At 37.1% G+C, this 72,089-nt stretch overlaps 2 protein-coding genes and 1 long non-coding RNA gene across 4 annotated transcripts; all 3 read right to left on the bottom strand.

Moving 5' to 3' along the window:
- Window positions 1–5,468: 5,468 nt before the first annotated feature.
- LOC142235484 (uncharacterized) lies at window positions 5,469–10,683 on the bottom strand. The gene is made up of 2 exons (XM_075306736.1): window positions 8,545–10,683; window positions 5,469–8,321 (listed from the first exon to the last, which is right to left on the bottom strand). The coding sequence occupies exons 1-2, from the start codon at window positions 10,681–10,683 to the stop codon at window positions 5,469–5,471; spliced, it is 4,992 nt and encodes a 1,663-aa protein (XP_075162851.1).
- A 27,161-nt stretch (window positions 10,684–37,844) lies between these two features.
- Window positions 37,845–38,846, bottom strand: LOC142236096 (uncharacterized). 2 transcript variants are annotated; one of them, XR_012721901.1, is made up of 3 exons: window positions 38,665–38,846; window positions 38,060–38,301; window positions 37,845–37,904 (listed from the first exon to the last, which is right to left on the bottom strand). It is a non-coding gene; the product is annotated as an uncharacterized LOC142236096 (long non-coding RNA). The 2 variants fall into 2 exon arrangements; XR_012721900.1 differs by having other exon boundaries at window positions 37,845–38,301.
- Window positions 38,847–58,877: 20,031 nt separating this feature from the next.
- LOC142235077 (putative small nuclear ribonucleoprotein Sm D1) lies at window positions 58,878–60,823 on the bottom strand. The gene is made up of 2 exons (XM_075306302.1): window positions 60,679–60,823; window positions 58,878–59,513 (listed from the first exon to the last, which is right to left on the bottom strand). The coding sequence occupies exons 1-2, from the start codon at window positions 60,690–60,692 to the stop codon at window positions 59,153–59,155; spliced, it is 375 nt and encodes a 124-aa protein (XP_075162417.1). The 5' UTR covers window positions 60,693–60,823; the 3' UTR covers window positions 58,878–59,152.
- Between the last annotated feature and the right edge of the window lie 11,266 nt (window positions 60,824–72,089).

Raw genomic sequence — 72,089 nt, 5'->3', positions numbered from 1 at the left:
ATTGAACGCCTCTTCGATGTCTAGAAACGCCACGATTGTGTATTCTTTGACAGATAGTGAGCTCAGAAGACCTGCCCTTCGAGTATGCATGCTGTCGTTTCGAGAACAAACTTGAATCGATGCTAGTTCCAAGATAAATATCTATCATCCTCTCCAGAGTCTTAAGTAGGAATGAGGATAAGCTGATTGGTCGGAAATCCTTCGCCCTCGAGTGAGAGGCTTTTCCCGCTTTAGGTATGAAAACGACTTTTGTTTCCCTCCACTTTCCTGGGATATATGATAAGTTGATACATCCTTTATATATCACCGACAACCAGGGGATAATTTTGTCAGTTACAGCTTGTAACTCCGCCGGAGTAATTCCATCAGGTCCGGGGGATTTGAATGGTCCAAAGCTATTTAGCGCCCATCTTATTCTAGTTTCCGATACAATTTCCTCGACAGGAAACGACCGCTGAGCAACTGTGGCACCGCCAGTACATGGTTCAACCGTCTGATTTCCAGGAAAATGTGTGTCCAATAGTGCCTCCAGCGTCTCCTCGCTGGACGTTGTCCAATTGCCCTCCGATGTTTTAATGAAACCTGGAGCGGAGTTGGTGGATGCTAGAACCTTCCGTAGTCTGGAAGCCTCGGACGTATTCTCAATACTGCTGCAGTAATCATTCCAAGGGTTATGCTGAGCCTTTCTCAGTTCTCGTTTGTATCCACTCAGATACTTCTTGTAAGCGTCCCAGTCCTCAGGGGCTCTGGTGGACTTTGCCTTGTTATCATATTGAACGATTCCCTATACCTATTCCAGTCAGCTTTCCTAACATTTGACGGAAATATGGTCTTGGTGATATGAACATCAAATTTGAAACTGATGTAGCGATGATCTGAGAAGCTGTGTTCACTTAAAACCTGCCACTCAGATATCATTTCATTCAGTTCTTGCGAGGCCAAGGTGATGGCCAAAACCTCTTGCCTGGTTTTAGTGACAAAGGTTGGGGCATCTCCCTTGTTGCAAACTACCAGATTAGTACGCAAAATAAACTCTATTAGCGACTCTCCCCTTGCATTAGTATCACTACTTCCCCATATACTATGATGTGCATTCGCATCGCATCCCATAATGAGTTTCGTCTTTGTTTTCAGTGACTCCTCAACTAAGGTCTTAACGGCACATGGAGGCATCTCCCTGTCATGTCCCATATAGACCGAAGATACCCAAAATTTGCATTTGGCTATTTCTAAATTGGCAACGACAGTGTCTGCATTGCACATTGAAGGAAGCAGAAACAAGTTAAGCTCGTTTTTAGCAATTATGCAGGCTCGAATTACATCATTACCAGTATACTGCAATAGTTTGAACCCCGGAGTACTTAATTCACATATTTTGGTTCTATAAACATATGGTTCTTGAATAAGAACTATATCTATGGCCCCTTTCATCAGGAGAACTTTTAAGGCAGCACATGCAGCCTTACAATGATGAAGATTTATCTGGAGGATCCGTAGGACCATCGAGATTTTCAACAACCGTCACACAGCCGCTTCAATCGAGTCATCAAGAATGTTCTCTTCAGAGATCTCGGTGACTCTCGCAATAACCATAGGTTCAACTTTGGTGAGTTCTGAGGCAATAGAAACCTCCTCTCGCATACGGTGTCTATCCATGTCTTCAACTTTGGTATCTCCCTCGACTTCGCAAGAGGATCCGCTTATTTCTGATTCAGACAGAGGCTTGTCGATTTCCGAATCCTTTAGCTGATCGTTTTTATATACCTTCATTTGTATATAATGAAAGCCATAGCATACACGGCCCTGAGACTTTGCTAGATGCTAGATAGAGTGTTCAATATAACCACTGCATGCCGTCTTGGTCCATCCACTTCATCCAAACGGCCAACCTTCCAATCAGCTGTTGGAAGATGTGGATTGCATCGTTTCAGTCTATTTAAAATAGATTCAGGGTCAGAAGGGTTTGCAGGTATCCACGCATGTGCTCTAGGTCTAGCCGGTGTCTTTCTTCTCGACTAACTCTAGAGCAGCTCCTTCCCAAACTTCACAAATTAGTATCAGAGCAGCTTTAAAACATTCTATAGACCTCTGGTCCTCAAATGCGACTAGCTTAAATCGTCCTTGATACCAACCAGCCTCTTGGTGTCGAGGATCTGGGCCGGGAAACTTTCCCAGCACCTGTGAGTAGACGACAGACAGAGCATTCTCAATTTCCCCCCATTTTTGCTTTGGAACCATACCGTCCAATGCTCCTTTATTAATGATAGCCATCACAAGGCTGTCTTTAGCAACTGAGGCAAACGATCTTTGATCCCTTTTGGAGGATGGCAGCTCATCCGGCGATCGTTCCCTTTTTCCAGTCTCAAGAATTCCTTGAGCCCATTTTAAGAAATCGCTTTGTGCTTGGGTCGACTGATCCTAACTTCGTTAGGATAAACAAAGCATTTCTGCGTTCCTTGAATCTCTTTCGTGAGGGATTACCTCCTTTTGATGTCGTTACCTTAGAAAAAGTTCGACTTGTCATGGTGTCGCCACCTGTCGACCCGTCTACAGGTCGACTAATTGGGCCTAACTCTTGGTCATTGCCCAGATTTATAACTCCAGTCGATACCCGTCCACTGGGCCCTGAAGTTAGCAACCCAGTGGATGACTTGGAATTTCGCTGCATGGTGGCTTAATATCCCACCACACTTGAAATTCTTAGTAGGTACCTATTACGATGAGTTTATCCGCTATTGAAAAACACGTCCGTTCCGTTCGACGGTTGAATAGAGAATCGGTGGTTGATTTTGTCTTCTTATGAAGATATTTTGACTGGAGCCAGAAATTGACGACACGGTATAAACAAAAATATAATATTTCTTGTCATTATACCACCACAGCGTACAAAAGTTCCACTCCATTCGTTATTTGCCGTGCTTTAATTACTACAGGGTGATTCATACGCTGGTTTTAATGATGAATTATATTACTTTTGGTAACTGCTGGGACTGTTTTCTGTATTCAAACAATTTTGGTAGCAAACGCATGGAGACTATAAAGACATTCTAACAGTTTTGAAATATTTAGTTGGAGAAAATCTATTAACTTAATTGTATTTGTAATGTATTATAGTTTGGCAAAATGTTTCTGGGATAACTTTTCTATCATGGAGGGTTCACTTTTAACTTCGTACGTATTTACATAATTTGGTCATTGTGAATTATTTATTGATTTTTTGCATTTTGTAGATATTTTGCATGTGGAATTTTGCAAAGGCATATTGCGTCGGCATATCGGATTAGTAAGCAGCACTTTGGTAAGATTGTAGATGAAGTGTGCAGTGCAATATGTGAAGTCTTGATCGACGAAATTCCACCAATGACGAATTTTAACATACAACGAAATGCCGATACGTTTATAAAGTGGAATTTTCCAAATTGCGTTGGTGCAATCGACGGCAAGCATATTTCCATAAAATGTCCGAAAAAATCGGGAAGCATGTTTTATAATTACAAGGTATTTCTCTACAAGCTTATATATGTGAATATTTTTAACATACATTTTTACATTTCAGGGATTCTTCAGCATAGTGCTTCTTGCAGTGTCAGATGGAGATTACCGTTTTGTATATTTCGACGTTGGAGCATATGGATCGGAAGGAGATGCAAATATTTTTTCAAAATGTGCACTTGACAAAGCTATAATGGAGAATCGATTGAATTTCCCCGTACACGAAGAAAACAGTACTCCTTATACTTTCGTTGCTGACGATGCGTTTCCCCTTCAACAACGAATAATGAAGCCATATAAGCCAAGTAAAAACAACGCTTTGGACGAAAATAAACGAATTTTTAATTATAGACTTAGCAGAGCTAAACGATGCATTGAAAATGCTTTTGGAATAATGTGCTCTAAAAGCTACTGTCTTTCTAAAACAATGTCGTGTGGTCCGGACAGAGCAAAGTCTATAATTAAAACTTGTGCTTACCTTCATAATTTCTTGTTGAGAACCAGAAGAGATAAATATTGCCCAACTAATTTAGCCGATAGGAAAAACAGAAGAGGACAAGTAATAAATGGGAATTTCAGAAATCTTATTAGTAGAGATTCCCTATTCTTTTCTGACATATTGCCAGCTTCCCGGGGAAGAGTTGATGGGAGTGGATCTGCTGTGAGAGAAAGAATAATGGAATTTGTAAACTCTCAAGAGGGATCCGTACCATGGCAAAGGAAAAAAGCATTTTTGGAATGATAAAATAATATTTTTTAACAAACGTTTTTTATTTATATATTATAAGTAATTACTAACAACATTTTTAACTTATAAATAAAATAAAAAAATAAAATAAAATGTTAAATAAAAAACAATTCTACTGCTTTCAGTCTTATTTGAAATATATATTATATATAAAAAGGAAACTACTAGTGTAGAAAAGGGGGGGCCTTACTCTGGACGAGGGCGAGTGAAATATGTGGTGACCAATGATGACCAAATATGAGTAGTTGTCCAAATGATGGTGACGAACCAAAAAGGGGGAGCAACAATTGTTATTGCAAATACCGCATGTAATTTCTCATAAGAGAATGATGATGGTACAATGTGGGGAAATATATAAAGCGGAAATTATACAAGAAATAAAACCAGTCAAAATTCGGTTTGGGAAGAGTAATTAATTTTATTTGATGCTCACCGCTGGAGGTTATTTCACAAAGTGACTATATAATTTCATATTTCATTTCAATTTCAGATTTGTTTCTTTCTAAAGATACAAATGTAGCTGGAAAAATTCCAGGTTTTAATATCGATAAAGTATAAAAATTAATCAAGCATATTCGTTATCGTTACTATTAAATTCACAATAGTTAATAAAATTACGTTAATATTTAAATTCTCTAAACATTATTAATATTTCAACAAAAAAAAGTATATTTGTCTAAATGCAATTTAGACATGGCGCCGGCCTTGCACTTGTGCAATGTTTTTGGTCGTAACACATAAGACTGCAGCGATGGAATGCAATGCCTCCGCAAGAATGTTTTGATTTGGAACAATCGACTCGCTAGATTTCCTTGGCTTATTTCGTTGCCGGTTGTCATTCGTCTTCTTATTTCGTCGAATTCTAGCACTTAGGGGTGGCTGAACTCTCGGATGTTGTGGATGTAGGAGTGTATGATGAAATCTTTTGCATTTCATACATGTCGTTGTTGATGTACACTCCGTTGAGCTATGGCTTCTTGCAAGACAATTTCTGCAATAGCGATGTCTTTCTACGACCCTTTCCCTTTCTTGGATAGACATCCGTAGAAACTGGTTACAAAATCGAATTGAGTGATATCTCTGGCAAATTTTGCATTTGTATATATTAGAATTTCTCCTATTTCGATTGGAAGCACTGCAAGTAGTAAATATTATCAAAATTTTAGTGGAGTGTTTGATTTTTAACTAGTGAAACTTTGTTGGTTGTATTTTCTTGTAACATAAACGATTAAAGGTGGTTAGTACTACCATCGTTATGGTAGGGTAATACACACAACTTAACTATGGGACGAGTTATCGTTCCCGTCGAAAGCCGAATTTCTGCCACTCTTACGTTGTTATCAGAACCCATGAATGTTTTTTGTACTCTGCCTAGACGCCACTCGTTCGGGGGCAACAAATCATCCATGACTACGACCAGATCATCATTTTTTATGTTGGGTGTGGTAGTTTTCCACTTGTATCTTTTTTGGAGAGATTTTAGATAATCTTCCTTCCATCGCAAAGAGAACTGGTGATGCATAGCCTTGAGTTTCTCCCATCTGTTAATGAGTGATAAATTTTGGGAAATAGGCTCAGGGAGAGATACTAATGGAGCTCCTTTCAAGAAATGGCCAGGTGTCAACGCGTTAATGTCAGAGGGATCTTCCGACAATGCAGAGATAGGCCGAGAGTTTAATAAGCCTTCAATACGAGCAAGTAAAGTTGCCATTTGTTCAAATGTAAACTTATGGGCGCCTGCGATTCGTCTAAAATGAAATTTGAAGCTTTTTACTGCAGCTTCCCACAGACCGCCCATGTGTGGGGCGTGAGGAGGTATAAAACACCATTCAAAGCCATGAGACACATATTTTTGTGAAATATCATTTGATATACACTTATGAAATCGTGCAAATTCTCTAGATAATGTTCTGCTTGTACCCAGAAAATTTCGCCCATTATCCGACATGACTTTATGGGGGAGGCCCCGCCTCCCAACAAATCGGGCAAATGCAGCCTCAAACGCGGCAGATGATAAGTCAGAACATAATTCGAGATGGGTTGCTTTTGTCGAAAAGCATACAAATACGCAAACGTAGGCTTTCAGTGTTGGTGCCTTTCGTAAAAATGAGCTCTTTATCTCAAAGGGACCCGCGAAATCAATGCCAGTGACATGAAATGGGGGTGTGATAGCGCATCTTTCGGGAGGCAGGGGAGCCATAATTTGGAAACTTGCCTTATGCTTGTGTATGGTACATATTTTGCACTTAAAAATTACATTCTTGATTCGAGATTTCAACCGGGAAATGTGGTATTCCGTTTGAACCATTCTAGTCATGATACTTATTTCACCGTGTCCCAGAAATTTATGTAATTCGGAGAGATATAAATGAGAATATAATGAATTTCCGGGCAAAATTATAGGATATCTTTCTCGATAGGGCAGAAAAGAGTTTGCCAAACGCCCATTTACTCTTAATATACCGTTTGAGTCCATAAAAGGATTTAGTGGACATAGGCTGCTCTTGTTAGGGATAGGCTGGTTTTTTCTAATTAGCTTAATTTCATCTTTGTAATGCCTTTCTTGCGAAAGTGCTATGAGACGGATTTTGACAAAGTTCACCTCCGCTTGAGATAAATTAAGTGATTTACTTTTAACGGGAGATTGAAAATTCTTGTGGGAATTATGTAAAAAACGGAAAACATATGAAAGGACCCGAAGGGCCCTGTTAAAAGATGAGAATCTTTCCAAAATATCGGGGTCGGGAGAAAGTGTGTGCAAAGATTGTACCCTCTTGCCCAATACAGGAGTTTCCAATGGATTTTTTTTGGGCCAAGATGATATGGGATTAGTAAGCCAGGATGGACCATGCCACCACAGTTGACTATTTTTCAAATCTTGTGGTCTACACCCACGTGTACCAAGGTCGGCGGGGTTGTCATGAGTGGCTATATGTCGCCATGTGAAGTTTGGAAGAAGGTCGTGGATCATTGCAGTACGGTTCGCTATGTATGTCTCCCATGTCCACGGTGGTTTTGATAACCAACCTAACACTATTGATGAGTCCGTCCAGAGTATTATATCTTTGTGTGGAATACTAAGAGAAGAGATAACATAACGTACGAGTTTCGCTAATAAAACGGCGCCATTCAATTCCAAACGCGGCAAACTAACCGGTTTTATAGGTGCCACTTTACTTTTCGCCACTAATAAATTCGATAGCACAACATATTCTGATGTTTGGCATCTTATATACACACATGCACAATAAGCCAGTTTCGAGGAGTCGGAGAATCCATGTATCTGTATAGTATCAGACGGCATGTATTGTATCCAACGCGGTATTGAGATGTCTTCTATTAGTGGAAGGTGAGCAATAATGGAGTTCCACTTCTCCAAAGTATCCGAACCTACTTCCTCGTCCCATTGCAAACCTTCCAACCATAACTGTTGCATTAAAATCTTTGCCTGTATTATGACCGGAGTAATCCACCCAGCTGGGTCGAAAAGTTGAGCCACAGCAGAGAGAATTGAACGTTTGGTCACCTTCGATGGTGAAATTTCAAAGGAAAATGCATAGGAAAACGTATCTGAGATGGCATTCCATTTAATGCCTAAAGTTTTCGTAGTGCTTGTTTCGCTGAACTTGAGAAAATCTGAATCATACAAATATTCAGATGGAAGATGGGTTAGCAGCTGGGGATCATTAGCCGTAATTTTCCTTAATATAAATCCAGCAGATTGTAAACACGAAATGAGTTGGCTCTGGGCTTCTCGAGTGCCATCTATTGTGTAACCACCCGAAAGAATGTCGTCCACGTATGTTTCGTTTCGCAAAATTGAAGCCGACTTAGGGTATTGTACTTCTGAATCTGATGCTAGTTGCACTAGTGTGCGTATGGCTAAAAAAGGGGCGCAATTTATGCCGAAAGTAACTGTCTTTAGTTGAAAATCATTTATCGAACCGTTTTGCCTAAACAAAATCCTTTGGTAGGGTCTGTCTTCAGGGTGTACCATAATCTGTCGGTACATTTTCTGAATATCACCCCCGAAGACAAATTTATATTTCCTCCAGTTGAGGATCGTTGAAATGAGTTCCCGCTGTAAAGTGGGACCAGTACAGAGCATGTCATTGAGAGAAACGCCAGACTTACTTTTTCTGGAAGCATTAAATACAATCCTTACTTTGGTTGTTTTATGCTCGGGTCTAACTACGGCATGGTGAGGAAGATAAAATGAGCGATACTTCCCGTCAACCACCACCTCTTGTGAAATTGTGGGTTCTTCTCTTCTCCGAAAACTTTTCTTTGAAAGGGAGTCTTACCATATAGCGGCCATTATCCAGACGTACAGTTGTAGATCTGTAGTAATTCTCACAGTATTGATCTTCATCGGATAATGGAGAACTATTTGGTATTTCCTCCAGCTCCCAAAATTTACGCAATATGTCTGCCAGTACGGAATCCTCCGATGTTCTGACTGAAGTAGAAAACGAATGAACTTGAGTGGTCATTGGACCACTCAATACCCATCCAAAGATTGTGTTGTATGCGGATGACTCTCCACATACATTTTTCCGAATGCCGTCAATATTGATAAATCTTTCCGAGTCATTACCCAAGATTATATCGATTTGAGAAGATTTGTTAAATTTAGGGTCTGCCAGATCGAGATCCTGGAGATTGTTTGGACTTGGTATCTCAAACGAAACGGCAGGAATGCGTCTCGTGAGTTTAGGCAAAATAATAGCCATTATATCACAGCTTATATTGTATTTACTGGAGAACAATTTAAGTTGGCATTGTTTTGTAGCTGACTGCGTTTGTTCACCAATGCCTACAATTTCGTAATTCGATCTTTGATACGGGATGCGAAGGCGGGATCTAACCTTTTCAGAGAGGAAAGTTCTCTGAGAACCAGGGTCTATCAAAGCTCTAATGGTGAAGAAATTTCCTTCGTGTTCTATCTGAACTAGAGCCGTTCTAAGGAGAATCTCTTCACTGCCAGTAGAAAAATTAGCCTGAACCTGAATATTTGTATTCCCGCCTGAAGTAGAGGGTTGATTTGAGCATACTTGCTCTACAGAATTTGAGTTTTCCTCATGTGGGGATACTACGGCCTCCGCTGGAGATTGTGCCTTAAAGTTACCCTGATACTTCCTGGCCAACGGTTTCTGTTGAAGATGGAGTAGGGTATGATGTTTTTTACGGCACGTTAGACAAGTACTCTTGCTCTTGCACTCAGATCGTGTATGGTTCGAAGATAAACAGTTATTGCAATAGTCGTTGTCTAAAACAAACTTTATGCGCTCAGGCACCGTTAGTCTCCGAAATGCCTGACATGTCCTTATGCAGTGATTAGAAGAACACAGTCTGCACTCTATTGAAAGGTTTTCCTGTGAATAGTACGTCTGAACCTTGGAATTCTGTCCAGAGGGAAAACCGTACCTTTCCTTCGTATCTCGTATATTTCGTATCCTTTCTACAACCTCGAACCGGTCTACTAGAAAGGAATCCATTTGATCCCACATCGGCAACTCCCGATGTGATTTCAAGGATTGCTCCCATTGAGAAAGAGTCTCCTCCGGAAGCTTGGTAGAAATCAAATAAATCAGGATTGGGTCCCACCCCTCGGTATTAACACTCAAAGCCTTTAACGTAGCAAGACAGTCCCTTACTGTGGATTGAACCTTTTGAATAGATTCACTCGTCTCGACATTAGCAGAAGGGATATTAAATAAAATCTTCAACTGATTATCTACCAACACGCGCCTGTTCTCGAACCTGTCCCTTAATGCCTTCCACGCCAGATCAAAATTGTCGTCACACAAGGCATATCTTTTCACAATTGCCCCTGCACTACCCCTAGTTTTATTTCGGAGGTGGTACAATTTCTGAGCCTGGGTGAGACGTGGGTGATTCACATAGACCGCCGTGAACATGTCACGGAAAGACGGCCATTCCTCGTATCCCCCTTTGAAAATCTCAGTATCGCATGGTGGGACTTTGATACAATTATCCACACCATCGTTCACGGGATGTGAGAGGAATCTTGAGTCGAGAGAACCAGTCGTGGGCCTGCTTCTCCTTAATGTAACATTTGGGTGATGTGAGGCCTGTGTCAGTCGCAAAATGTCCATAATTGACGCCCGTGCGGAATAGTATGCCTCAGAGGACGAAGTGTAGTCTGATTGGGCTTTTGTCACGACTTCGACACATCCATCCGTCTCCGACACTATCATTAACTCCTCAAAAGCACCTTGAAGCCTATTCCACCGATTATCCAAATCCTCGAGTTTTACCTCGAGCAGGGAATCAGTATGATCGACAATGTCATGTCGTTGAAGATTGGTGCAGAACATACGAATATGATCGCACTCGAAAAAAAACTTGCTTTCAATTTGTGAAGAGCTTCGTGTCCCACTTGATGAATTGCTACCTGTAGCAGTGGATTCCTGGCCCATTCTCAATATGAAATTCACACCACGAAATTCAAGAATTATTACAAAAATAATGAGATTATGGAGACTTATGGAAATTATTGAGTTTTGTGCGGTGAATGATATCTATGAGAATTTTGCTGAATTTGATTGCAATGAGCAAATGCACCATAAGTGCAATAATGTGAAATTACCAAAATGAAAATGCGTAATCCAGAGGATCGATAAGCAGTATTGAACCAGTGGTTCCGTCTAATTATTCTTGCCAAAGGTCAAAATTAAAATAAATAGACATAGATTTCCAAGTGACCCCAAGGTCGTAGTGTTAAACTTTGTAATTGAAGATCCAAAAAACAAAAAATACTTATTTAGCATAAATTCCAAATGGTTGACAATTTTCAGAATAATCTACAGAGTTTTAAAACTTGTAGTCATTGTGATACACCATATTACTTCAATAGCATTAATCATAAGATTTCAATAGTAATAATCATAAACAATTCTATTATGATTTAATTCCAATTAAATTCCCATCATACGACAATAATTTCAAATGACCGCCCTGCCATTGTCCACTGCTAATATTAGTGTAAAGAAGATCATGGATAATTTACTCGATGTGTTTTTCCGCACCAATGTTTCTCATTTCATTACTGTCCTCTTTCTTTATGCTTCTAGTTATTATGTTTTACCCTCATTTTCGAAAAATGCGTTTCGTAGGTGATGAATGAGAGAATGTCAAAATATTGCATATGGGTGACATTTAATGCCCTTGACAACTTTCAAACGAGTAATAAAGTAAAACGAGTTAAAATCATTATGTTCGAGTTTAAACCGTTATGTTTGGTAAAAATTCTCGTTTTCTCCTTTAAGATATTTCTTATGCAATAAACTAAACCGTTATATATGCCAAATTTTTACTTTGTTATATATAGGTATTTTATAATAAAATTTGAAATGAGGGAAAAGAGTTAACTTGGAACTTACATCGATGTGATTTTCTTGAAACTTGATTCTGTCGAAGCGGCTAATCCAAGAATATTGAAATACACGTATAAAATTTAGAATTTAGAAAAGGGGGGTTTCACAAGATTTTAATTATTCTTCGTTAAACGGACGAGCAAATTTTACGGTTTATGCCATAGAAATTAAATTCTCGCTTCACGTTATAGAAATATATATTTTTGAACTTGGCGAAATTTGCTAAGCAATACTCCAAATTTGGATCATTATCACATCTAAGCACCAAAAAATTGATTTTCCACCTTTCCTTCCGGTTAAATACACTTAATTCTCTTTTTTCCTTTTTCCTTACAAATTTTATGAGCTATTGTAGGTCACATTAACTCTAATTCTATACCAACCGACTATCATGTGTCATACACTCACCGATTCCGAGTAAGAACTAATCATGCAAATGAATGTAATCCATAATTTACCTCATTTCTTAGCTGTGGTGAATATGATCTTCAATTGCTGGTTCTGCTCTCTTTTCGAAGGACCATGTAGAAAAGGGGGGGCCTTACTCTGGACGAGGGCGAGTGAAATATGTGGTGACCAATGATGACCAAATATGAGTAGTTGTCCAAATGATGGTGACGAACCAAAAAGGGGGAGCAACAATTGTTATTGCAAATACCGCATGTAATTTCTCATAAGAGAATGATGATGGTACAATGTGGGGAAATATATAAAGCGGAAATTATACAAGAAATAAAACCAGTCAAAATTCGGTTTGGGAAGAGTAATTAATTTTATTTGATGCTCACCGCTGGAGGTTATTTCACAAAGTGACTATATAATTTCATATTTCATTTCAATTTCAGATTTGTTTCTTTCTAAAGATACAAATGTAGCTGGAAAAATTCCAGGTTTTAATATCGATAAAGTATAAAAATTAATCAAGCATATTCGTTATCGTTACTATTAAATTCACAATAGTTAATAAAATTACGTTAATATTTAAATTCTCTAAACATTATTAATATTTCAACAAAAAAAAGTATATTTGTCTAAATGCAATTTAGACAACTAGAATAATAAAAAAAAGCTAATATCGAATTGGAAAAAAATTCAGTCAAAGTAGAATTGAACATAATTTGCTTACAACGTTTAGTTGTGGTTAAAACAATAAAGTGTGTGGAAAAAAATATAAAAAAATAAAAAAGATGTTAAAAAGTTTAATTTTTTATCTAGTTATTTTCTAGTTGTTCTTGTTGCATATCATATGCTATATCACTGACACGCCGTTTAAAAATAAGCAGCTCCCTTGATGAAAATGTATCCATTATCGATTCTATGTGATGTAGAAAGCGTGCATGAGGACTCTGTTCATGTTCTGCTAAACCCGCCATTCGATCCATGCTTTCTTTGATATGGTAACTATTTTCCGTCATGTCCTTCATATATTGCATTCTAGCAGATGAAGCTGAAGTAGATGTCGATGTATCCTTAAAATAACAAATCGTATTAAAATATAATAGAATATATATAGAATCAAAAATTACATAGACTAGAGCATGCTTTTTTCGAAAACTTACATATGAATAAGATGACTGCGTATTTTGGAGAGGCTCATTTTCGGTAGTTGTTTCAAGCACCACTGTTGAAAATGTGCTAAAAATATGCAAAATAAATTTTACGAAACTCATAAAACTGTAACAAATTACCTTCTTTGGTAATTGAAATGTGCTTCGTAGAGTCAAGTACACAAAACCCCATTTAAAAGAGAATTGTGTCTTAAAAGCATCCTTACTTGTATTCTCCGCTTCTTTGGTTCGGAATCAATACCAAAATTGTTAAAGTGGAGACACAATCTTTGGAACCGGACATGCTTTTTGTTCAGTTTATAGTGCCCTTTCGTTAGTTTTTATGAAGATCCCTTTAATTACCTTTGTTTGAATATTTTGACTTACTCGTCCTACGTTCCGATTTGTTTTGACGAAACAAAAAAATTGTGCCCGTAATGCGAAAATGATAAACAAAAATCATGCTCTTTTTTTTCAAATATATTTTATCTTGGTTCCGATTGAATTTTCTCTCCGAATACTCATTTTAATATTTTACTTAAGCATATACAATTTTTGGCGAAATCTTATATCACAACATATATATGTTTACTCATAATATGTAAATTTATACTTGTTTATATTCACACGTAGTATTTTTCCTATATTTAATGAAATTTTCTTTGTGTATATATATTTGTAATGTGCCAATTGGTTACTTTCATTATTTTACTTCCAGCATACACTTTGTCTCTCTTTGTAAACACATATATGTTTATGGGCTATTTCTAAATTAATATATGTTTGAATCCAAGCATATTATATTTACAAACATTTTATGTCCCAAACATAATATGTTCTAACATATTAACATATATGTCCCAAACATATTATGCTAGTTTATGAACATTATATATTTGCACTCAAAAATATTGTGTTTAAAAATTTGAGTTCCAAACATATAATGTTTATACCCAAACATATGAAAAACAGTCTTTTTCGTCCGTGTAGTCTAGAAGCATTGAGGAACAAATTACTTGAAGAATATGATAGAAGATACCATAAGCAAAGTTTGTCCGATGTTATGTCAAAATCAAATAGTAAAAAAATCTGAACCAAAGAAGAAACGTGAGTATAAACCCAAATGCAACAACTTTTCAATTTGAGGGAAAATATAATTTTCAACATAAATTCAACTTGACTTGAAACAGCTCATCGTCAATACATCTTCAAATTGTTTGCAAATTACTTCCAATTTGCCAAAATGTTGAAAAGGTGTTGAAGATGTGGTTTTCAATACTTATTTGTGCAACGAAGTTCGTGGTCAATTGGAAGAAATAAAAAATTGGAAAATTTTAGACAAATAACTGAATTTGCTCCAAATAGTTTTCAATAATAATTTGTAAGTGTAAATAATATATGAAATAAAATGAAATAAAACTTTAAGGAAGTCACTAAATGTATATCTCTTTGCAGAAAACTAAAATTATGGATTCTACGTTCTTGAAAACATTAAGAAGCTGACCGATGAAAAAATGTTGGACAATTAACTGGAACTGCTTCAAATAGTTTATAATAATTGGTACGTCAATATGAAAAATTAATACCCTGTTTCTGTATGTCGAACGAAAACCCAGTCGACTGAAAAACAGTCACTCGAATTCGAATCAATTTGGGTTTCTCTATTTTTGAAAGTTCATATCGTTTGTATGAGGGTATATTGATTATCAAAAATGAGTATTTTCAAATTTTTGGCCTGAGAATTGATTCAAATTCCAAAACTGTTTTTCCCTTTTTCTTGAAAATCTTTGGATGCACCATTCTTGCAAACATTAAGAAGCTGACCAATGAAAATGAATGGCTTATCGACAAGAAAAAGTTTCCAGAAAAGTTTGAAAGTGCAACCAATTAAAATTGTTAAAAACAACATATTGGTAAAATCAAAAACTTCTGTATGAAAAGGTGCATCACATCGTCGGTTTAATTTATATCCTATTATCAATTTAAAATGGATATTTTGTGAATTCCTTCTCCTGGAAATCTATTCTAACACGCGGTCCAGTACGTTCCTAATTTCAAATTGCCCGCATATTAATAAATTTTAATGCTGTTTTTTGACACCAACAGACCAACAGGAAGGAAATCGAATTATCAATGCAAAAGTGTTTACTAATAATGTTTAAGATATTTTAAGTTTTGTTGTTTTGTTCTTATTTGTTGATATGTTTAATAAGATTATTATTTTTCAATTGGTTTTGTAGTGTATTATGTAGTGTAGTGCATTATATAATTTATTTTAACGAAAATGAATAAATTATACAAAATTCATAGAATTTTGGCTTTGACTTTCAATTTGAAGTGGGGATATCATTCATACAAATTTTGGTTGAAAAGTATTTGCAACGGATGTTAATTTTTAATTTGACTCGCATCGAAAATTGTTTGAGAAATTATTGAGTAGCGATGCATTTCAATTTGAGGATAACACTTGAGAAATTATTGTTAATGTGTTGAATTTTACTGTTGAGGGTAATGTCTGTTTTTTTGTTGAGATCGTGATTTTCTCAACAATTTCTCAACTTGAATATTACACTAATCCTTTGAAAAAATGTTTGAAAAATTGTTGAAATTTAACATGTGGCGATATAGGGCATTTTGCTCGCGATTGTCCAAAGAAATTATCTACCCTGCTGCACGGAATGATGACAGCGGTTCCACTTCCCATATATGCTGCAATAAAAATCTCTTTAGGTTTTTGAAAGATCACAAAGAGAGAGTGGAACTTGCTGGAAATTACGCTTTGTACCCCAAAGGTATTGGAGAAATTGGATTAAATACTACATGCGGCGATTCAATGGTATTGATGAATGTCTTATATGTATCAGAAGTGCAATTTAATTTCTTATCTGTTCAAAACATGACACAATCAAAGCTTAAAGTAGTATTTGATGAAACATATGTTAAAGTCTACCGCGGTGATGAAGTTGTCTTAAGGGGTACCATTCATTTGTGGTTCATTCGGATATTTGTGGACCAATGCAGGTTTCATCATTAGGAGTTGTACGTTATTTCGTAGTGTTTGTCGACGATTTTTCACGAATGATATTCGTTTAAGTCTAAGAACGAAGTGTTCAATGCATTTGTTAATTTCCTTAATTTTGCTGAACGTCAGACATCCAAAGAATTAAAAACCTTAAGAAGTGATAATGGAAAGGAGTATGTTAGCAAAGAATTTAATGGGTGTTTGGAAACTTTTGGGATAAAAACACAATTTTCTGTTGAGTACACTCCGCAACAAATGCCTTCTAATTGAATCAGATTTACCTGAGTATCTTTGGTCAGAAGCCGTCAGTACGTCAGTTTACATTAGAAATAGATGTGCACTCGACAACATGACCCCAATTGATAACTGGAGTTCGGCTAAACCAAATATATCCCATATGCAAACATTTGGATGCAAGGCTTATGTTATGGATAAACGGCCTGGCAAAACAAAATTTCAATATAGAGGAAATGCATATTTATTGGTTATTGCAACGAATCCAAAGCTTACAGAATGTTGGATACCGGGAATCACAAGATTATTAGAAGTCGTGATGTGAAGTTTCTCGAGAAAAGTATGCAGAAGTCTAGCGATATTGACTATAAAATATTTAAATCTCCAAGAAATTCAACGGAATTAGATGTGGCAACTTTTGAAGATGAAGGAAACCTGGAACAAGTTCACCTTACAACTACTCAAGATGTAAGAGAGGAGTCGGTTATTACTCCGCCCACTACTCAAAATTTTCACCAACTTGAACAATCCGATCAAATAGAGGATTCTGAGCATGAAGAATTGGATTTCAAATTGCTATGGTCTGAAAAACGAGAATATAATAAACTCTTGAAAAACGAGGAATCCTTTAAAAATGATGAAGAAGACCTGCCGTCTTCCATGTCAGAAATTTTAACGAGAAAGGATAAAGACAAGTGGTTAGAATCCATAAATTCTGAATACATTACGCATGTATCTCGAGGACACATGGATTCTCGTTGACAAACCAAATAATACGCCGACAATCAAAAGTAAATGGGGTTTCAGTATAAAAAGAAACAAGGATGGTGAAATAGAAATATATAAATCCAGACTAGTTGCTAAAGGGTGTAGCCAAAAATATGGCGTGAATTATACGGAAACAGTTTCGCCAGTAACTAGGCTCTCAACAGTACGAATTGCACATGCCTTAGCAGTTGAAATGAAACTCTATGTGCAACAACTTGATGTCAAACGGACGTGTTTTTTAATAGCGGATAAAATCATCGTAATAAGTACCTACTACGAATTTCAAGTGTGGTGGGATATTAAGCCACCATGCGGCGACATTCAAAGACATCCACTGGGTTGCTAACTTCAGGGCCCAGTAGTATCGACTGGAGTTATAAATTTGGGCAATGACCAAGAGTTAGAGTTAGGCCCAATTAGTCGAACTGTAGACGGGTCGACAGGTGGCGACACTCTGACAAGTCGAACCTTTTCTAAGGTAACGACATCAAAAGAAGGTAATTCCTCACGAAAGAGAATCAAGGAACGCATAAATGCTTTGTTTGTCCTAAAGAAATTAGGATCAGTCGACCCAAGCACGTTGTCGGCTAAACAAAGCAATTCCTTAAAATGGGTTCAAGGAATTTTTGAAGCTGGAAAAAGGGATCGCCTCAGTTGCTAAAAGACAGCCTTGTGATGGCTATCATTAATAAAGGAGTATTGGACGGTATGGTTCCAAAGCAAACATCGGATGAAATTGAGAATGCTTTGTCTGGCGTCTACTCACAGGTGCTGGAAAAGTTTCCCAGCCTAGATCCTCGACACCAAGAGGCTGGTTTGTATCAAGGACGATTTAAGCTAGTCGCTTTTGAGGACCAGAGGTTATAGAAGGTTTTAAAGCTACTTTGATACTAATTGGTGAAGTTTGGGAAGGAGCTGCTCTAGAGTGTCGAGAAGAAAGACATACCGGCTAGACCTAGATCACATGCGTGGATACTTGCAAACCCTCCTGACCCTGAATATATTTTAAATAGACTGAAACAATGCTATCCAGATCTTCCAACAGCTGATTGGAAGGTTGGCCGTTTGGATGAAGTGGATGGACCAAGACGGCATGCAGTGTTTATATTGAACACTCTATCTAGCATCTAGCAAAGTCTCAGGGCCGTGTATGTTATGGCTTTCATTATATACAAATGAAGGTATATAAAATGAAGGTATATAAAAACGATCAGCTAAAGGATTCGGAAATCGACAAGCCTCTGTCTGAATCAGAAATAAGCGGATCCTCTTGCAAAGTCGAGGGAGATACCAAAGATGCAGACATGGACCCTGCCAGCATTTCAAAGTTCCATTTCATCCTCATCGCTACCACAGACTCGTAAGTGACACTGCAACAATCGCCAATTTTGATAGTATTTTGCCATCACTATTCGCATGAAAGTATTTTGCCATCACTACTGTTACAAGAGCCATTTTATATTTTGTGAAACACCAAGCGCAACTAGCTTCTTATAATTTATTTAAATAAAAAGTGCTGAAAACATAGTTATGAAGTGCTGAAAACAGTTATTTCGCTTAAAATTGTGAAAGGCATATTGGTGAACAATTTTTGACTTTCCAAATGGAATAAAGTGATAGTTTTTCAAATATTTTTCCACACACGCTGCCTCCATTGGGACTAAAAGTACTGGCTGATAGACGCTACAACATATAACTTGCACCTTGTAACTCAACATCAATCTTTTATTAATGTGTAAAAATATGTTAAATGTGATGTGATAGTGACGTATAAATGTTATATTTATGAGAATTTATAAATGTTTAATAAAATTAATAAACATCTAAATAATCGTGTTTCACTTGACCACAATGATTCTTTTACAACTATCTTAAAATGCACTTTGTCTGCTTTTTTGAAGGGGCTCTTATTGGCGTCCTTCTAAATGTATCCAGAAGGGCACCTAATAATTGCACTCATGCGATACTTTTTTGTAGTAACTTGGCGTGGTACAACTTCTCAATAGTGACGGCGCTTTTCCGAGGAGTTTTGGATATCTATACGACTGTTTTCGACGTAGTGGGGTTTCTCAGAAGCGACCCCAAATTCAAAAAATGTTGGCAGGGGATAGACACCGTATGCGAGAGGAGGTTTCTACTGCCTCAAAACTCACCAAAGTTGAACCTATGGTTATTGCGAGAGTCACCGAGATCTCTGAAGAGGACATTCTTGATGACTCGATTGAAACGGCTGATGTGACGGTTGTTGAAAATCTCGATGGTCCTACGGATCCTCCAGATAAATCTTCACAATTGTAAGGCTGCATGTGCTGCCTTAAAAGTTCTCCTGATGAATGGGACATAGACATACAGAAACAAAATATGTGAATTAAGTACTCCGGGGTTCAAACTGTTGCAGTATACTGGTAATGATGTAAATCGAGCCTGTATAATTGCTAAAAACGAGCTCAACTTGTTTCTGCTTCCTTCAATGTGCAATACTGACACTGTCGTTGTCAGTTCAGAAATAACCAAATGCAAATATTTGGTATCTTCGGTCTACATGGGACATGATAGGGAGATGCCTCCATGTGCCGTTAACACCTTAGTTGAGGAGTCATTGAAAACAAAGACAAAACTCATTATGGGATGCGATGCAAATACACATAAACTCACTCCTAGAGTTTATTTTGCGTACTAATTTGGTAGTTTGCAATAAGGGAGATGCCCAACCTTTGTTACTAAAACAGGCAAGAGGTTTTGGACGTCACCTTGGTCTCGCAAGAACTGAATGAAGTGATATCTGATTGGCAGATTTTAAGTGAACATAGCTTCTCAGATCATCGCTACATCAGTTTCAAATTTGATGTTCATACCACCAAGACCATATTTCCGCCAAATGTTAGGAAAGCTGACTGGAATAGGTATAGGAAATCGTTCAATATGATGATACCGGAAATACCAGAGACAAATATGAGCACTGTGCAAGTTATCGAACACGCAGTGGAGCGGATTACTAAGGCCTTCAACATTTCACTGAAAGCTGCATGCCCTAGAGGGAAGCCAAGGGTGAAAAATCGACCACCATGGTGTTCTACGGAATTAAGTAATATGAGGAAATCGTGCAGGAAGATCTTTAACAAAGCAAAGTCCACCAGAGCTCCTGTGGATTGGGACGCTTACAAGAAGAATCTGAGAGGATACAAGCGAGAACTGAGAAAGGCTCAGCATAACTCTTGGAATGATTACTGCAGCAGCATTGAGAATACGTCCGAGGCTTCCAGACTACGGAAGGTTCTAGCATCCACGAACTCCGCTCCAGTTTCATTAAAACATCGGAGGGCAATTGGACAACGTCCAGTGAGGAGACGCTGGAGGTACTATTGGACACACATTTTCCCGGAAATCAGACGGTTGAACCATGTACTGGCGGTGCCACAGTGGCTCAGCGGTCATTTCCTATCGAGGAAATTGTATCGGAATCTAGAATAAAATGGGCGTTAAATAGCTGTGGATCATTGAAATCCCCCGGACCTGATGGAATTATTCCGGCGGAAGTACAAGCGGTGGCTGACAGAATTATCCCCTGGTTGTCGGCGATATATATAGGATGTATCAACTTAGCATATATTCCAGGAAAGTGGAGGGAATCAAAAGTCGTTTTCATACCTAATGCTTAGTACTAAGTTCGTTTCTGTGAAAAACGAATATCTTCATCTATCTCCGTATATAGGATCTCAAATCCAGGGATGTTACATTATTTATGCGAAATAATATGCCTGCCTATTTTTTCGTGCGTTAAATCCAGGGTTGTATAAATATGTGCTTTAAAATGCTCAAAACAAAGATTTCGCATTTAAGGTGGGTATTAAAGGTGGGTATTAAGTTCGTTAGCGGCTAAAAGTTTTCATTTTTATTTATTTCACTTCATTTCTAAACCAATGTAGCTAACTCTCTTCATAAGAAAAAACGCTAATTATTGATATAATAAGTATTGTCATCACTTGCAACTGTCAAATATTTTGGTGTTAAATATTTTGTTGTTCTTTTTACAACTCGAAGAAGACGAATTCAAAAATATTAATAAAATTAAAAACGTAATAAATCTTTAATAATGGAGCAAAACGAAAAACAAGTTTCGAGCGATTTTACATCTAGTTTGCTAAAACTAACACACAATAATAAATACATAATTAGCCATATAACAATGGTAGCATTAAAATATGTGAAATATGCTAAAGAAATTATGCGAGATTTTGAAAATTTTTTAAAAACAATTAATCCGGGCTTGAGCTTGTCGATGCTTTACGTATTAGACTCAATAACGAAAAATGATCTAAGTCGTACATATGCACAATTGTTCAGCACGAGGATTGTTGACATATTTTGTGGAGTTTTTTTGAATGTAAGCATTTACTATGCAGTATATAAAAACGTGAGTAATAATAATTATTACAGGTTGATGAAAAAACGAGGGAATCGATGTATGCTTTAAGGCATACCTGGTATAAAATTTTTCCCGAAGATCAGTTATATAGTTTAGATGTGAGCATACATGACCTTGATAGCAACTGGCCAATTACAGCTAAAAAGCCGTCTAAATATATTCAATCTGAATCGGATTTGATGGTAAAATGTATATCGAACTAGTAGCATCTCATAGTTCCTAATCATTGCCATTTTAGAAAAACGACAAAAGCACTGAATATGTGGAAGAATATTTGGAAGATTCAGAGCCTACACTTTGTTCTTTGGAAATAGAAATAATGAATGAAAATTTTGAAATGGACCAAATGAACTTGCCGCCTTCATTGTGGCATAACGGACAAGAACATACATTGCTCTCAAATGTATGAGAATGTCTCTTATTCTCAATAAATATTTTATACCAATTATTGTTATTTTAGACTTTTGAAGCCTCAGTTAGAGATACAGATCCCTTAAAAACTTCTATAGTTAACTCTTCTGAAATAGACGAGAGTAACGGTGATTATTCACTACAATTTCAAATTGATGAAATAACACAAATTCCTATGGTATGTTATTTGTCTTTGTTATTGTCCCGTCCCCATTTTTAGCATATATTTGCTGTTTTAGGAAGCCGATTTCCAAAACCATGTAGATAAGTTTGACATGGAAAGCATTGGTGAAGGAAATTCAGTTGCAGCTAACATTGCACGAGTAGGGTCTTTTGGGAACATAAACTTGCCACTATATAATTGGAAACGACCATTTTGTAATTACAAAAGAAGAATTCCCCAAAAATTAGTTGCATCTGTTTGTATGGCCGCCCACCAATTTCTTATGATGGCAGTTGATTTTGAGCAATGCACTATTGTACGCAATCCCACGAATTCGTATCTAGCTGAAAGAAATCACAAAGGACGTTTTGCGACTTGTGTAAGTATATATATAGTCATTCATCACTATTATAAATCAACGCGGCGGAAAAAATATTTTCCTGACTTTTTATTTAAAATAGTTAAGAATATTAGTTTGGGTACACTTCAACATATTTTTTCTGTTAAAAAGATTTTAACAGTTCAGCAACAACTTTTTTAGTCCTTCAACACTATTGAAGTAATTGTCGATACAGGAAAACTGGCAAAATTTTTATTAATATGACATGAGAAAAAATGATTGTTTTGATTTTGCCAATTGGAAATCCCCTTATTATCATTTCAATTCATTCTCAGTACACAGAGCGAATTTGAATATATACTTATATATATTGACTTTCCGCACTAGTTTGAAGACCTTGTTCGGTGTGAAGATAAATTCAAGGAGAATTTCCATATGGATGTTGAAACTTTTTTTTGCCTCTTTGGAATGGTTCATGGACGTTTAAAACATAAGAAAAAGACTCTTCCGATTGATGGCATAACCCCAAAAGAAAACCTAGCTGTTACATTGGAGTAAGTATATTATTCTTCATTTTCCGAATTCTTCCATTAGACTTACAATGTACGGTAGCACTATTCCAGCGTTGGTTTAGATTAGGTTATAGTGGTAGCCTGTTACTCCAGGCCCACTTTGCCATTCAGTCCATTGCGATACCACAAGTAGTGGTGAACTGCTGTCTTATCAATAAGTGCAGGCCAATTTATTTCAATGATAGGGGATCTAATAAATTATATACTACAACAATCAGAATAAAAACTATAAAAACCACAAAAATATTAAGAACAAGATATTTATTGTTTTTTATTTCTTAAATATATTTTACGATATCATCATATTCAGAATTTTGTTTGGTTTGAATTTTTTGTTCAATGGTAAAGATGAGAAAAAAATACTTGACATTTACGAAATCACTATGCTGTGCATGTTTTGATGATATCAAAACGAACAAAAAGTAGTTTTTATTTGTTAAAGAATAATCAAAATTAGCAATTGTTTTTCACAATAGTAAATTGATATCTCACCATAGTAAAAAAGTAATGGCGTGAACTAAAAATAAGAAAAAAAGTTGTATACAATTTTTTTAGTAAACTTGTGCACTATAATTTTACTAAAAAATTGGTTCATAACTTCCTACAATGGCAGAAGTTTGCTTAAATTGAGTTCATAGTCTCTCAAATGAGTAAATTTTACAAAAATTTTACCTGTCATGAACTTCGTACAGCGCTAAGGACATTTTAACATTTTTAAATCCAGTTTTTTCTATCAACATATGAAATTTTCTTGAACAAAAATTTATTAGAAATAATTTTTTATTTTTAATAAATTTTCTTCAATTTGACAAAAAGTATTAACTTATTTGTTGTTGTTGTTGTAACAGTTTATTGTGATCTCATCCATTTCATGTTATACGCTTGGTACATCAGCTTGTTGGCAGATCAAGGAACTCTGCGACTAAGGTGGGGTGTGTCAAGAGTGATCTGGTGGTAAGTCGGGTTGGTTTGGCTGGGCAAGAGAAAAGATGACGCGTGTCGTGTGGCCCTTGGTTGCAAATTGGACAATCGTCAGCTACGCTGCTATCAATCACCGATAAGTAGGAATTGAGGCGGCTGCACTTGCCTGATCTTAATTGGGCCAAAACTACCCTAGTCTGCCGTGGGAGGTCTCTTCCTCCGGTGCTATGGGCGGTGGTCGGACTCCAAGAACAGGATTAAACTTGTAGCTTCTCACCGCTTCAGCTACAGTATCCTCATGAATCCTGTTCAAACCTGCCTGGTACGCTGCTTGATCTAGAGGCTCTCTTTTATAGCGCTGGATCTCGCGCTCTAGATTATGTATATCAACCGTTACGTTCCTGGGTGGTGGTTGTGTATCCATAAGATGGTGGTTTGGATGATTACTGCGATAACAACCCAGGAGATACTGCTTTGACAACATGTAGTTGTGTCTTCGCACAGGGATGATCTTTGTCTCCACATATAGGTGATCCAGGGGTGTGCTGCGGAGACACCCAGTCGCAGTTCTAAGAGCAGCGTTCTGGCAGGTTTGTATGTTATTCCACTGCGTATCACTGTCCTGCGGTGTCCACACTGGCGCTGCATAGTTTACCACTGACCGGCCAATTGCCTTATAAGTAGTTAGCAAGGTTTCTTTGTCCGCACCCCAAGTACTGCCGGCAAGTGACTTGAGGACCTTGTTTCTACCATGGGCAGATGACCTAAAAAGGCTGTCGAATGTGACCCCAAGAATCTTGGGGTAATTTGTGGTCGGATTTATTACTCCATCGACTCTGATATTCAACTGCCTGCGCACTTCTGCCGTCCATGTAGTAAAAAGTGTGGCTGAGGATTTGGTGGGGGATATCCTCAAGTTTCTCGCAGTGAAATAACTGGTAAGATTAGCTATGTAGACGTTCAACCGATCGCAAATGTCATCAACATTGGGCCCAGATGCCAAGATTGTACAATCATCCGCATATGATACAATCTCGACGCCGTCAGGAGGGGGTGGAATCGAGGACATGTAGAGGTTAAACAATGCCGGAGATATCACCCCACCTTGGGGAACTCCCTGTTTAACTCTACGCGGTCTTGACTTTCTGTCCCTGAATTCCACGTACGACTGGCGTCCACACATATAATTCAGCACCCAACGCTTCGCTCCTGTCGGTAGGGACGTATTCTCGATGTCCTCAAATAATGTGGCATGGTTGACCGTATCGAATGCTTTCGATAGGTCAAGCGCCACGAGGACCGTCCTATGACACGGCCTGGGCTGATTAAGTCCCTTATTAATATGTGTCGAAATGGCATGTAAGGCTGTTGTCGTACTATGTACCTTACGGAATCCATGTTGATGGTGGGCAGCAGGAAAATTCTCCACAAGGCTGGGGAGGAGTAATGCCTCAAGTGTCTTGGCTACTGGCGAAAGAAGGGATATCGGTCTGTACGATTCACCTTTGCTCGAATCTTTGCCCGGTTTCAGTAGTGGAATCACCCTTCCCATTTTCCAGACATCGGGTATAATGTGTGATTCCAAAGACAAATTGAGGAGTCTGGTCAGGTACTCAACTCCCAGTATTCCCAGATGCTTCAGCATTAGCATTGAAACTCCGTCAGGGCCCAGCGCCTTAGATGGTTTCGCGCTGTTGATGACATTGGTAACTTCGGCTGCAGTAAATTGTGGTGTGTCATCGGCTCGGAGACCACGTACACGACGGGTGGCTCTCCTTTTCGCTCTATCACTCTCGGGATGCTCGACAAACTGTCGGTTGAAGTATTTGGCGCACCTCTTCGGATCAGTCACAGTCACGTCGCCAAATGTGACTGAAATCCCATCATCCCTTGTGGAGGGGTTCGAGAGGGCTCTAACTGTTGACCACAATTTACCAGTTCCTGTTCCTAAGTTACATTGCTTCAGGTGCTCTAACCAAGTGTTCCGCTTGTGCTCGTCGACTATCTTACTAATCTCTAGATTTAGTTCTCTGATTCTAGGATCAGCAGGGTTAGCACGACGACGTTCATCACGCTCGTCTGCGAGTCCCGCCGCTTCGGCTGGGAAGTTGGGCCTCACTTGGGCAATTCGACCAGCGGGTATGAAGCGAGCGGCTGCTGCGTTGATGATGTCCCGGAACTCCCTCTGGGCAACATGAACATGTAAGGGGGCGGGAGCTCACTGAAGCGGCGATCGGTGTATTCTCTGAAGCCTTCCCAGTTGGCTTTCTTTTGATTAATAAACGTCCGGCGTTCAGAGGTTATGAAATCAGAGGGTCGGTTGATGGTGAGAATTATGGGGAGGTGGTCCGAACCCAATGAAATGACGGGTTGCCAGGAGACGTCATTTTTCAGACCAGGCGATGCTAACGATAAATCTGGCGAACTGCTGCAGTCACCCATAATTCTCGTGGGGGCCTCTTCGTTCACCGTGCAAAATGTGGAGTCGTCTATCTGCTCTGCCAAAGCTATGCCCCTCTGGTCATTACCCAGGAGAGAATGCCAAAGTTCATGGTGGGCATTAAAATCTCCTAGAACCAATCGGTTATGCCCGCTCAACAACCACTCAATGTTTGGGCTATAACCTGGAGCACAGCTACCAACCGGCGGTATGTACACATTGTACAGCTCTATTTCGGCAGCCCCACACTTAACTGCTACCCCCATACATTCCATGTACGGGTCATTAGTGTCTAGCACAAGCGTGATAGGTCTATACTGCACGGAACGGTGTAATATGAAAGCCAGGCCACCACCTCTATTTCTTGTGCGATCCTTCCGTAGGACATTGTACCCATCACAATGTCGTAGGCTGCAGGTGGGATTCAGCTTTGTTTCCTGGATCGCCGCGACCCTTATCCTTTTCCGATTCATAAAGTCTACGATCTCACTAATCTTACCACGGAGCCCGTTGCAATTAAATTGCAAAAATGATGCACTCTCCGGAACTGGTACAACAATATTCGGTGTAAGATGCTGCGGCGGAGAATATTGTTGTGCGGGAGAAGTCGGTGGGGTCACATAATCAGATGACCCACTGCTGCTGTCATTGGCACAGCATCCTGCCACGAAGTCAGTTTGACTATACTCCCGCAGCGATGTTAGGCCGGAGCAGTTCCGGAAGTGCACCCATTCCATGCACCGGTTACACCTCACCGAAACCGATGGTGAATTCGATTTCGGCAGACGGCACAGTACCATGGTCCGGGGTTTTCCTCTATCCCGGCTCGGACCAAAAGCAGGCGGAGAAGGCTCCCCGGGATGCACCTTCTCCAACACGAAAAAACGGACGAGACAACACGTACACTGAGGTGGCAGCCGCTGGCCGATGGCTGGTATCCATCGGGTCAATCCGGTGCGTAGAACCCGACGCCGTGGGATTGACTTAACTTATTTGTAACATGTTGCAATTAGAAAACATTTTCTCAAATAAGTCTACATTTTATTCAACGGTGGGTTCACTTTTTTTTGGGTGTAGAAGTATATCGGAGTTAACATTTGCCTCTGTTGTCATATTAGTCTTAATTGCGCGGAAGATATAAATGGCAGCTATATCTAAATTTTAACCGAATTCAACCACATTTCACACATTTTACGATACAAAAATTATACTCCTTGTGTATCCAGCACCAGGATGATTTTCCAAAAAATTTCGCCAACAGCATGTAGCATATTTTCTAAATCACTCTACACGCTCACAAAAAATCGCTTCTGTAACATATACTCCCAAACATATTTTGCTTCAAGCATATACATTTTTGGGTATTGCCCAAACATTTATATGTTTGATCTCTTCCAATATATAATATGTTTGAAAGCATATTGGTCTAAACAATATATGTTTGGGTAGTCTAAGTTCCAAACATTTTGTATTTTTGCATCCAAATTCAATAATGTTGTCTTCCAAAACAACAATATGTTATTATATGAACATATAATATGTTTGGAAGCATTTTGCACCCAAAATTATTATATGCTTAAAAAAAATTCTCAAAATTTTATTTATTTATTTATATATTTACAATCATAATGAATTATGAAAATAAACAGGTAATATAGGTGCTGACAACAAAGGTTTTCGACCTGAATGCTCAAAATTTTGTTTCTGCCCAATTGTATATTCCCCCACATCTTTCTCACTTCCACGAGATTTTTTAGTTCTTAGCACCTTTTTCTGTAATACAAACATTGTAGAAGAAATTATTCAATTGTATGATTTTTTTATTTATTTTAATTTTACCTTTTGCCGGACGGGGATTCGAACAGCGGACCACACAGTTTGTAAGGATCAAAGAAGTAGCTGATCAATTGCCCAAGGAAAAATAAAATGTTAATTTTGTAATAACAAGCAACAACCACCAACTTAATTCAATATCGCTCCCTGTTAAATAGCGCTCCAAGCTACTAAACACATATATGTTTATAGGCTATTTCTAAATTAATATATGTTTGCATCCAAGCATATTATATTTACAAACATTTTATGTCCCAAACATAATATGTTCTAGCATATTAACATATATGTCCCAAACATGTTATGCTAGTTTATGAACATTATATGCTTGCACTCAAAAATATTGTGTTTAAAAATTTGTGTTCCAAACATATAATGTTTATAGCCAAACATATGAAAAACAGTCTTTTTCATCCGTGTAGTGATAATTAACAAAAACAATAAAATTTACCAAAATAAGGTAGATAAAGGTGGCATTCTGTCAATGATCTGTCGATGAAGGTCCTTGCATTTGCTCCATCTCCGCAAAACTTACAACAACCGCAGTCTCCGACCAAATTATTTCGAACAGCAACAAATGGTCACAATGAACACACAAATCCAGAAGAATTTCTTCTTTTAAGGACGCGTATCTCCCAAATGTTGGACTCCATGTTATGTCGTATTGACACAATATTCAAAATACAATTGTTTAGCTCGTAGAAACAATGATCGGTGGTTAGGTTAGGTTAGGTTAAAGTGGCAGCCCGATTAAGATTCAGGCTCACTTAGACTATTCAGTCCATTGTGATACCACATTAACTAAAAGTACCTATTACATATGGGCACTTCTAGTTTTAACCGCTGAACCTTCTTTATTATTTTTATTTGTTGAACCAACCAGATTGTTCCAAAAACATTAGCAGACTGCTTAAGTTAACGTTTTCCAGATCCGCCAGTAATCTGAAGCTATATGCTCCTAAAAGTTGCTTGCGCTTTACACAAAATGCAGGACACTCACACAAGAGGTGTTTAATTGATTCTTTTTCCTCCTCATCATGACAGCTCATACAATAGTCATTATACTTCGCGCCAATAGTTTTTGCAAAATCTCCTATCAGGCAGCGACCCGTTATAGCAGATATCAGGAGTGATATCTGACGTCTCGAGAACATTAGCATATCTAGTGTGCGGTTTAAGTTGAAATGGGGCCATATTTGCTTGGTGTCGTTACAACCCTTGCAATTCTCCCATCGAACATTTGCCATTATAACAGCCTTCTCACGCAGCATGAGCTTGAAGGTAGCTAGGGGCATACCAACAAATTCTAGTTCCGCTGGAATATGTAAGGTAGTCCCTAGCCTTGCCAACTCATCCGCTTCGCAGTTCCCCGGTATGTTCCTATGGCCATGCACCCATATTAGGTGAATATTGTACTGCTCAGCCATCTCATTGAGAGATTTGCGGCAATCGATGGCCGTTTTCGAGTTGAGGAACACAGAGTCCAAGGATTTTATTGCAGGTTGACTGTCTGAGTATATATTAATGCCCACATTTTTTGGAACATTACTTCTCAGCCAATTCGCCACCTCTCTTATTGCTAATATTTCAGCCTGAAAAACACTACAGTGATTAGGTAATCTTTTCGCTATTCAAAGTTCCAGATCATTAGAATATACTCCGAAACCCACTTGTCCATCCAATTTGGAGCCATCAGTGTAGAAATCTATATATTCTTTATTCCCCGGGGTCTGTGTGCACCACGCCTCACTGTTGGGGATTAGAGTCTCAAACTTTTTGTCGAAAAGTGTAATCCACTACGTTAGGCACATCTGGCATTATTTTGAGGACAGAACTGTGACCGTAACCTTTTTCCGACCACAGCGATAGTTCGCGCAACCGCACAGCCGTTGTTGCAGCTGACTGTTTGGCCAAAATGTCTAAAGGCAATACATGCAGCATGACATTAAGGGAATTTGTTCCTGTCTTGCTGAATGCGCCTGAAATACACAAACACGCCATAGGCTGAACTTTATCTAAACAAGTCGGTTTCTGAAGTGCAGGCCACCAGACTACAATACCATATAGCATTATAGGTCTAACCACTGTCGTGTATAGCCAATGCACAATTTTTGGTTTCCCCACTTTTTTCCTATTGCCTTTTTGCACGAGTACAAAGCTACAGTTGCCTTTCTCGCCCTTTCTTCAATATTAAGCTTAAAGTTCAGCTTCCTGTCCAAAATAACGCCAAGGTATTTTGCACAATCACCCAAGGGAATTTCAATACCCCCTAAGGAAATAGGCCTAACCGTGGGAGTTTTGCGATCTTTGCAGTACATGACTAATTCCGTCTTTGCAGGATTTACCCCAAGACCATTGTCTTTCGCCCATTTCTCAGTCATCCGGAGGGCTCTCTGAATAATATCTCAGATTGTGGATGGGAATTTTCCCCTGACTGCCAGAGCCACATCATCTGCGTATGCCACCACTTTTATCCTTTCTTTTTCTAGAGTAACCAGAAGGCTATTTATAGCAACATTCCAAAGAAGAGGTGATAGAACTCCTCCTTGGGGAGTGCCTCTGTTCACATACCTTTGTATGTTTGCTTGTCCTAGTGTGGCTGAAATACGTCTCTTCATTAGCAGTTCGTCTAACAGCCTAAGTATACATGGATCAACATTCAGAGTTTTCAGTCCATTTAATATCGAGCTCGGATGGACATTATTGAACGCCTCTTCGATGTCTAGAAACGCCACGATTGTGTATTCTTTGACAGATAGTGAGCTCAGTAGACCTGCCCTTCGAGTATGCATGCTGTCGTTTCGAGAACAAACTTGAATCGATGCTAGTTCCAAGATAAATATCTATCATCCTATCCAGAGTCTTAAGTAGGAATGAGGATAAGCTGATTGGTCGGAAATCCTTCGCCCTCGAGTGAGAGGCTTTTCCCGCTTTAGGTATGAAAACGACTTTTGTTTCCCTCCACTTTCCTGGGATATATGATAAGTTGATACATCCTTTATATATCACCGACAACCAGGGGATAATTTTGTCAGTTACAGCTTGTAACTCCGCCGGAGTAATTCCATCAGGTCCGGGGGATTTGAATGGTCCAAAGCTATTTAGCGCCCATCTTATTCTAGTTTCCGATACAATTTCCTCGACAGGAAACGACCGCTGAGCAACTGTGGCACCGCCAGTACATGGTTCAACCGTCTGATTTCCAGGAAAATGTGTGTCCAATAGTGCCTCCAGCGTCTCCTCGCTGGACGTTGTCCAATTGCCCTCCGATGTTTTAATGAAACCTGGAGCGGAGTTGGTGGATGCTAGAACCTTCCGTAGTCTGGAAGCCTCGGACGTATTCTCAATACTGCTGCAGTAATCATTCCAAGAGTTATGCTGAGCCTTTCTCAGTTCTCGTTTGTATCCACTCAGATACTTCTTGTAAGCGTCCCAGTCCTCAGGGGCTCTGGTGGACTTTGCCTTGTTATCATATTGAACGATTCCCTATACCTATTCCAGTCAGCTTTCCTAACAAAATAAACTCTATTAGCGACTCTCCCCTTGCATTAGTATCACTACTTCCCCATATACTATGATGTGCATTCGCATCGCATCCCATAATGAGTTTCGTCTTTGTTTTCAGTGACTCCTCAACTAAGGTCTTAACGGCACATGGAGGCATCTCCCTGTCATGTCCCATATAGACCGAAGATACCCAAAATTTGCATTTGGCTATTTCTAAATTGGCAACGACAGTGTCTGCATTGCACATTGAAGGAAGCAGAAACAAGTTAAGCTCGTTTTTAGCAATTATACAGGCTCGAATTACATCATTACCAGTATACTGCAATAGTTTGAACCCCGGAGTACTTAATTCACATATTTTGGTTCTATAAACATATGGTTCTTGAATAAGAACTATATCTATGGCCCCTTTCATCAGGAGAACTTTTAAGGCAGCACATGCAGCCTTACAATGATGAAGATTTATCTGGAGGATCCGTAGGACCATCGAGATTTTCAACAACCGTCACACAGCCGCTTCAATCGAGTCATCAAGAATGTTCTCTTCAGAGATCTCGGTGACTCTCGCAATAACCATAGGTTCAACTTTGGTGAGTTCTGAGGCAATAGAAACCTCCTCTCGCATACGGTGTCTATCCATGTCTTCAACTTTGGTATCTCCCTCGACTTCGCAAGAGGATCCGCTTACTTCTGATTCAGACAGAGGCTTTACCATTTCTGAATGCTTTAGCTGATCGTTTTTATATACCTTCATTTGGATATAATGAAAGCCATAACATACACGGCCCTGGGACTTTGCTAGATGTGGCAAAGACTGAGTGTTCAATATAAACACTGCATGCCGTCTTGGTCCATCCACTTCATCCAAACGGCCAACCTTCCAATCAGCTGTTGGAAGATGTGGATTGCATCGTTTCAGTCTATTTAAAATAGATTCAGGGTCAGAAGGGTTTGCAGGTATCCACGCATGTGCTCTAGGTCTAGCCGGTGTCTTTCTTCTCGACTAACTCTAGAGCAGCTCCTTCCCAAACTTCACAAATTAGTATCAGAGCAGCTTTAAAACATTCTATAGACCTCTGGTCCTCAAATGCGACTAGCTTAAATCGTCCTTGATACCAACCAGCCTCTTGGTGTCGAGGATCTGGGCCGGGAAACTTTTCCAGCACCTGTGAGTAGACGACAGACAGAGCATTCTCAATTTCCCCCCATTTTTGCTTTGGAACCATACCGTCCAATGCTCCTTTATTAATGATAGCCATCACAAGGCTGTCTTTAGCAACTGAGGCAAACGATCTTTGATCCCTTTTGGAGGATGGCAGCTCATCCGGCGATCGTTCCCTTTTTCCAGTCTCAAGAATTCCTTGAGCCCATTTTAAGGAATCGCTTTGTGCTTGGGTCGACTGATCCTAACTTCGTTAGGATAAACAAAGCATTTCTGCGTTCCTTGAATCTCTTTCGTGAGGGATTACCTCCTTTTGATGTCGTTACCTTAGAAAAAGTTCGACTTGTCATGGTGTCGCCACCTGTCGACCCGTCTACAGGTCGACTAATTGGGCCTAACTCTTGGTCATTGCCCAGATTTATAACTCCAGTCGATACCCGTCCACTGGGCCCTGAAGTTAGCAACCCAGTGGATGACTTGGAATTTCGCTGCATGGTGGCTTAATATCCCACCACACTTGAAATTCTTAGTAGGTACCTATTACGATGAGTTTATCCGCTATTGAAAAACACATCCGTTCCGTTCGACGGTTGAATAGAGAATCGGTGGTTGATTTTGTCTTCTTATGAAGATATTTTGACTGGAGCCAGAAATTGACGACACGGTATAAACAAAAATATAATATTTCTTGTCATTATACCACCACAGCGTACAAAAGTTCCACTCCATTCGTTATTTGCCGTGCTTTAATTACTACAGGGTGATTCATACGCTGGTTTTAATGATGAATTATATTACTTTTGGTAACTGCTGGGACTGTTTTCTGTATTCAAACAATTTTGGTAGCAAACGCATGGAGACTATAAAGACATTCTAACAGTTTTGAAATATTTAGTTGGAGAAAATCTATTAACTTAATTGTATTTGTAATGTATTATAGTTTGGCAAAATGTTTCTGGGATAACTTTTCTATCATGGAGGGTTCACTTTTAACTTCGTACGTATTTACATAATTTGGTCATTGTGAATTATTTATTGATTTTTTGCATTTTGTAGATATTTTGCATGTGGAACTTTACAAAGGCATATTGCGTCGGCATATCGGATTAGTAAGCAGCACTTTGGTAAGATTGTAGATGAAGTGTGCAGTGCAATATGTGAAGTCTTGATCGACGAAATTCCACCAATGACGAATTTTAACATACAACGAAATGCCGATACGTTTATAAAGTGGAATTTTCCAAATTGCGTTGGTGCAATCGACGGCAAGCATATTTCCATAAAATGTCCGAAAAAATCGGGAAGCATGTTTTATAATTACAAGGTATTTCTCTACAAGCTTATATATGTGAATATTTTTAACATACATTTTTACATTTCAGGGATTCTTCAGCATAGTGCTTCTTGCAGTGTCAGATGGAGATTACCGTTTTGTATATTTCGACGTTGGAGCATATGGATCGGAAGGAGATGCAAATATTTTTTCAAAATGTGCACTTGACAAAGCTATAATGGAGAATCGATTGAATTTCCCCGTACACGAAGAAAACAGTACTCCTTATACTTTCGTTGCTGACGATGCGTTTCCCCTTCAACAACGAATAATGAAGCCATATAAGCCAAGTAAAAACAACGCTTTGGACGAAAATAAACGAATTTTTAATTATAGACTTAGCAGAGCTAAACGATGCATTGAAAATGCTTTTGGAATAATGTGCTCTAAAAGCTACTGTCTTTCTAAAACAATGTCGTGTGGTCCGGACAGAGCAAAGTCTATAATTAAAACTTGTGCTTACCTTCATAATTTCTTGTTGAGAACCAGAAGAGATAAATATTGCCCAACTAATTTAGCCGATAGGGAAAACAGAAGAGGACAAGTAATAAATGGGAATTTCAGAAATCTTATTAGTAGAGATTCCCTATTCTTTTCTGACATATTGCCAGCTTCCCGGGGAAGAGTTGATGGGAGTGGATCTGCTGTGAGAGAAAGAATAATGGAATTTGTAAACTCTCAAGAGGGATCCGTACCATAGCAAAGGAAAAAAGCATTTTTGGAATGATAAAATAATATTTTTTAACAAACTTTTTTATTTATATATTATAAGTAATTACTAACAACATTTTTAACTTATAAATAAAATAAAAAAATAAAATAAAATGTTAAATAAAAAACAGTTCTACTGCTTTCAGTCTTATTTGAAATATATATTATATATAAAAAGGAAACTACTAGAATAATAAAAAAAAGCTAATATCGAATTGGAAAAAAATTCAGTCAAAGTAGAATTGAACATAATTTGCTTACAACGTTTAGTTGTGGTTAAGACAATAAAGTGTGTGGAAAAAAATATAAAAAAATAAAAAAGATGTTAAAAAGTTTAATTTTTTATCTAGTTATTTTCTAGTTGTTCTTGTTGCATATCATATGCTATATCACTGACACGCCGTTTAAAAATAAGCAGCTCCCTTGATGAAAATGTATCCATTATCGATTCTATGTGATGTAGAAAGCGTGCATGAGGACTCTGTTCATGTTCTGCTAAACCCGCCATTCGATCCATCCTTTGTTTGATATGGTAACTATTTTCCGTCATGTCCTTCATATATTGCATTCTAGCAGATGAAGCTGAAGTAGATGTCGATGTATCCTTAAAATAACAAATCGTATTAAAATATAATAGAATATATATAGAATCAAAAATTACATAGACTAGAGCATGCTTTTTTCGAAAACTTACATATGAATAAGATGACTGCGTATTTTGGAGAGGCTCATTTTCAGTAGTTGTTTCAAGCACCACTGTTGAAAATGTGCTAAAAATATGCAAAATAAATTTTACGAAACTCATAAAACTATAACAAATTACCTTCTTTGCTTAGAAGTATCTTCCAAAAAATCTAGAGACTGCGTCAAATCCCACGACTCATTAGAACTTTCACAATCTAAATTCATATCCAAACTTAAATTACATGAGCTACCCGATGAAGCTGATTTTTTCTTGCGATACCGTCGGCTATCCATTATACTTTTCCACCCAATCCGGCACAATTTTTCTAAGAATACTACTTTTATTAAAATCTAAACAATTGGAAATACTTACCGCTGACCTCAACTTCGTTAGACACCAACTCCCACGCCTGTTTCATCGCATTGCGATTCGAGTGATTGCGCTCAGTTTTTTTCCATATGATTATGTTTTTTTCTACAGCACTGCATATTTTTTGCTTTATTTCTTTAGACAACTTGTTTTTTCTTCCTTTATTTTCCATTTTGTTATTTATAATTACGAGTAAATATTTTCAAGTGTCGCGGCAATAAAAACAATTTGACAACGATCCGGCGTTTGAGTCCAACAACAGCGATTACTACACCAATACAAATATACAGTAACCGCTGGCAAATTCGATTGTACTTTATTCTAGATGTCGCTGCACAACATTTCTGTCAAATTTTAGTACGAAGAAGGAACTTAGTACTGAATTTGAAACATTTTCACAGAAAATTTTCACTTTTTATTTTTATATGGAGTTTAGCGGTGAAATTGGAACTTAATACCCACCTTAAAGCGGGAAAAGCCTCTCACTCGAATTTTTGTGGTTGCTGCAATAAAAACAAATTCACCTGATCTGGACGCTGGATTGATGCTGCTGGAGTTTTGGATTGGAGACATCTTCGTTCTAAACATCTTGTCACTCAATTTTTCATCGTTTTAGAAACGAGTGAGTGTTAAAAAGGATTTTTCACTAATATTTTACAAATAAAACCAAGCAAAAGAACTTTTTGCGACTGGAATACGCGATAGAGACGACTATTTTGCTGTTGGATGTTTGTTTACAAACTACTGACAGCACCAGCTGGCCTTGTCTATCAAATACTGGTTGAGGGTTGTTTACTGCTTGTAGATATGTCATGTGCGCACACTAGTTTGATTGGTAATACTATGGATCCCAGCGCCATCTACCGGTTGCATGAGGAAATAGGCAGAGGGAGAGAGGATAGATGACAGTATAAATTCTCTGTGCAGTTATGACAGACAGATGATTGGTTTCAATGGTGTTTTGGAAATTGGGAAGAAAAATGGCTGGGAAAGCTTGGGATGATGGCGAATGGAGCGTCAATAATGGAGGTTTTGATGATTGAAGCGTCAGATTATTCTGGTTTTGGACGCGAGCGAGTGAGGTTGATGGTTGAAGAAAGTGCGGTTATTGTTTTTTTGAAGTTGTGAAAGTTTGCCTAATGTTCCCAAAAGTCGTTTAAATAAAAACACAACAGGGCAGTCGAAACAAATATAAACAAATGTTTATCTTTTTTTATTGGGAAATGAAACTGTTTATTGTGCTAAATATTGGCAAGATTCGATGCTACTTTGAAATAGACCTAATGCTAAACTTATACATTGAAAAAGAAAAGTTAAAATAGACTTAAAACTAAACTTAAAAGCTAAAAGAAAAGTACAATACAATTTAAAAATTAAAAGAAAAGTGAACAAACTTAAAAGCTAATCTTAAATGCTAAATTATAAGTAACCTGTAAAGAAAGAAAACAAAAAGAAGGAGAACTTTAATAAAAGAAAATAAACTATAATAAAAAGAAATAAATTATAAAAGATAAAAAGACAATCTGAAAAAAAGAAAGAAAGAAAGACATTTTAATTAAAAGGAAAACCATCAATCTAAACTACTCCTATACTCACCGAACGTCCACCTCCATTTAACACCTCATTTGCGGCCCCGAGCGTTCCCGGCATCACGGAATCAACCATCGTTGTCATCATCTTCAGTTGGGTGTAATTGCGTTGCGCTGGTCATCCTACAGCGCCCAGGTACCGTGAATGTTTCCTTTTCTTTTGTCTGACACGAACTTGGACAGGTACATGATTTAGACCTTGACGGACGGACGGACTTGTACATTAAACTTCTGTGAATAAAAAAAAAGAAGAAAAAGAGATTCATTAGTATTTGAATTTTTATCTAGATTCACTAGTTTATCTATAGTCTGTTAGGGGGATTACATTAACGCCTGGGAAGGTTAAATAGTGCCGTATTTAGGCAACAGTGTTAGGTTGAGCTCACCCTAGGACTTGGTTTAGTAATTTAAGGACTGGTGAATTGTGTCCTCCAGTGATATGTATAATGTGCTCCCCATAAGACCTGGAATGGACAGTGAATAATGCTGGAAAATAAAGGAAGATAAAATCTTGTTTATTGGCAGAAAGTTTTACTTGTCGACGATACGATACTTACCTTACCTTGACGGACGGACGGAAAAGACAGGAAACGAAAAGGAGAGGACTGGAAGGTTTCATCATCTATTCCTGGGAAATAAACAAAAATAATTAGAAATAGAATTTTCATATGTTTTGTTTTTGCATTTTGTTTAAATTGAAGAATATTGTTAGAATTAGTTTAAATAAAACCACAAGCTTTTATAACGTCATGAATTGAAATATTGGCTTTTGGAAATTAATTTAAAGATGGAGGAATAGTAGGTTTTAAAAGGAAAAGGTAAAAGGGGATTTGAAGAACAGGTGAGTAACATTTGGGGTGTCCCGAGTTGATGGGCCACGGGGACACCATGGTTGGGTAGGGTCAGGCCACGGCATGCCTTGGAAAACCGGCATGCCGGCAAGCCAATATGGGTGGTAAGTTCTGTGGATGTTAATTTTTGTGATACGTACTTGTTGGTCTCTGTGCTGTCCTCCAAAGCTGGTTGAATGTTTTGTTTTTTTTGTCAGCTGCCAGAGGACTGAGTTGCCAATGAACCGCGCCCCATAGACTGAGCCAAAAGCCGGCAACACCGATCAGCAACCAGCGTACTGCAACTCGGTTCCTCCCTCCAGATGGCAGTAGCCTCCGGGCTGTGACAGATAACTGTGTTGGAAAAAAAAAGTAGTAACGAGATCAGCTGCTGGTAATGTTGGTGTGCGGTGTGTGTCATTGCTAAGAACACACAGGTACTGCACTACCGACATACAATACCCACTGATATTCGTTCACTATGGAACTCGTCGAAGACGTAACCCCAAGAAACAAGATTGATTCGCTGAGAAAAAATAAGCTTCAGCAATTAGAAAAGACAAATGCTGAATTATTAGCCAAAAACGAAAAATATGAGACTTTATGCTTAAAGTTACAAAAAGATATAGAAATGCTTAAACTACAATTAAGCCAAAACCAACGCCCAGAAATTTTTGAAACAGATGAAGAAGAGTTAGAAAATGAAGTTGGTCGATTCTCTGAGAAAGGTAGAGTCGGACCTAGAAAAGCAATACCGAAAACACCTAATGATTGGCAAATAGTTCAAAAACATAAAAGGCGAAGGGAAAGTCCAAATCATACAAACGGCAGCAAAAAGCAAGCTACGTCAAAAAAGTATTGGCTACAAAAAGATACACCCTCCACCGAAAACCAATTTTCAGTACTTGATAACCAAGCTGAAACTGATGAGAGCTCAGACACAATTTATACCCCAAAGCCACCACCCATATTTATCGATAATGTTGGTAATATTCAACCGCTCATGGTGCTTCTGGCTCAGTACTTCCCAGAGCAATATGAAATAAGGTCTCTTCGAAACGACCAAGTAAAAATAATTACAAAAAGCCACGATGCATACAAAAAAGTCGTTGAGGAACTTGAAAAAATGGATACTGAATTCCACACTTATAAACCGAAAAATGAAAGAGGATTTAAAGTAATTCTCAAACATCTTCATCCATCTGTTGATATTGTACAACTTAAGGATGAACTTCTTCAAAATGGCCACCAAGTGACAAATATTTGGAACTTAAAGCACCATCAAACTAAAAAACCCCTTCCTCTTTTTGAAATAGTATTGACCACTAAACCAAACAATAAAGATATTTATAATATAAAAAGGCTAATGAGTAGTGTCGTTGAATTTGAAGCCCCCCGCCCAAAAAAGACGATACCACAATGTTCGAACTGCCAACAATATGGCCATACAAAAAGTTATTGCAGAAAAAGATCGATTTGTGTTAAATGTGCTGGCAATCATGATTCAAAATCATGCCAACGTAAAAATTGGGCCGACGAAGTTAAATGTGCCCTTTGCAATGGGAACCATCCTGCTAATTACAAAGGCTGCAATGTATACAAACAGCTCTTTGAAAAAAACTACCCAAATCACAGATCTAATAGAGAAAGACAAGCTTCCGCAGTTGCACAACAAACCACAAATCCTATAGAGTCAAACACAATAACGTACTCAAAAGCAGCCTTACATGGTTTAAATAGTGAGATCTCCTCACAGCAAAACTATGCACGAGCAGATATCACTAAGGAAGTCCACAATATTCATTCTCAAAATCCACAATTTCAATTACCACAACAAAACCAATCATTTACAACAACAGACACTCTCAGTATTAAAGACATGCTAAGCAATCTAAATAATCTAATGCAACAAATGACCGGCCTTCTCCTCCGAATAACTAACCATCTCTCGCAAATATAAAAATGAATAATCTTAAAATAGTTTTCTGGAACGCAAATGGCTTATCTAAACATACCTTAGAAGTACAAGAGAATCAAATAGATGTATTTCTGATCTCAGAAACACACTTCACAACAAAGTCTCATTTTGATATACCACATTATAAATTCTACCACGTAACTCACCCTGATGGTAAAGCTCGTGGGGGTTCAGGCATCCTTATAAAGGAAAACATCAAACATCACCAGGGAGATCACTATTGTTCTCATGAAATTCAAGCTACGAACGTCATTGTAGAAGACTGGCTAGGACCATTAACAATATCTTCATTATACTCTCCCCCCAAACATAATATAAAAAAAGAAATGTACATGAATTATTTGAACACGTTGGGTAATAAATTCATAGCTTGTGGCGACTACAATGCTAAACATCCGTTTTGGGGTTCTCGTCTTGCGACCCCAAAAGGAAAACAATTGTACTATGCTATAAAAGAACTGCAGTTAAAAGTCATATCGCCAGGGACACCTACCTATTGGCCAACAGATCTAAACAAAATCCCAGACTTAATAGACTTTTGTATATGTAAAGGTATACCCGAAGGGCCGCAAAACTGTACAACGTGTTTCGAACTTTCTTCTGACCATTCGCCGGTTGCACTGACACTGACGTCAGAGTATATGAAAATTGAACAAAAATGCACATTGCATAACAAAAAAACAAATTGGCACTACTTCAGATACTATTTGCGCACACAACTGAGTGAAGACGTCCCACTTAAAACTGATGAAGAAATATCAGATGCTGTTGAATATTTGGTCCGAACTATTCAACAAGCCTCGTGGAATGCAACACCACTGAGCAACTTTTCGTCAAAACCAACCAGCCCCCCACAGGTCTTGGAAAAATTAGCCATAAAGAGAAAAGCTAAGAAAATATGGCAAAAGACAAAATCTCCCGAAGATAAGAGAAAATTAAATAAGGCAACCGCTGAACTCAAAGATCTCTTACAAAGATTGCAAAATGAAAAATTCGAAAGAACTATCCAAAATCTCGGTCCGAACAAGAATACTGATTATTCCCTTTGGAAGGTTACAAAGACTTTAAAAGGTTATCCAAAAACAAATTGCCCCATAAGAAAACCTGATAACTCTTGGGCAAAAACAAATCTCGAGAAAGCAACTACATTTGCTAATCATTTGTATGAGGTCTTTTCTCCAAATACAAACGATATACCAAATAATATCCACCGACTTCTCAATCAAACACATCAACTCGATTTGCCGATTAAGAAGTTTACGAAATCTGAAGTCCTTAACGTTATCAGCAATCTTAAGACAAATAAAGCACCTGGTTATGACCTCATTACACCTACAGTCCTGAAACAATTGCCAAAAGAAGCATTAAGCCTCCTAACTTATATATAACGCATGTTTAACACGATGCTTTGTACCCCCCCAATGGAAAGTCGCCCAGATAAAAATGATACTGAAGCCCGGAAAACCTGCTGATCAATTAAAAACCTATAGACCAGTAAGCCTTTTACCACTGCTTTCAAAAGTTCTTGAGAGTCTATTTCTAAAAAGATTAATGCCAATAGTAAACCAAAAGAACCTTATCCCAGATCACCAGTTTGGTTTTAGGAAAAAACATGGCACAATTGAACAAATCCATCGACTAGTCGAAACAATAAACAACTCGTTTGAATCAAAGTAATATTGTTCAGCGGTATTCTTAGATATATCCCAAGCATTCGACAAGGTTTGGCACGAAGGTCTTCTTTATAAAATAAGAAAACTCCTTCCAATAAATATATATATGTTTATTAAATCATACATCCAAGGACGATATTTTTATGTTCAGGAAGCCAATCAATCAAGTATGCTCAAAAATATACGCGCAGGTGTACCTCAAGGTAGTGTACTTGGTCCACTGCTTTATCTCTTGTTTACTTCAGACCTCCCTATATCAGATAAAACTATAGTTGGAACTTTTGCTGACGACACAGCAGTATTAGCTGTAAGCAAGAACGCGAACGTCGCAAGTAAATACTTGCGAAAACCACTTAAACAAACTATCAACCTGGCTAAATGAATGGCGAATAAAGGCAAATGAAACTAAATCAGCCCATGTAACATTTACATTAAAACAAAGCACATGCCCTCCAGTGAAATTGAACCAAATCCAAATCCCTCAACGTGATGATGTTGTATATCTGGGAGTACATTTGGACAAGAAATTAAAGTGGAAAAAACATATTCAAACAAAAAGAAAAGCTCTTGATATACAATTTAACAAAATGAAATATCTAGTGGGGAAACGATCTAAGGTTTCTTTAGAAAATAAAGTTCTTATTTATAAATGCATCATAAAACCAATCTGGACATATGGAATCCAGTTATGGGGAACTGCCTCCAACACAAATATTAAGCTCCTGCAACAATTCCAATCCAAAGTGCTTAGAATAATCACAAGTGTTCCGCCATATATAACCAACAAACGCTTACACCATGAATTAAACATCAAAACTGTAAGCGAAGAAATTGCATACCAATTGTCATTGTACAAATTAAGAATTTTGAATCACCCAAATCATCTTGCTACCGATTTGATGTCAAATCGTCATACATTTAGAAGGCTGAAACGAAAGGCTCCTCAAGACTTGGTTACATAGGACTTGTGTCGAATGGCTGAATAGACCATTATCCAAACATTTTAAGTAAATATATTTTATGGATTGACCACTGGGTCATTACCATTAAGGAAATTTGTAAACCAAGAATAATGTAAATATCAATGTAAGATAGATGGCATTAATAAAGCATTATATAAAAAAAAAAAAAAAACTCGAATGCGAAGGATTTCCGACCAATCATCATTCCTACTTAAGACTCTGGAGAGGATGATGGATATTTATCTTAGAACTAGCGTCGATTCAAGTTTGTTTGGGCAGGTCTACTGAGACCGCATTACATTAACTAGTCAGCTTTATTGAAAGCTCACTATCTGTCAAAGAATACACAATAGTGGCGTTTCTAGACATCGAAGGGGCGTTCAATAACGTCCATCCGAGCTCGATATTATATGGACTGACAACTCTGAATGTTGATCCATGTATACTTAGGCTGTTAGACGAACTTCTAATGAAGAGACGTATTTCAGCCACACTAGGACAAGCAAACATACAAAGGTATGTGAACAGAGGCACTCCCCAAGGAGGAGTTCTATCACCACTTCTTTGGAATGTTGCTATAAATAACCTTCTGGTTACCCTAGAAAAAGAAAGGATAAAAGTGGTGGCATACGAAGATGGTGTGGCTCTAGCAGTCAGGGGAAAATTCCCATCCACAATCAGAGATATTATTCAGAGGGCCCTCCGGATGACTGAGAAATGGGCGAAAGACAATGGTCTTGGGGTAAATCCTGCAAAGAGAGAACTAGTCATGTACTGCAAAGATCGCAAAACTCCCACGGTTAGGCCCATTTCCTTAGGGGGTATTGAAATTCCCTTTAGTGAGTGTGCAAAATAGTTTGGCGTTATTTTGGACAGGAAGCTGAACTTTAAGCTTAATATTGAAGAAAGGGAGAGAAAAACAACGGTAGCTTTGTACTCGTGCAAAAAGGCAATAGGAAAAAAGTGGGGACTAAAACCAAAAATTGTGCATTGCTATATCGTGTTGTAGTCTGGTGGCCGGCACTTCAGCAACCGGCAGGTTTAGATAAAGTTCAGCGTATGGCGTGCTTGTGTATATCAGGCGCATTTAGTAAGACAGGAACAGATTCCCTTAATGTCATGCTGCATCTATTGCCTTTAGACATTTTGGCCAAACAATCAGCTGCAACAACGGCTGTGCGGTTGCGCTAGCTATCGCTGTGGTCGGAAAAAAGTTACGGTCACAGTTCGGTCCTCAAAATAATGCCAGATGTGCCTAACGTAGTGGATTACACTTTGGCGAGACCACTTTTCGACAAAAAGTTTGAGACTCTAATTCCCAACAGTGAGGCGTGGTGTACACGGACCCCGGGGAATAAAAGATATATAGATTTCTACTCTGATGGCTCCAAATTGGATGGACAAGTGGCTTTCAGAGTATATTCTAAAGATCTGGAACTTCGAATAGCGAAAAGATCACCTAATCATTGTAGTGTTTTTCAGGCTGAAATATTGGCAATAAGAGGTGGTGAATTGGCTGAGAAGTAATGTTCCAAAAAATGTTGGCATTAATATATACTCAGACAGTCAACCTGCAATAAAATCCTTGGACTCTGTGTTCCCCAACTCGAAAACGGACATCGACTGCCGCAAATCTCTCAAAAGTGTTGGCAACACTGTTGTGCTTTAGTGGTGTTTTTCTTAGCGCTATTAAAAATTTGAATAATTTTTGTGTTTTTGCATGTAAAGAAAGGTTTAATTTGTGCCGGTGTATTTTAAATCATTCAGATAAGTGATTAGTTTGTTGAAAAGTTCACTATTGGTTAATCCTCTGTGTAATTAATCTGTATTGTATTTATTCTCATTGGATTATTTGTCTGTTAAATAGTTTGTGTTAGTTTACAATAACAAGTGTGCTTTGCTTTCTTGTACCAGTTGTTTTGTTTTTGTAAATGTAATTTTCTCAGTGGCTGTGGATACACTGGTAGAAAAAAGGCCGCACGTGGCCATTACCGTTTGTTATTAATTGATTGGTTCACGTTACCTTCTAATTTTGATACCACTTTCTATCAAATCATTTACATCCGGTATTATTATGGTATTAACTATCACATACCCGTAGCATATGATATCCCTGCCCGCATTTCAACGTTCCATTTCATCCTCATCGCTATCACAGACTCGTAAGAGACACTGCAACTATCGCCAACTGTGATGGGGTAAATATATCAAAAAGTACATGGAAGTATTTTGCCATCACTATTGTTACAAGAGCCATTTTATATTTTGTGAAACACCAAGCACAACTATCTTCTTATATTTTATTTAATTAAAAATGATAATGAAGTGCTAAAAACATAGTTATTTCGCTTAAAATTGTGAAAGGTATATTGGTGAACAATTTTTGACTTTCCAAATGGAATAAAGTGATAGTTTTTCAAATATTTTTCCAGACACGCTGCCTCAATTGGGAATAAAAGCACTGGCTGATAGACGCTACAACATGTAACTTGCAACTTGTAACTCAACATCAATCTTTTATTAATGCATAAAAATATGTTAAATGTGATGTGATAGTCGTATAAATGTTATATTTATGAGAATTTATAAATGTTTAATAAAATTAATAATCATCTAAACAATCGGGTTTTACTTGACCACAATGATTCTTTTACAACTATCTTAAAATTCTCTTTTTCTGATTGTTTGAAAGGGCTCTTATTGGCGTCGTTCTAAATTTATTAAAAAAGGCACCTAATAATTGCACTCATGCGATACTTTTTTGTAGTAACTTGGCGTGGTACAACTTCTCAATAGTGACGGCGCTTTTCCGAGGAGTTTTGGATATCGTATACGACTGTTTTCGACGTAGTGGGGATTCTCAGAAGCGCCCCAAAATTCAAAAAATGTTGGCAGGGATGTCGCGTTATAGACGCGTTAATTGCAATATTTCATCCTGACTGAAAAAACTAAATTTGTGGATATACCGAAGTATTCGTAAGTATAAAATGTTTTAGTATTATTAATGTTTACTAATTCGGAACCATTCTCTCATTAGATACGTAAGAGACATACAAAAGCTTTCCAAATCTCACAACAGGCAGCTTGAGGCATACAGAGCCTGTGATGGGACATAAAATTCAACAATAAATACCGGGTTTGTATTAAACCCAATACCGTTTTGGTATTATTTGGTAATACCACACTGTTTATACATCAATATTTTAATGTTATAAATATTAATACCACTTAGGTATTAAAGGGTGATTCTTTTGAGGTTAGGATTTTCATGCATTAGTATTTGACAGATCACGTGGGATTTCAGACATGGTGTCAAAGAGAAAGATGCTCAGTATGCTTTGACATTTCATCATGAATAGCCGAACGATCTGCCACAACGTCGAATTTTCAGTGAATGGGCCCTAGAAAAGTTGGCAGAAAATCCGCTTTTTTATCGACAAATTTTGTTCAGCGATGAGGCTCATTTCTGGTTGAATGGCTACGTAAATAAGCAAAATTGCCGCATTTGGAGTGAAGAGCAACCAGAAGCCGTTCAAGAACTGCCCATGCATCCCGAAAAATGCACTGTTTGGTGTGGTTTGTACGCTGGTGGAATCATTGGACCGTATTTTTTCAAAGATGCTGTTGGACGCAACGTTACGGTGAATGGCGATCGCTATCGTTCGATGCTAACAAACTTTTTGTTGCCAAAAATGGAAGAACTGAACTTGGTTGACATGTGGTTTCAACAAGATGGCGCTACATGCCACACAGCTCGCGATTCTATGGCCATTTTGAGGGAAAACTTCGGAGAACAATTCATCTCAAGAAATGGACCGGTAAGTTGGCCACCAAGATCATGCGATTTGACGCCTTTAGACTATTTTTTGTGGGGCTACGTCAAGTCTAAAGTCTACAGAAATAAGCCAGCAACTATTCCAGCTTTGGAAGACAACATTTCCGAAGAAATTCGGGCTATTCCGGCCGAAATGCTCGAAAAAGTTGCCCAAAATTGGACTTTCCGAATGGACCACCTAAGACGCAGCCGCGGTCAACATTTAAATGAAATTATCTTCAAAAAGTAAATGTCATGGACCAATCTAACGTTTCAAATAAAGAACCGATGAGATTTTGCAAATTTTATGCGTTTTTTTTTTAAAAAAAGTTATCAAGCTCTTAACAAATCACCCTTTATTTTTAATACCATTTTGGTATTTTCATAATACCGAATGGTACTTTCATGCCTTGCGTACCGCCTGTACCATTCGGTATTGATATTGTACCATACGGGGTTGGCTAACTATCAATAACGCACGGTATCGATTAAGCCCGTATGGTAATAATTTTTCTATGGGTGTATACATACATACATTATTATCAAGCGGTGTTGTCAATACTTGTATTGTTGATTTGGTGGTCAAACGGTGTTGTCAATACTTGTATTTGTTGATTTGTGTTTTTGGCGTTTTTAGTTTTTTTGTGACATCTTATGCGCTTTACAGATTATCAGTTATTCCGGACGGAATGTCGGTGTTTGTAAAGAATCTTACAGTGTGTCGGATCGATACGACTTGTCGGCGATGACTAAATAATCGGTAAATGTGTTATCGATCCCATAAACATGCAGCAGTATCGATTGTGCCTTCGGATATATGGGATATGTTCGACACGAGCACTGTCGTCCGGAATAACTGATAGTCTGTAAAGCGCATTAGTATATTGAGGCAGTGGGATATTTTCATTTGATTTTTGTTATAGTTTATTTTATAATTTGTATTTTTCATTTCGCATCTATGGAATACCATTTATACGGACTTCACATGCAATGGCGGAATTCTCTTGACGGAGAGACTGTAGTTTGAGCTCTTTAATTTCTGACTTTACTGTATCCACTTCACTGACAATTGGGTCAAACTCCGATACCCGTTGGATGATGTTGTTGACATCAGATCTCAACTCATTAATTTTTACATGTAATTCCTGCAGGAATCGCAATTCAAATATCTCTAAAAGAGATTGCATACTAGCTTGAATAACCTGATTTTGTTTTTCAAACCTGGTATCCATTATCTGCATTATACGAAAAGGCGAATCTGAGAGTCTTGTGTCAACTGTTAAAAAGTTTTGGTTGCTTTCCCTTGCCCGTTTCGATTTTTGAATATTTGGACTTTCCATAGTATATTTTATTGAATTAGTTTTATTTCGTTTGTCAAAGTTCTCAGGTAATCTAATTTTATTGGTGGTTTTATTATCGAGTTGAAATTAGAGTTTGTTTCGTTTTATTTTGAATTTGAATTAGAGTTTTGTTTTTATAATTTCGTTAGCATGTTTTTTGGCTGTAAATGTAAATTTTGCTGCATACTGTTACGTTGTAAAATATATCACTGATTTTATAGCAGCGGTAATTTCGTAAGATTTATATTTTATGTTGATTTGAATTTAACGGTTTAGGATGATATGTTTATTAAGCACAAGAAGAACTTTTATTTATGATTGTTTTGACGTTTGTTACTCTCGAAAGCACTCTCTATATTTGGTATGAGTGTTTTGATTATCTTTTTATGCACACTAACCGTATTTGGCGATTGTTTGATATTTTTATTTATAAGAATATAAATTTTTTTTAACATTCACTGTTCTATGTTCTATAATTTCGACTGGATCACAACACAATATTTATAGTATATCACTTTTCTTTACACAATTTAAAGGTTATATTCTTATAAAAAGGTTCATTTATGAGAGCTTCAATGAAACACGGCAACACGACGTCCAATAGGTGTCCTTGACACCTTCCTCTCTGAGCGAATTGTTATTGACGGTGTTGATAGTATTGAATTCCTTGCGGTAAGGGTAGATGTTCTGGGATTTAGGTTATTCGTCACATTCTCATATATTCCTCCGGCTTCAGAATATTCTACCTATGAGCGTCATTTTGTGGCAATAAATAGAATAATGTCTGGGATGAGTGATTCGGACAGGATCGTGGTTTTGGGCGATTTTAATTTGCCTATGGTGTCTTGGCTCAGCTTGCCTGAAACGGAGGCGTTGACGCCACTGACTACTTCTGATGGATCGGAATGGGTGACGACTTTTTTGGATCTTTTTCTTGATACTGGTTTGGGTCAGATCAATGGAGTTTTGAACGTCTTTGGAAAGGTTCTTGATTTGGTTTTTGTAGGCGATCCTTATAATTTGATTTGTCCAGATGTGATCCTGTTTCTTATCCCGAGGATAGGTATCACCCTGCTTTCTCTCTTTCCCTCTTGGATGTTGCTCATGGGTCTCAAATGGTTGCTGCTCGGGATGAGGTATTTTCACTATGTTTTAAGAAGACGAATTTCGATTTCTTGAATTCGCTTCTTTCGGGTGTTGACTGGGGCTCTGTTTGTAGTGTGATCGGTTGACTGATATCGATATGGCTGTTGCCACCGTGGTGCAATGGTTAGCATGCCCACCTTGCATACTTGTGTTCGATTCCTGCTACGACCGAACACCAAAAAGTTTTTCAGCGGTGGATTATCCCACCTCAGTAATGCTGGTGACATTTCTGAGGATTTCAAAGCTTTTCTAAGTAGTTTCACTGGAATGTCATTGAGCTTAACATGGAATCGGGCAGCACTCAGTGATAAGAGAGAAGTTCACCACTGTGGTATCACAATGGACTGAATAGTCTAAGTGAGCCTGATACATCGGGCTACCACATAACCTAACCTAACCTCCATGGCTGTTGATAATTTCTACAAGGTTTTGGACGGTTTTGTGTCGCGGGCTGTTCCTAGGCGAAGGGTGGATTTCCCTAGGAATCGGTATTCTCCTGTATTGACGAGACTCAGGAATGATAGGAATATATGTTTTAGACGTTATAAGAGGACGGGATCTGATTTTGATTATGCTCGGTACTCTGTCGCCAGGTCTATTTATAATATGGAATCAAGAGCGTGTTATGTTCGTTACATTGATAAGGTTAGAGGTGACATTCATTGTAACCCGAGGTCTCTTTATGATTTTGTTAGGAGTTGACTTTTATGGGGACCAGTCCATTGCGGACTGTTTCGCGGGCTATTTTGAATCTGTTTATAGAAAGGGTGCTTATGATGCTGATGGTTCGTATCCCTATTCTATTAGATCGCTTGATAGGGTGGCAATTCCATTACTTGATAGTCTGTCTGTGTCTGGGTATTTGTGTGGGGTTGAGGCGTCCACCAGTGGTGGTCCAGATAGGATTGCTGGGATAATTCTGAGGTTTTGCTCCGAATGTCTCTCTGCTCCATTGTCGATGTTATTTAATAGTTCATTGAGGTTCGGTTATTTCCCTCTAACATGGAGGAGCTCTTTTGTCGTACCACTTCATAAGTCGGGGAGCCCCTTTGATGTGGGTAATTATAGGGGGATAGCAAAATTGAGTGCTATTCCCAAGGATTTTGAATAGATGGTGACTGATGATTTGTCGCATGGCATTTCTTCGATACTGGATCCCTGCCAGCATGGTTTTCGTAAGGGCCTATCGACTACTACGAGCTTGGTGGAATTTACTTCTCATGTTATTAATCAGTTTGTTGTTGGGAATCAGACTCATGTTATTTATACGGATTTTAGTAAGGCTTTTGACCGGGTGAATCATAAGCTCTTGTTATATAAGCAGGATTGCATTGACCACTACACTTTTGGCTTGGATTTCATCGTATCTTGATTGCCGTACGCAGATTGTGTCTTTTGGTGATTCCTATTCAAGGTGTTTTGATGTCCCATCAGGTGTGCCTCAGGTTAGTCATTTGGGGCCTGTCTTATTTTTGTTATTTATAAACGATTTACCTCAGTCCGTAGTTAGCTCCAGGATTTTGATGTATGCTGATGACGTTAAGTTATTCTCCTCGTTTGATAATTCTGCAGGTGCATTTATTACAAGGTGATTTGGATAGCTTTGATGATTGGTATAGGGTAAATCTGATGGATTTGAACTTGAGGAAATGCAAGTTTATGCGATTCTTTAGGTCTAGGCCTATTGATGTTCGGTATAGTATACGGGGCTCGTTATTGGAAGAGGTTGATTCTTTTGTTGATATTGGCATTGTTATGGATCGTAGGCTTAATTTTAATAGTCACATTGATTCGATGGCGAGTAAGGCATATGGGGTTCTAGGATTCATAAAGCGTTGGGCGAAGGAGTTTTCGGACCCTTAAGTTACAAAGAGGCTTGCCCTTGTTAGACCCATTCTAGAGTATGGTTCTATCGTGTGGGATCCTCAGTATGAAGTTTACATTGATAGGATAGAATCGGTTCAGAAGCAGTTCTTGTTGTTCGCTTTGAGACATCTTCATTGGAACAGTGATTTTGTTCTTCCTTCATACACTTCTAGATTGAGGCTGATTAATTTGCCTACTCTTAGGAGCCGACGGACGATGTTGAGCTCCATGATGATGTATAGGTAAGTTAGTGGGGATATTCCATGCTCGGAATTGATATCTAGGATTAGGATAAATGTTCCTTTTAGGGCATCTTGGAATTACCAGTTTCTTTACATTGATTTTCAACGTTCGAATTATGCTTCTGTGGAGCCTATTCTTAGGATGTGCATTATTTTTAATTCAATCTATCATCTAGTTGACACTAATCTTAGTATTGATATGATGAAGTCTAGAATTTTAGCATATTTGGATAACTAATACCTTAGTTTTATTGAATAACCTAATATTTGATCTTGTGTTTTAATATATCCGGCTGATGAGTCCTTCTCTGTAGCTGGTCAAATACCTCTGCCTCCACCCCGCCATGGTCCGGATCATGGTGTGTACGCTGTCCCTGCGTCATGGGGACGAGGCCTGAATCTTAATCGGGCTGCCACTTTAACGTAACCTAGCCTAATGTATGTAAGTTAATCAAATCCATTTATGGCCTGAAACAATCTGAAGAATATGGAATGAAAAATTCGATGAGATTGCGATACATATTGGATTCACACTGTGTACTGTTGACACTTGTACATACGCAATGAATAGCCATGATGAGTATAATTTAATGATAGTGTATGTGGACGATATTTTATGGAATGGAAGTTATTAAGAAAATATTATTGGAGAATTGCTTATATTCAATACGCTTTCAAACATTTTTTAAAAGTATTAGATTAGAATTCAATTTGAGACATTGTTGAGAAAATCGCGTTCTCAACAAAAAACAGACATTACCCTCAACAGCAGATTTCAACAAGTTAGCAACAATTTCTCAACATATTAGCAACAACTTTCCAAACTAAATTTCATTTTAACGCTTCAAACCTATGGAAAATTTGTTGAAAGCAAGCAATTTGCAAGGCCATTTGAATTAATGTTAGGTTAGGTTAGTTTAAAGTGGCAGCCCGATTAAGATTCAGGCTCACTTAGACTATTCAGTCCATTGTGATACCACATTTCTTCTAGTTTTAACCCCTGAACCTTCTTGATTATTTTTCTTTGTTGAACCAACCAGACCCAATAAACACAAACGTTTGAAAAATGCTAAATTTCAACAATTTTTCAAACATTTTTTCAAAGGATTAGGGTAATATTCAAGTTGAGAAATTGTTGAGAAAATCGCGTTCTCAACAGAAAACAGACATTACCCTCAACAGTGAAATTCAACACATTAGCAATAATATCTCAAGTGTTATCCTCATATTGAAATGCATCGCTACTCAATAATTTCTCAAACAATTTTCGATGAGAGTCACGTTCAAAATTAACATCGTTGCAAATACTTTTCAACCTACATTTGTATGAATGATATCCCCACTTCAAATTGAAAGTCAAAGCCAAAATTCTATGAATTTTGTATAATGTATTAATTTTCATCAAAATAAAATACACTACATGTTTAAATAATATGTTTAATAAGATTATTATTTATCATACCAATTGATAAATAATAATCTTATTAAATATATCAACAAATAACAACAAAAACAAAAGACAACAATATTTTAAATATCTTAAACATTATTAGTAAACACTTTTGCATTGATAATTCGATTTCCTCCCTTTTGGTGTCATAAAACAGCATTAACATTTATTAACATGCGGGCAATTTGAAATTAGGAACGTACTGTACCGCGTGTTAGAATTGATTTCCAGCAGAAGGAATTCAAAAAATATCCATTTTAAACTGATAATAGCATATGAATTAAACTGACGATGTGATGCACATTTTCATTCAGAAGTTGTTGATTTCAACAATTTGTTGTTTTTAACAATTTTAATTGGTTGCACTTGTAATGTTTCTGGGAACTTTTTCTTGTCGATAAGTCACTCATTTTTCATTGGTCAGCTTCTTAATGTTTGCAAGAATGTAGCATCCAAAGATTTTAGTTTTCTGCAAAGAGATTTAAATTTAGGGACTTCTCTAAAGTGTTGATTTAATTTTTCATATTGACGTACCAATTATTATAAACTATTTGAAGCAGTCCCAGTTAATTGTCCACAATTTTTTCATCGGTCAGTTTTTTAATGTTTTCAAGAACGTAGAATCCATAATTTTAGTTTTCTGCAAAGAGATATACATTTAGTGACTTCCTTAAAGTTTTATTTCATTTTTTGTTTTCACTTACCTATTTTTATAAACTATTTGGTTATTTGTCTAAAATTTTCCATTTTTTTAATTTCTTGCAATTGACCACGAACTTCGTTGCACAAATAAGTATTGAAAACCACATGGTTTTTTCGTTGCATTTTAGGGTAGTGTTTTGTCAAAGTTTTCTCATATTATCTTCAACACCTTTTCAAAGATTTCGTCAACATTTTGGCAAATTGGAAGTAATTCGCAAACAATTTGAAGATGTATTGAAGATGAGCTATTTCAAGTCAAGTTGAATTTATGTTGAAAATTATATTTACCCTCAAACTGAAAAGTTGTTGCATTTGAAAAACGCTCATCCTGTGTTTATTGAGGAAAAAAAACATTAGCAGACTGCTTAAGTTAACGTTTTCCAAATCCGCCAGTAATCTGAAGCTATATGCTCCTAAAAGTTGCTTGCGCTTTACACAAAATGCAGGACACTCACACAAGAGGTGTTTAATTGATTCCTTTTCCTCCGCATCATGACAGCTCATACAATAGTCATTATACTTCACACCAATAGTTTTTGCAAAATCGCCTATCAGGCAGCGACCCGTTATAGCAGATATCAGGAGTGATATCTGACGTCTCGAGAACACTAGCATATCTAGTGTGCGGTTTAAGTTTAAATGGGGCCATATCTGAGTATATATTAATGCCCACATTTTTTGGAACATTACTTCTGAGCCAATTCGCCACCTCTCTTATTGCTAATATTTCAGCCCGAAAAACACTACAGTGATTAGGTAATCTTTTCGCTATTCGAAGTTCCAGATAATTAGAGTATACTCCGAAACCCAATTGTCCATCCAATTTGGAGCCATCAGTGTAGAAATCAAAATATTCTTTATTCCCCGGGGTCTGTGTGCACCACTCCTCACTGTTGGGGATTAGAGTCTCAAACTTTTTGTCGAAAAGTGGACTCGCCAAAGTGTAATCCACTACGTTAGGCACATCCGGCATTATTTTGAGGACCGAACTGTGACCGTAACTTTTTTCCGACCACAGCGATAGCTCGCGCAACCGCACAGCCGTTGTTGCAGCTGATTGTTTGGCCAAAATGTCTAAAGGCAATAGATGTAGCATGACATTAAGGGAGTCCGTTCCTGTCTTACTAAATGCGCCTGAGATACATAAGCTCGCCATGCGCAGAACTTTATCTAAACAAGTCGGTTTCTGAAGTGCCGGCCACCAGACTACAACACCATATAGCATTAGAGGTCTAACCACTGCCGTGTATTTTCCTATTGACTTTTTGCACGAGTACAAAACTGCGATCTTTGCAGTACATGACTAGTTCTGTCTTTGCAGGATTTACCCCAAGACCATTGTCTTTCGCCCATTTCTCAGTCATCCGGAGGGCCCTCTGAATAATATCTCTGATTGTGGATGGGAATTTTCCACATCATCTGCGTATGCCACCACTTTTATCCTGTCTTTTTCTAGGGTAACCAGAAGGCTATTTATAGCAACATTCCAAAGAAGAGGTGATAGAACTCCTCCTTGGGGAGTGCCTCTGTTCACATACCTTTGTATGTTTGCTTGTCCTAGTGTGGCTGAAATACGTCTCTTCATTAGAAGTTCGTCTAATAGCCTAAGTATACATGGATCAACATTCACAGTTGTCAGTCCATTTAATATCGAGCTCGGATGGACATTATTGAACGCCCCTTCGATGTCTAGAAACTCCACGATTGTGTATTCTTTGACAGATAGTGAGCTTTCAATAAAGCTGACTAGTTCATGTAATGCGGTCTCAGTAGACCTGCCCTTCGAGTATGCATGCTGTCGTTTCGAGAACAAACTTGAATCGATGCTAGTTCTAAGATAAATATCTATCATCCTCTCCAGAGTCTTAAGTAGGAATGAGGATAAGCTGATTGGTCGGAAATCCTTCGCCCTCGAGTGAGAGGCTTTTCCCGCTTTAAGCCTAGCACTAAGATAACGTTTTCGCACGGAAAACTGTTATACTCCATATAAAAAACGTTAGCGCGGAATATGTGCGAAATCTTTGTTTTGAGCATTTTCAAACACATATTTATACAACCCTGGATTTTTCGCACGAAAAAATAGGCAGGTATATTATTTCGCATAAATAAGTTAACATCCCTGGGTTTGAGACCCTATTTACCGAGATAAATGAAGATATTCGTTTTTCGCAAAAACGAACCTAGTACTAGGCATTAGGTATGAAAACGACTTTTGTTTCCCTACACTTTCCTGGGATATATAAGTTGATACATCCTTTATATATCGCCGACAACCATTTAATAATAATTTTGTCAGTCACTGCTTGTAACTCCGCCGGAGTAATTCCATCAGGTCCGGGGGAGTTGAATGGTCCAAAGCTATTTAACGCCCATCTTATTCTAGATTCCGATACAATTTCCTCGATAGGAAACGAACGCTGAGCCACTGTGGCACCGCCAGAACCTGGTTCAACCGTCTGATTCCCAGGAAAATGTGTGTCCAATAGTACCTCCAGCGTCTCCTCACTGGACGTTGTCCAATTGCCCTCCGATGATTTAATGAAACCTGGAGCGGAGTTGGTGGATGCTAGAACCTTCCGTAGTCTGGAAGCCTAGGACGTATTCTCACTACTGCTGCAGTAATCATTCCAAGAGTTATGCTGAGCATTTCTCAGTTCTCGCTTGTATCCTCTCAGATTCTTCTTGTAAGCGTCCCAATCCTCAGGGGCTCTAGTGGACTTTGCCTTGTTAAAGAGCTTCCTGCAGGATTTCCTCATATTACTTAATTCCGTAGACCACCATGGTGGTCGATTTTTCCCCCTTGGCTTCCCTCTAGGGCATGCAGCTTTCAGTGAGATATTGAAGGCCTTAGTAATCCGCTCCACTGCGTGTTCGATATCTAGCACATTTCTTGCGAGGCCAAGGTGATGTCCAAAACCTCTTGCCTGTTTTTAGTGACAAAGGTTGGGGCATCTCCCTTGCAGACTACCAGATTAGTACGCAAAATAAACTGTATTAGCGACTCTCCTCTTGCATTAGTATCACTACTTCCCCATATACTATGATGCGCATTCGCATCGCATCCCATAATGAGTTTCGTCTTTGTTTTCAGTGACTCCTCAACTAAGGTCTTAACGGCACATGGAGGCATCTCACTGTCATGTCCCATGTAGACCGAAGAAAGCCAATATTTGCATTTGGCTATTTCTAAATTGGCAACGACAGTGTCTGCATTGCACATTGAAGGAAGCAGAAACAAGTAAAGCTCGTTTTTAGCAATTATACAGGCTCGGTTTACATCATTACCAGTGCAATAGTTTGAACCCCGGAGTACTTAATTCACATATTTTGTTTCTATAAACGTATGGTTCTTGAATAAGAACTATGTCTATGTCCCCTTTCATCAGGTGAACTTTTAAGGCAGCACATGCAGCCTTACAATGATGAAGATTTATCTGGAGGATCCGTAGGACCATCGAGATTTTCAATAACCGTCACATTAGCCGCTTCAATCGAGTCATCAAGAATGTCCTCTTCAGAGAACTCGGTGACTCTCGCAATAACCATAGGTTCAACTTTGGTGAGTTCTGAGGCAGTAGAAACCTCCTCACGCATACGGTATCTATCCATGTCTTCAACTTTGGTATCTCCCTCGACTTCGCAAGTGGATCCTCTTACTTTTGATTCAGACAGAGGCTTGTCCATTTCTAAATCCTTTAGCTGATCGTTTTTATACACCTTCATTGGGATATAATGAAAGCCATAACATACACGGCCCTGAGACTTTGCTAGATGTGGCAAAGACTGAGTGTTCAATATAAACACTGCATGCCGTCTTGGTCCATCCACTTCATCCAAACGGCCAACCTTCCAATCAGCTGTTGGAAGATCTGGATTGCATTGTTTCAGTCTATTTAAAATAGATTCAGGGTCAAAAGGGTTTGCACGTATCCACGCATGTGCTCTAGGTCTAGCCGGTATGTCTTTCTTCTCGACTAACTCTAGAGCAGCTCCTTCCCAAACTTCACCAATTAGTATCAGAGCAGCTTTAAAACATTCTATAGACCTCTGGTCCTCAAATGCGACTAGCTTAAATCGTCCTTGATACCAACCAGCCTCTTGGTGTCGAGGATCTGGGCCGGGAAACTTTTCCAGCACCTGTGAGTAGACGACAGACAGAGCATACTCAATTACCCCCATTTTTGCTTTGGAACCATACCGCCCAATGCTCCTTTATTAATGATAGCCCTTTTGGAGGATGGCAGCTCATCCGGCGATCGTTCCCTTTTTCCAGTCTCAAGAATTCCTTGAGCCCATTTTAAGGAATCGCTTTGTTTAGCCGACAGCGTGCTTGGATCGACTGATCCTAACTTCGTTAGGATAAACAAAGCATTTCTGCGTTCCTTGAATCTCTTTCGTGAGGGATTACCTCCTTTTGATATCGTTTCCTTAGAAAAAGTTCGACTTGTCAGAGTGTCGCCACCTGTCGACCCGTCTACAGTTCGACTAATTGGGCCTAACTCTTGGTCATTGCCCAGATTTATAACTCCAATCGATACCCGTCCACTGGGCCTTGAAGTTAGCAACCCAGTGGATGACTTGGAATTTCGCTGCATGGTGGCTTAATATCCCACCACACTTGAAATTCTTAGTAGGTATCTATTACGATGAGTTTATCCACTATTGAAAAACACGTCCGTTCCGTTCGACGGTTGAATAGAGAATTAATGTTGAAAATGGTATTCACTATCAAATTGATATGGCGTTACCTATGAAAAATGTTCATCCTTGTGTTTGTTGGGAAGTGTTGTAGAAAATACTTAAAGCTATTTTCTGTTTGTCTTAAGCGCTAGGCTTTTCAATTTTTGTCGTTACTTTGAAATGTATGTCTTTGTAAAAAGATATTTTTTTTCTGTTCAATCATCAAAATAAAATTTCTATCTGAATACACACAACATTATTTGAAACTGTATTTAATGCAAAAATTATCAAGCAAATTTAAAAGGTATTGCTTTTGAAAATGCTCATCCTGTGTACTGGTATGCGACTATTTTGGGATTATTGCAACTGTAATTTTCCTATCATTAATTCTCAATTTAATGGATATGTTGGTTTTGACTTGAAAGGCAATTGTGGTGTAAATCTCACAATGCTTGTATTGTACATACCTACGAACTCTTGATATCCTTGTACAACTGATTGCAAGAAAAACAATAGAGGAGTAAGATGGGAACATGACAGTCATCGTACAAACTGCCTCATTTAATGTTTAATTTCTCATATATTGGTTTGGAGTGCAAATACTATCAACCACAGAAATGTATATCTAACAAAGTTGTAGCAAATGATTGACATATATGCTTTTGAAAAATTTACTGTATCCTAAAAAACCTGACACCCAAAGCCTACATTATCTGAAAAAAACTTCCAAATTCTTTATTTTTTTTTTTTTTTACTTCTTGGCATTTTATATTGTCTCACTTAACCACCATAATGTTCACCGCCTGGTAGATGCACGTCCTCTACCTCTACCTCGAGGCCCTCCTCTCCCTCGTGCTCCTCTACCACGACCTCTGTTGCCAACGCGATTCGCCTCCTTCTTTTTGGATTTTGACTTGGGTGTGTCATCAATCAATAGCGTTTCGAGGGGAAGACTATCCGGTAATATAAAATATCGTATATTATTTCCCCTAACGCTTAGAGTTTCCAATTGAACAGGGTCTCTACTTTTTATTGTCATTTTGACTGATTTTAAATGTGTGTTCATAGCTACGTCGACACCAGTTATAGTTCCATGAATTTGCGTACCATTTTTCAGCTCCATTGTAACTGTTTCATGACTCAACTTCATCAAAAATCTGTAAATAAACAAATAAAATATAACGTGAGTAGAATATGTTTTGAATATACTGTTTTGCGATATGCACTATTTTCCCGTAGACATACAAATCCTAATATACATACAATAGCAAATTGTTTTACACTACGCCAGCACGTGGTCAAAGTATTATAATTTTTATGTACAAGAAAGTAAATATTGATCATATCCTTGCATTGTATTTAGTGATATACTCGCAATCACCTACCGAGAATATATCATTACTATAATTTCCCGCTTCTTTGGCTCCGGACCAATACCAAAGTCATTAAACTAACGACAAAATCTTTGGAACTGGGTAATCCTTATTCTTAGTATATAGCAACCAAAACATTGATTGGTATCAATCAACTGTACAGCATTTTGGGGTATAGGAAAAAAACAGATCCTGAGATAATTCCAATTTCAACAAGATGCGGATGGAAAGATAGACGAAGGCCAGATCTTGTTAGAAGTTCACAATCATCAATAATGATTATGTACTTTGCATGGTTGGAATTCAATATTTCCAGTAGTATGATTGCAACATAAATGAATTTTATTAAATCGCTAGTTTCATTCTGATAACGAATACATACTTCTCAATTCCGGAGGCATCTATGGCAAACAAAGGTTTATTTTAGTTAATTTGGTAAAACGTTGCTTTTATTTCGTCTGCTTGGACAAGCTGAGGTGACAATCTCAATCTTTTTATTGACTTCAATTATGCCTCAATGTTACCGATAATCGTTGAAATTGCATTTTTAATCACCGTTTATGGTGTCATCATTTTGATTAAAATTTACTGCTAATTAAAGCGAGTTGAAGAACGGTTTGGCTTCCACGAAGGACGATTGTGACCGTTACAGTCCCTAATCGGCTTCAATAGGGGCTCAAGGATGTGCGTTCCATAAACAAGACTAGTTTATAATTAGCAAGTTTTATAACCACCCTGCAATAAATATATTATTCAAGTTATGACTATTTGCAAACAAGTAATAACCAGAACTCCGGACAGTTATGCATCTTATACATCCATTTAAGTAAACACACTATGAATATCATTTTCTTCCATTTCAATACACGCGACCGACATCTCAATATTACAATATCTATTAACGTAATTTTTTTTTAATCTTCCATTACCATATTCTTTAAATAATTACCTCACAAGTTTCATGATTCCTATCAATTTATATTGCAAATTAATGGAAATAAAATTGGAAGAATATGATCGTAGCCGCTTTATTATTTCTACTAGTAAATAAAGATTGCAATGGCGATTTTTGGCCAGTGCTACCAAATGTTTTTCGTGGCATCATCTATTGAATACCATCCCAAAGAGAATAAAAATACAAGAGGACGAAACTGTGAAGTGAAACTGCTACAGTAGGTGGCAGTCATGAGGAAAATTTCTTTAATATCATGCAGTTTTTGTCGGCGCTTATCTCAGATATCATACAGTTTGCGTCGGCGTCACCCAGTTCACTTCTCTGCCTTACGAAACGTAAGGAAAATAGGATTTAGAACCAACTTTGTAATAACAAATGTTCTTTATATATAAATCTTTTCATTCTATTAAATTTTTTGACAGACAATTTGAAATTATAACTGCCGATGCCCAAGGCAGATTTAGTAAAGTAGTTTTAGTTTTACAAAACCAAAAATGTCAGTCGCCATATTGAAACTTTGATTGTCAGTCAAATTGAATTAAATTTCTCACTTCCCTGCCAAAATTTTTTGTATTTGGGGGCGCTTCTGAGAATCCCCACTACGTCGAAAACAGTCATATACGATATCCAAAACTCCTCGGAAAAGCGCCATCACTATTGAGAAGTTGTACCACGCCAAGTTACTACAAAAAAGTATCGCATGAGTGCAATTATTAGGTGCCCTTCTGGATACATTTAGAAGGATGCCAATAAGAGCCCCTTCAAACAATCAGACAAAGTGAATTTTAAAAGAAACATTGTGGTCAAGTAAAACACGATTGTTTAGATGTTTATTAATTTTATTAAACATTTATAAATTCTCATAAATATAACATTTATACGACTATCACATCACATTTAACATATTTTTATGCATTAATAAAAGATTGATGTTGAGTTACAAGTTGCAAGTTACATGTTGTAGCGTCTATCAGGCAGTGTTTTTATTTCCAATGGAGACAGCGTGTCTGGAAAAATATTTGAAAAACTATCACTTTATTCCATTTGGAAAGTCAAAAATTGTTCACCAATATACCTTTCACAATTTTAAGGGAAATAACTATCTTTTCAGCACTTCATTATCATTTTATTTAAATAAATTATAAGAAGCTAGATGTGCTCGGTGTTTCACAAAATATAAAATGGCTCTTGTAACAATTTTAAATTTCCCACTTGTTGAACATATTGTTCAACAACCCTGCCAGCATTTCAAAGTTCCATTTCATCCTCATCGCTACCACAGACTCGTAAGTGACACTGCAACAATCGCCAACTGTGATAGTATTTTGCCATCACTATTCGCAAGAAAGTATTTTGCCATCACTATTGTTAGAACCCTGCCATAATTTTTTGAATTTGACGGCGCTTCTGAGAATCCCCACCACGTCGAAAATAATCGTATACGACATCCAAAACTCGTCGGAATAGCGCCGTCACTATTGAGAAGTTGTACCACGCCAAGTTACTACAAAAAAGTATCGCATGAATGCAATTATTAGGTGCCAATAAGAGCCCCTTCAAACAATCAGAAAAGGCGCATTTTAATGGTGTTTTCTTTTCTGAAAAAAAGTGCTTTGCCTTCATTTTGTCTGTACAGAATGCGCATTTTTAAAATGTTACCAGAAACCTAAAAAATGCTATCATTTCAGCGGGCAGAAAAGAATTCAAAGAAGGAAACAGGGCAATCGCAGCACTCTCGTTTGTTAGCAGTGCTGAAAATGCCCGTAAATTGCCCCTATGCGTGGGGCTATTTTCACAACAGAATTCGAAGCCTTTTCGCACTTTTGCCTGTTTTTTTAGAAAAGAACCTAAAGAGTACATTTTCCGGGCAAAATGCAAAAAAAGTGTGCATTTTTTACAAGAAAAGAGAACGCCATAAGATAGTTGTAAAAGAATCATTGTGATCAAGTAAAACACGATTATTTAGATGTTTATTAATTTGATTAAACATTTACAAATTCTTATAAATATAACATTTATACCACTATCACAACACATTTAACATAATTTTTTCATTAATAATAGAATGATGTTGAGTTACATGTTGAAATGTACAGTAAGTATTTTGCCATCATTAGGGCTGTTTTCTTTTAGCACTGAATGCAACATTTGTATGAGCTATCCAGAACATCGTTGCACTGGTGTTCTATCCAGACCATCTCATCAGTGCAAGTCGCGCCGATCTTGCCAGATTGCATTTTGATAAAGTGACGCTTCTTCGATTCACAATATCACTTTGTTGTGACTAATTTATCGAAAAACAAGAAATTCAAAGTGGTACGGTGCCATAAATAATCGCAGCAGTAAATATTTATTACTAATAGGATCATTTCATTAATTAAAAATGCAATATTTCACTTCTTTTCTGTGGTTGTTTTTAAACAGCTGATGACAGTGTTGCATATTTCTGGAGATGTCCTGGATAAACGAGTAATCTGTTTTCTTTTAGTCCTTCACGGCTTAGGGTATCCAGTGCTAAAAGAAAACAGCCCTATTATTGTTACAACTCAATAAACACAGGATGAGCGTTTTTCAAATGCAACAACTTTTCAGTTTGAGGGTAAATATAATTTTTAACATAAATTCAACTTGACTTGAAATAGCTCATCTCCCATACATCTTCAAATTATTTGCGAATTATTTCCAATTTGCCAAAATGTTGACGAAATCTTTGAAAAGGTGTTGAAGATAATATGAGAAAACTTTGATAAAACACTACCCTAAACTGCAACGAAAAAACCATGTGTTTTTAATACTTATTTATGCAACGAAGTTCGTGGTCAATTGCAAGAAATAAAAAAAAGGGAAATTTTAGACAAATAACCAAATAGTTTATAAAAATAGGTAAGTGAAAATAAAAAATGAAATAAAACTTTAAGGAAGTCACTAAATGTATATCTCTTTGCAGAAAACTAAAATTATGGATTCTACGTTCTTGAAAACATTAAAAAGCTGACCGATGAAAAAATGGTGGACAATTAACTGAAACTGCTTCAAATAGTTTATAATAATTGGTACGTCAATATGAAGAATTAAATCAACACTTTAGAGAAGTCACTAAATTTAAATCTCTTTGCAGAAAAATATTTGGATGCTACATTCTTGCAAACATTAAGAAGCTGACCAATGAAAAATGAGTGGTTTATCGACAAGAATAAGTTTCCAGAAACATTACAAGTGCAACCAATTAAAATTGTTAAAAACAACAAATTGTTGAAATCAACTTCTGGATGAAAATGTGCATCACATCGTCAGTTTAATTCATATGCTATTATCAGTTTAAAATGGATATTTTGTGAATTCCTTCTGCTGGAAATCAATTGTAACACGCGGTCCAGTACGTTTCTAATTTCAAATTGCCCGCATGTTAATAAAATTTAATGCTGTTTTATGACACCAAAAGGAAGGAAATCGAATTATCAATGCAAAAGTGTTTACTAATAATGTTTAAGATATTTAAGGTTTTGTTGTTTTTTTTTTGTTCTTATTTGTTGATATGTTTAATAAGATTATTATTTATCAATTGGTATTGTAGTGTATTATGTAGTGTAGTGTATTATTATATTACAAAATTCATAGAATTTTGGCTTTGACTTTCAATTTGAAGTGGGGATATCATTCATACAAATTTAGATTGAAAAGTATTTGCAACGATGTTAATTTTGAATTTGACTCGCATCGAAAATTGTTTGACAAATTATTGAGTAGCGATGCATTTCAATTTGAGATATTATTGCTAATGTGTTGAATTTCATTGTTGAGGGTAACGTCTGTTTTTTGTTGAGAACGCGATTTTCTCAACAATTTCTCAACTTGAATATTACCCTAATCCTTTGAAAAAATATTTGAAAAATTGTTGAAATTTAGCATTTTTCAAACGTTTGTGTTTATTGGGATATATTCGACACAAGCACTGTCGTCCGGAATAACTGATAGTCTGTAAAGCGCATTACGAGTCTATGGTAGTGATGAGGATGAAATGGAACTATGAAATGCTGGCAGGGAAGAGCCATTTTATATTTTGTGAAACGCCAAGCGCAACTAGCTTGTTATAATTTATTTAAACAGAAACGAAAATAAAGTCCTGAAAACATAGTTATTAGGCTTAAAGTTGTTAAAAGGTATATGAAGAACAATTTTCGACTTTCCAAATGGAATAAAGTGATTGTTTTTTCAGATATTTTTCCAGACACGCTGCCTCCATCGAGAATAAACAAACGGCTAATATACGCTGCAACATGTAATTTGTACGTGTAAATAAATTCTTTTATTAATGAAAAAAGTTATGTTAAATGTGATGAGGTAAAGGGAAAAATGTTATATTTATAAGAATTTATAAATGTTTAATCAAATTAATAAACATCTACACAATCGTGTTTTACTTGACCACAATGATTCTTTTACAACTACCTTAAAATGCACTTTTTAAGATTGTTTGAAGGGGCTCTTATTGGCGTCGTTCTCAATTGATCTTAAAAGGCACCTAATAATTGCACTGATAAGAAACTTTTTTGTAATAACCTGGCGTGGTACAACTTCTCAATACCCTGCCAACATTTTTTGAATTTAAGGGCGCTTCTGAGAAACCCACTACGTCGAAAACAGTCGTATACGATATCCAAAACTCCTCGGAAAAGCGCCGTCACTATTGAGAAGTTGTACCACGCCAAGTTACTACAAAAAAGTATCGCATGAGTGCCATTATTAGGTGCCCTTCTGGATACATTTAGAAAGACGCCAATAAGAGCCCCTTCAAACAATCAGACAAAGTGCATTTTAAGATAGTTTTAAAAGAATCATTGTGGTCAAGTAAAACACGATTGTTTAGATGTTTATTATTTTTATTAATCATTTACAAATTCTCATAAATATAACATTTATACGACTATCACATCAGATTTAACATATTTTTGAGCATTAATAAAAGATTGATGTTGAGTTACAAGTTAGTTACAGGTTGTAGCGTCTATCAGCCATTGCTTTTATTCCCAATGGAGGCAGCGTGTCTGGAAAAATATTTGAAAAACTATCACTTTATTCCATTTGAAAAGTCAAAAATTGTTCACCAATATACCTTTCACAATTTTAAACGAAATAACTATGTTTTCAGCACTTCATTATCGTTTTTATTTAAATAAATTATAAGAAGCTAGTTGTGCTTGGTGTTTCACAAAATATAAAATGCCTCTTGTAACAATAGTGATGGCAAAATACTTTCATGCGAATAGTGATGGTAAAATACTATCACAGTTGGCGATTGTTGCAGTGTCACTTACGAGTCTGTGGTAGCGATGAGGATGAAATGGAACTTTGAAATGCTGGCAGGGTAGTGATGCCGAGTTTTTCATGTCGTATACGGTTGTTTTCGACGTGGTGGGGATTCTCAGTAGTGCCGTCAAATTCAAAAAATGTTGGCAGGGTTGTGAAGATACCTCAAAAAGAGAAAAAAATAAATTCTTGTATATGGGAAGAAACCAGAATATTTAATTCAATGATATATAATCATAGTTTGAAGAAATACTGCATGGTATTTGATAGGGGAGATGACAAACCCATAAAACCCCTTTAGCTACGCCTTTGCCATTAAGCAAATACCTACAATCAAAGTTTTGCTCACATGAATGTAATCACCTGGTAGCCTGAAACCACCTTCCTAAATATATATTGACCGATGCCTTTATAAAGAATTTATCGACCGCAACGTCGGTAATACCAAAGCTGCAGGCATTCTGCGACATCTATACGGTTGACATTTGTTGTTTTTGTAGAAGAGCGCTTTTCGTTCTCTTGTATTTTTAATCTCTCTGACCATCCCAATAAACGAAAGGGCGAGTATTACCTCCGTGAAGTTATGCGCTTTACAGATTATCAGTTATTCCGCACGGAATGTCGGTGTTGGAAAGAAATCGTGCAGTGTGTCCAATCGGTCAGATTTGTATACGATAAATATATAATCGATGCTATCGATTATCGTTTAGTTTTGAATTGTCAAAATGTGCTGACAAAAAATCAAGAAGAAGAATATGGAAAAAGCGCAATATTCCAAATAATTTATTGCAAAGTTAAGATGCAAAGTGTTATTGAGAAACTGGACATCTACAAAAAACAAAAAGTAATACAAAGTGCATAAAGATATGGAGGAACATACGATAGTAAAATTAACTTGCCTCCATGTTCTGGTCTACGAGTTCGCAAAACGCATAATTTTGCATTTTCTATTGAATCATTCCATGTTTTGTCATGAAATTTGTTCCAGTTAAATTTCTTATCGATAAGAACTATTTATACAAATTTCGTATTATTTATCATTATGGTTCAGAAAATAGAGGTTGAGAAAAATTTTGCGTTTTGCGGATTCGTAAACCATTGAAAAAAGACCTCGAGCTTGAAAAATCATTAATTTATTATTATAACATAAAAAGGTCGAAGAAAATCAAAGAGAATAATAAAAATTATTAATATTACTCAAATTGTCATTTATTCCGAATACATATGAATCGCCCGATAAATCATAAATGCTCTTTTGTACAAATGCATTAAAATTGCTTTTGGTTTATAGTTCCTATACTTTTTTTCTATCATTGTGTTTTATCCCAGGACGTTAGCCGATTTAAATTTTAATTCTAGAGATTTTGTACAAAAAATTGTCTCCATATCTTCTAAGATATAAATATTTCAATATGGGAATATAAACCTTCATAATAACTCCCAAAAAATTTGAGGGAGTTGAGATGGTAACACATCGTGGTGAAGGATATAATAGTCGGCCCTGCCCGACTTCAGACTTTACTTACTTCTTTTATTATATATTTATATTCTATTAGTTATATTCATTACGAATCATACCAGCATTTACTGACATTGAAATATTATTTTATTAATACATGTTAGGATATATAAAATTAAATGAATATTAAAGTAAAATTACTTATTCTCATCCATTGTTTCTACCTTCCAGTTAAGTTGCTGCCGTAACGATTTTGACCTCCTTTTCGGATTTCAATCCCTACGAATAGAAGATCATAAAAGAGTTTTCCCCCAAAGGTTAGCGTCACTGAATATTACCTCATCATAAACAATTCCACAATAAAGAATGAATGGGGTTGTTCTACTGGTGTTTCCTTTATGTCATATTTCCTTTATATGCCATCACGTATATTGGTAGACCTATATTGTTTTGTTGAATTTCAATGACTTCCAAATAAAAACCGTGAAATGTACATACAAATTAAAAACAAATATTTTATTTTTATGAAATTGCACAATCGTCGAAACCAGGGCTGTGGAGTCGGAGTCTGAAGATTTTGCTGGAGTCGGAGTTGTAAAAAGTTTGCTCAACTCCGACTCCGGCTAAACTAAATATTTTAAAACACTTCATATTTTTGTAATTAAACAAGCTTTTACGCAAAATCGTTTCCATTGTGTTATTCATTCGATAAATGTAAGTAATGTAAATGAAAAGCAACTTCCAATTAAGGAGGTCGTTTTATGTTTCCTAAAATGTTAGACTAGCAGATGGGTTGAATCAATCCATATTAATGTCCACCATCAAAACAATTTATTTGAAATATTTCGAACAATCAATTTTATTTTTTTTTAATTTTATTTTAAAACCATATACATATGGCGAATATTGCCAGATTTTTTTTTTTCAAAAATTTATTTCTATAGAAAATTTTGTAAAACTTTTATTTCTATAGAAAACTTTGCAATGTTGCTTATTTTTATTTACTTTCTATTATTTTTCAAAATTTGTTTTTATTAATAATTTTTTCAAAAATTTATTTGTATAGAAAATTTTGTCAAAATTTTATATCTATAGAAATTTTTCTTTAAATTTTATTTCTATGCATATTTTGGTCAACATTTTATTTATATAGAAAATGTTGTCAAAATGTTATTTCTGTAGCAAATATAAGTAAAAATTTTTTAAAAATGACTCAAATGTTCCTATACCTCTAATACATATATATCGACTGATGAATCATGAGTGCATTTTTACGAAATTGTCTAAAAAATTATAAATAAAAAATTTAAAGGATTTGAGATGGTTTCAATAGTTTTGGTCCACAATGTGTTGAAGGGTATAATACAATGAGCTCCGTCCGACTTTGAACTTTCTTTACTTATCTAAAAATACATATACTGAAGACTGTTGGTAGCTGCTAATATTGTGATGGGTATTTATATAATTATTTTATTTATTAAACATAGGACAGACATTGCCTTAAATTTGAAATATAGAGATCAATTGGCATCAAATGTGAAATTAAGATCTTTTTTGCACACACAAATAAATACGATAATTTATATCAATCCATTATTTGAATCTTTCCCATTGTTTGTTGGGCAAGATTTAAAATTGCTACCATTTGCTTTTGACTCAAGGTGTCATCTCCATTCAATCTCAGCATCTTCAAACTGTTTTGTTGGTCTTCCACGTTCTTCATTTCTCACATCACAATCTTTATTTCTGACCAACTATTGGAGAACTGGCGCCACGTTTGGAACCATATTTGACCATGGATCATGAGAATGCTTATTGTAAACTTCTGAATTAAATGGCTTAAAAGAAGATACGAGAGTGGAATCGACTTTTCTTAAGAATAACTTGCATGATGCCATCACATCTTCAGCCCAAGTTTAGGGCTGTTTTCTTTTAACACTGGATGCAGCATTTGTATGGGCTATCCAGAACATCGTTGCACTGGTATTCTATCCAGAACATCTCATCAGTACAAGTCGAGTCGGTGTTACCAGATTGCATTTTGATAAAGTGACGCTTTTTAGATTCACAATAGCAGTTTATTGTGACTAATTTATCGAATATCATGAAATTCAAAGTGATACAGTGTCATGAATAATCGCAGAAGTACATATTTATAACTATTTGAGCATTTCATACATTAAAATTTTAAGATTTCACTTGTTTTCTGTGATTGTTTTTAAACAGCTGATGACAGTGTTGCATATTTTTTGGAGATGTCCTGGATAAACGAGTACTCTGTTTTCTTTTAGTCCGTGACTGCTTAGGGTATCCAGTGCAAAAAGAAAACAGCCCTTTTGTAAACACAATATATATTGAAAGTCTATATCAACAATTAACCAATCTCATAAATACCAAGGCAAGACTTTTGCAAGGAAATGAGAATACTGACCCAGCAGCGCAACCTCTGTTTTGGATCTCAAAATGGGTGGATTACACCATAGACAATAGATGTTATGGTCATGGGTGTCAAACTAAGTTTCACAGTTCCGAAGATTAAGAATAAACGAGAAAAATAAGAGCACGCTTACAATATCTTTCGTTTTCCTTTTTGTAGTTTGCCAATTTTACACAAAATTAGAACAGAGGATTTATAAATAAATTAACATATTAAAAGTTCATATTTGAACAAAAAATTGTGACCAAAAACCGCGAAAATACGAAATTTAATTTTGAGCAGCATTGCTCTTTACGAACAACACAAAAGCAAATGCGCGACTCTTTACGAAAAAATCAAAACGAAATGTCAGAAAATTAATTTTTGGAACTGACACATTTGGCCTATCTATATAACATCTATTGTCTATGGATTACACTAACTCCGAACATTTGCACATGGAGTAGAAATTGTATTGTTACGAATTTGATAATTATAGATATAAGTTTATTTAAATTAGTTTCCGTTAATTTAAAATTTCAAATTGTAACGATAAAACTTCGCTATCACTTGTTGGAATCATCTATTCATTTTCTAGTATTTTCCTGAATTTCTTTTATGTTCTTTTGTTTGCTTACCGAAATGTTAGTTCTTACTCTCTCATAGAATAGCAACCCCTTTGCTTTGTTATTCTGCATTCTCATTTCATCTCATTGTCTATTGTCATTGTTGTTGTAGTAATGCGAGCATATATCTATGTGAGCCACCAGACGAATAACTTAATGGTCGTAGATCCTTCTAGCATTGTCTAAGAATGTTCTGGCGTTGCCAGAATATTGTGGTGCTACCAGAATGTTCTCGTATTGCCACACCGTCATATATAAAAGCGCTCGCATGCTGCTAACGAGTCAGTCTTAATTAAAGCGTCAAACGAATAACTTCAGTGTGAACGAATTGTAAAGTGTGAAGTCAGTAAATAAATTGTAGATTGTCGTTATTTAGAAGAACTGTGTTTTAATTGTCGGGTAATTAAAAACGCCTAAATATAAAAACGTAACAATTGGTGTCAGAAGTGGGATAACGAAAAAAATCTACAATGAAGTTTAATGAGCTTCGTGTGGAAGACTTAAAAAAGGAATTGAGCAAACTGGACCTGCCGACAACAGGCAATAAGGCCCAGCTTCAAAAGCGTCTACTGGAAGAGTTTGAACGGCGTAATATGGACATTGCGACGCATGAGTTTGATTATAAGGAGGACATTGACGAATCAATACTCGTCAATACCAGCAGTGTAGAAAATCCATCTGTGGCTTCAAGTGTTGTGGATTACACCTCAATGCTCAATGTTTTAAGCAAAATGATGGAAGAAAACTCTAGAAAAATCATGGAAGAAAATTCTAGAAAAATGGAAGAAAATTCTAGAAAAATGGAAGAAAATTCTAGAAAATTGCTGAAAGAAAATGCCCTACAAATGGAAGCAAATTCTAGAAAAATGGAAGAAAATTCTAGAAAATTGGAAGAAAAATTCGACGAAAATTCTAGAATGGTCAACGAAAAATTACAACAAATTTCTGAAGGCATGGAGAAACGTGTGGACCATATAGAAAATCAAATTGTGGAATTGGATAAGAAATTTGTGGTTCACGATGAAAAATTTCTACACCTTGAGAAAAAAATGTCAGAGCTGGAAATTAAAGGTGGTCCAGTGCGCGTCATCGAGGGCTCAAAAATCAAAACTCCTGTTTTCGATGGCTCAACGTCATTTGATGTCTTCAAATTCCAATTCGAAATGGTTGCTTGTAGAAATTTGTGGAATGACGATGATAAAGCAATTGAACTTCTATTGGCATTAAAGGGCAATGCTGCTGATGTGATACAAAGCATTCCCGCTGCTTCTAGAAATAACTATAATGAAGTAATAGCGGCACTTCAACGCAAGTATGGTGGAGAGCACAAGCAGGACATCTTCAGAATGGAATTGAGAGGAAGAATCCAGAAATCGAATGAAACCCTACAAGATTTCGCAACAGAAGTTGAGCGGCTAGTGCTTTTGACATACCCAGGTGAGAGTCATCCTCTTGTGGACCGCATCAAGATTGAAACCTTCGTCAATGGAATTCGAGACCCAGATATAAAATGTGCAACATATGCGTCACAAAAGGCTACATTCACTGAAACAGTAACATTCGCACTTGCACAGGAGACTGCGAGATTGCTAGCGCG

Source organism: Haematobia irritans, chromosome 4 (genome assembly GCF_050003625.1).
Source record: "Haematobia irritans isolate KBUSLIRL chromosome 4, ASM5000362v1, whole genome shotgun sequence".
Lineage (NCBI taxonomy): Eukaryota > Metazoa > Arthropoda > Insecta > Diptera > Muscidae > Haematobia > Haematobia irritans.
Note: the sequence above shows the minus strand (reverse complement) of the source record. Positions and strands in the feature narration are given on the sequence as shown.

Coding starts and splice junctions, on each gene's coding strand:
- LOC142235484 (XM_075306736.1), bottom strand. CDS start 10,683: ATGGGCCAGGAATCCACTGCTACAGGTAGCAATTCATCAAGTGGGACA. Junction 8,322..8,544: donor TGGATAATGGCCGCTATATG/GTAAGACTCCCT, acceptor CCCACTTTACAG/CGGGAACTCATTTCAACGAT.